This window comes from Lactuca sativa, chromosome 4, assembly GCF_002870075.4.
Source record: "Lactuca sativa cultivar Salinas chromosome 4, Lsat_Salinas_v11, whole genome shotgun sequence".
Classification (NCBI taxonomy): domain Eukaryota; kingdom Viridiplantae; phylum Streptophyta; class Magnoliopsida; order Asterales; family Asteraceae; genus Lactuca; species Lactuca sativa.
The window spans coordinates 175,175,406-175,247,494 of record NC_056626.2 but is presented as its reverse complement, the minus strand read 5'-3'; the positions used below and the strand labels follow the sequence as shown (position 1 = coordinate 175,247,494).

Genomic DNA, 72,089 nt, shown 5'->3' with positions numbered 1-72,089 from the left:
GGACAAGACTCTTCATCTTTTGTAACCATTGCCAACTTTTATGAGTTTTATGAAACTTAAATGTGACTTTTCATATAACTTGAGGACAAGTTACAAAAACACATTTTAGAATCAACTCTTAGATTAATTTGGATTGAAAACACATAATCAATTTACTTTTCTATTAATCTAAGCAACTCATAAGAACAAGATAATTCAAATCAAACTTTTTCATGTAATTAGTCTAAACCTTAAACTAATACAAAACATGAATCTATTGACAATTATCTTTGAAATTGGATTAGCATGAACATTACTACATCAAAAACAAGTTTATAAGTTCAAAAACATCTTAGGGTAATGTTCCTAGTCCAATTCCAGCCAAAAAAGTCGAATTTATGCTGTCTGGGGGTCCAACTCGTCGAGTGCACGAACCAACTCGGCGAGTTGGATGCATTTTGCCTTGGACTCGGCGAGTCCATTCATGGACTCGGCGAGTCTGCTGGGCAGACATCATCAAAACTCGATTTTTCAGCTCCATTTTCAAGTATAACAAGAAAACAAGCCTAGGCTCTGATACCACTGTTGGGTTTTGAGCATTCTAACACTCCTAAGGGTACATGCAACCCTAAATACCTTGGATCTATGTTTTCTCTATTATACATGCAAATAAGAACTTCCAACGTATTATCCTAATCTAGCATACAAAACAATGAATGTAACAAGATAGAATACATACCTCTTTGATGTAGAAAGTCTTCATGAAGCTTGAGTGCCTAGTGCCCCAAGTGTGACACCTCAAATGGTTCACACAACACCAAATACACTTGGAATAACTTGAGAGAATTCTACACTTCATGAAATCGGCTAGCCCTTTCTTACTCACTTTCTAGTGGCCGATTTTGTCAAGAATAAGATCTTTATATAGTGTTACAATTAGGGTAAACCCTAATTGTCATGACTTTCCATTTCCTTGGATCCATGGGTTCAAATACACCATGGAGCATCCATGGACCATCCTATGGGTTTTAGCCCAACTTGATTATCCATGGAGCATTAGCCCACTATACAAGTATGGATGATTTACACAATCAACACATATATTTAATTAGTCTTCTTTTGATCACTTAATTAATCCTAGATTAATTCTTGATCAATACTAATTAAATAATCTTATTATTCTTATTATTAATATACTATAACTTATAATATATTAATAACCATAAGTGTCTTATTTCTCTCATTATAGTCTATCCAAGTGCATGATGTCATGCAACCCAAATGGACCATGCCGGGTCGGGTCAAGTCTTACCAATTATAGTTATGGACTTAGACATTAATCCAAATATATATATATATATATATATATATATATATATATATATATGTGTGTGTGTGTGTGTGTGTGTGTGTAAGAACAAGTCGTTTTACCGTTAGTAGGCCTCATTCATGAAGTCGGTCTATAAGGGGGGTATAAGGTTGTTTCCTATAAAATGGCAGCTTAATGGGTGTCCACTCTCACCCACCGCTTCCTTGACTGGTGGAGGGTCGTTAGTCAAACGAGTAGGACAATGACTTTAATCCTCATTAAAAGTATGATGGTCATAAAGTAACTAAATGTTTTTAAAAATTCACAATCTTAGTTACTGTAGGAAAATGTGAATATGGTGCTAACCCATGAAATTACACTTTGCACTTTGCTTAAGTCGTTAGTGGAGTGTGTGTGGTTAACCGGCACACTAACTTGGACTTAACAAGGTAGGAAAATGGTGGCTTAAGGTTTATCATAGATCGATGGAGCGTGTGTGGTTAATTGGCACATCGGTTAGGTGATAAACATTAAGAGTACCAAGTAATTTGCATGGTTAATTCACACCTTGTTCTGTGATCCTCGGCATCCCAGTCACAAAACTTGAAGGGCACTTTCGAGATTGAAACATGTCATTGAAAAATTCAATGAATCTCAAAATAATCTAGGAGTTTCAAAACCAATTAAAACCTAATAATTTATTTCGTTTTTCATGGTGGAAATTGGTGAATCGTCATTCACCTACCTTCAAATATTTTATAGCTTGGATTACGACATCCCTCTTTTATGTTATAAAATATTATGTTGGGTCCTAGCCTTAATATTACATTTTGGTGTTTTATTAAGGACTATCTTTATATTTAATCTAAACTTGTCGTTCTTTTTTTCAGATGTCTTCCAACAATGTTGCTTCTGGCTCAAACCCTATCGGCTCCTTCTCTCTAATGAACCTCTGTGGCAGAGTCATCTTTGATGGATCCAACTTTATGGATTGGATCAGGAACATCAGGATAGTCACTCGGTATAAGGACAAGGAATATGTCCTTGACAAGGAGTTTAAGGAACTTGATGAGTCGTCTGCTACTCCTGAGGACATTGTTGAATTCCAGGCACATGAGAGAGATGCCACTAAGATGGCATGTATCATGTTGGCCACAATGACAGCCGAGCTCCAAAAGTCCTATGAGGACTTCTATCCTTTTGAGATGCACTAGGATTTGATGGATTGATGCCATCAGAGCGCTCATCAAGAGCGATATGAAATAATCTCCTCCATGATAACCCGAATGTAGGATGGTGAACCCATCACGGGCCACATGCAAAAAATGCAAAGATTCATGGACAGTTTGCTGAAATTGAATGTGAACTTTCCCGATGAGTTGGCAATTGACATCATTTTGCACTCCATACCTTCTTGTTATGATCAATTCCGAATGACATATCACATGAACAAGGAGGAAGTTACACTCAGCAAACTTCAAGGACTTTTGAAGACCACCGAAAGTGGTCTTAAAGGTAAATCAGTTGCTACCACTCCTACTCCTACCGCGGCCCCTGTCTTGGCAATCGGGCAAGGTAAAGGGAAGAAGAGGAAGAGCCCTTCGAAGGGTACCAAGGGAAATTCCCTTGATGGCTCCTCTTCAATTAGAACCAAAAGAGGTTATGTCACTCCTTCTGCCAACCTTAAAGAGGCTGAATGCTTTTACTGCCATGAAAAGTCGCACTGGAAGTGAAACTGCCCAAAGTACCTGCAAGATGTTAAGGATGGGAAAGTAAAACCCAACCATGCAGGTATTTACACTATATTGTCTAATAACTCACCCCATTCTAATTCTTGGGTCCTTGATACAGGTTGTGGTATTCACATATGTTCTGGCTTGCAGGGACTAAGAAGAAGTGAGAATGTGGAGCATGGGAAAATAAACTTGATCATGGGGAATAGGAAAGCTTCACCTGTCACCAAGATTGGAGTTTATTCTTTGTTGCTAAGTAGTGTGTTAGTGTTAGATTTGAATAAGTGTTGTTACTTGTCTGAAATAGCGAGAAATATTATTTCCTTTCATGGTTTGTACAAACAAGGGTTTACCTTTTCGCTTGATAATGAATGTGGTGGTATTAATGCTTTCGTTAATAATATTCTTTTTTTAAAGCATTACCTTGTGATGGTGTGTATGAAACTGTTTCGGATGTTGATAACCTAAGCAATAATGTGTTGTGTATTGATTCTTCCACTAACTTGGATAAAGAATCATCATGGAGTCTTGGAGTCATTTGACCTAAAGTCGGATGATTATAATAGATATGGATATGTCTACTTAATAGATATGGATATGTCTACTTAATCAAGCACAAGTCAGAAACCTTTGAAAAGTTCAAGGAGCTTAAACAGGAAGTGGAGAATCAGTTGGGCAGGAACATTAAGATGCTTCGATCCGATCGAGGTGGTGAGTATCTTAGTACAGAGTTCCTTGACTATATTAAGGAATGTGGGATTGTCTCACAATTGACACCTCCAAGGACACCACAGCTTAATGGTGTGGCTGAGAGGCGTAATCGAACCTTGTTGGATATGGTTCATTCCATAATGAGTCGAGCTTTGCTACCAATCTCATTTTTGGGGTATGCCTTAGAGACTGTCGCCCATATTCTTAATCTAGTCCCTACCAAAAAGGTTGCCAAAACACCTCACGAGATGTGGACTGGATAAGTTCCCAATCTGGACCACATCAAGATTTGGGGTTGTGAGGCTTTCGTGAGGCGTAAGACTCACGATAAGCTTTAACCTCAAAGTGAGAGGTGTATTTTCATCGGATACCACAGAAATCCTTTGGTTACCTCTTCTACATACCCACTGATAATGTGGTATTTGTAGCAAGGAGAGGAGTCTTTCGCGAGAGAGAGTTCATAAGCCAAGGAAACAGTGGGAGGTAAATTGACCTTGAAGAAATTCAAGAGTCAAGTGGTGAAGGAACCTCAAACCTTAGCAATCAACCTAAGGAGGAAACTCTTGTTGATCCGACAGACAAGTTTGTACCTCTGAGGCGTTCCACGAGAGTTAAGAATGCACCTGAGCATTACTATGGTTTCCATATTACTGCAGAAGGTGATACACTTATCAGTGATAGCACACTGGTAAGTTTGGATGAACCTAACAGCTACTCAGAAGCCATGGCAGGCCCTGAGGCTGCTAAATGGAAAGAGGCTATAGACAGCAAGATACAGTCCAAGTATGACAATCAAGTTTGGAACTTGGTTGACAATGTACCAAGTCGTAAGATAGTCGGGTGCAAAGGAATTTTCAAGAAGAAGACCGACATGGATGGTAATGTGCACACTTATAACGCGCGACTGGTTGCAAAGGGATTTTCTCAAACTCCAGGAGTTGATTGCAATGAGACCTTTTCACCAGTAGCAAAGATTAAGTTTATTAGGGTTATGTTAGCCATTGCTGCATTTCATGACTATGAAATATGGCAAATGGATGTCAAAACCGTTTTCCTTAATGGAAAGTTGGCTGAGGATGTTTACATGAGTCAGCCATAGGCTTTTGTCAGTACAAAGTACCCTAATAGAGTGTGTAATCTTGAGAAATCCATCTATAGATTGAAACAAGCACCTCGCAGATGGAATCTTTGTTTTGATGAGAAAGTCAAAGAGTTTGGCTTTTCGAGGAGCGAAGATGAATCTTGTGTATATGTCAAGGCTAGTGGGAGTATAGTTAGCTTTTTGGTATTGTATGTGGATGACATACTACTCATAGGAAATGACATCCCAACTCTGCAGGAAGTGAAGTCCTAGCTTGGGAAGTGTTTCGCTATGAAGGACATTGGTGAAGCTGCCTATATCCTAGGGATAAGGATTTTGAGAGACATGAGTAAAAGACTAATTGGACTTAGCCAGAGTACTTACTTGGATAAGGTGCTGAATAGGTTCAGCATGCAGAATTCCAAGAAAGGAGGATTACCGATCCTGAGTAACGCTAGATTGAGTAAGACTCAGAGCCCGAGTATAGAGGCTAAGATAGCAGAGATAAGTCAAGTACTATATGCTTCCATTGTAGGCTCGAGCATGTATACTATGACTTGTACTCGTCTTGATGTGGCCTTTGTGTTGAGCATGGTTAGCAGATATTAGGGGAATCCTGGCAAGGCTCACTGGACTGCAGTAAAGAACATTCTCAAGTACCTGCGGAGGACTAAGGATTGGGTCCTTACCCTCGGTGGGAGTGATGACTTGAGAGTAGTAGGATATAGTGATGCTAGCTTCCAGAATGATAGGGATAATTTCCGCTCTCATTCAGGCTGGGTCTTTACTTTAGACGGAGGAGCAATTACTCAGAAAAGTTCCAAGCAGGAGACAGTGGCTAATTCAACTTGCGAATCATTGTATATAGCAGCAAGCGAGGCATAAAAGGAGGATATATGGCTAAAGAACTTCATTGGAGACCTTGGAGTTGTACCAGCTATAAAGGAGCCTATGGAGATTTTATGTGATAGTGAAAGTGCAGTTGCCTTAGCCAAGGAACCAAGGGATCACGGAAGATCCAAACACATCGACAAAAAATACCATTTCATCAGACCTCGAATAGAAGAATGACTCCTCGTAGCAAAGAGGGTATCATCGGATGAGAACCCAGCAGATCCCCACACGAAGGGACTGGGTAGGGTTAAGCATCTTCAACATGCGAGGCGCATAGGGCTAAAGGATGATATTAGTTTTAGAAATTAGATAGCTTTGAAATTTGTAAAGTGTAATTGACATTTGATGATAAATAAAAGTTGTTGTTTATTTATAAGTAAAGTGTTGCTATCTTCTACCAATCGTTTACTATCATTTCATTTTGCATGTTTTGACTTCCATAATAATTATGTTCTGGTATATCATATTATTCAAATTCTCCACAGTCGGTCATATGTTGGAAGTAGATATGAATCAAGAATGTCATGAACTCGGCTTGTAGATGTCTAAGGTGTTGGACATAACAAGAGTTGCTACAACACTCATGAGTGCTCATAAGTTCTGAATATTGGATTCAACCCAGGCTCACTTGTATCACTTCATGGAATTTATCTCGATTGATCATGAGACGGTAATATCATATAAGTCTTCAAACCTAGAGATATGAGTTGTTGACTATGATTTGGTTATACATTGATTGTACAAAAACGCATTGGTAACTCGATGTTATAAAACGTGCCTTTGTGTATGACTCAACAATTAGTAGAACAAGCTTTGTGTATGATTTTGTGTTGACCTATGTACCGGGCCCGGTCAGAACTAAATTGATGTGTTCGATTAATTTCTATGTCAAACAAAACGGAAATCGAGAAACAAAATGTTAGACAATAAGTAAGACATTGTTCCATGTATTTTTCCAGCTGATATCTAGAACAAAGGATTATATCATCACTTATCTTAAATGGCATATCATCATCATCTCAGTTCTGTGAGACTTTGAAAGAGCTACGATTGTTGATCGGTTTCGGAAGTCATTCTTGAAGTTATAGTTATTAGACTTATCTAAGTGGGAGACTGTTGGATTAGGTGTCTAAGTTCATAACTATTTCTGGAATTTATTTGCCCCAGTTAGCATGGTCCATTTTGGGTTGCATGGCATTGCAACACTTGGATAGACTAAATGAGATAAAGGACACTTATGGTTTATTAATATATTATAAGCTCTAATATATTAATAATATTATTTAATTAGTTTTGACCAATAATTAATTTAGAATTAATTTGGTTATCAAAAGGAGACTAATTAAATATATGGGATTGATTGTGCAAAACATCCATTCTTTTATAGTAGGCTAATGATCCACGGTTTATTGAATTGAGCTAAAACCCATAAGGTGCTCCATGGATAGTCCATGGAGGTTATAAACCTATGGATCATGGAATATGAAAAGCCATGTAAATTAGGGTTTACATGTTGTAACCCTACTTGTGAACAACTATAAAAGGACCCCATGACTAGCAAAATCGGACTACTATGTGTAGATTGTAGAACAAGAGAGCTAGCCAATTTTGAGTGATATTGTACTTCTCTCAAAGTTATTACAAGAGTTGTGGTGTTGTGTGAAACATTTGAGGCATCACATTTAAGGTGCTGGGCTCATAAGGTTCTCAAGGAATCCAAGCAAGAAGAAATGTATGTTCTTCTACTAGCTTTTATGTTTCAAAGCTCCCTATGTCATGCTAGTTAGGTTAAGAACCTTGGAAAATCAAATTTTCATGTATCTTAGTAAAACATAAATCCAAGGTTTCTAGGGTTGCATGTACACCTTAGGAGTGTTAGAATGCTCAAAACCCTTCATATGGTTCTATAGTATCATAAAATAATCCTATAGTCTTTTTAAACTTTATGTTTGGTTCTAGAGTTCTTTTGTATGGGGTGTTGGTAAGTTTTAGACTTGTTGTTAACCAGGCTATATTTATCCAAGATCTAATCACATACCACCTACGCCTACTCGTGGTGTTCAACTTATCATTTTACTTTTGTATTGTTCTTGTTATGACACTGTTCTAGCATGTAGGTATGTACTTATACTTTATTGAAAATATCGTTATATTTTTAAAAGTATACTTATACAAAATGTTTTAGTCAGAGTGTTTTAGTCTCATTGTATTTATAGTTGTATATCTTACATGGTTTGATATACTTAGTTCATTATAAACATTACTCTTATACCAATCTGTCACACCCCCAAACCAGGATGGTGGAAACGTTTAGGGGTAGATGACTTCATGTACCATATCACAGCATATTGAATAATAGTGATCAGAGCAAACACAACCATCATAAATATAATAGGGAATATTACATTGTATCCAAGTATTGTATGTTTCAAAACAATTACATTATGATGACAAAAATAAATAGAGCAACGACGTAACATCCCATCCTCAAAAGTCTTGTGATTACATGTTTAACGATTTCTTGAGAATACAAGTAGTTCTGAAAAGTGTCAACAATTAAGTTGGTGAGTTCATAAGAGTTTTGTACGTGAAAAATTTGTAACTTTTCCTATGTTTCCAGAAAATCCAATATTTTCTTAAAAGTGAGTTGTAGTCTTAAAAACCCTAAGACCATGCATAAGTATTGTTGTACTTGTACTTAAAAATAGTATTATGTAGTTTTATTCTTATATAAAACCATTTGAACGTATGTTACCCCGTAAACCAAATGTATTGTTGATTCCCCATGTGTGTTATTACAACCATGCTAAAACCATAGTGGCATGCTATGGCGTTCTTCAGGTGTCGGAATGTTAGATAATTGTCACCCCAGACCTGTCGGTTTAGCTATAGCTAACAATTTAGGTGCGGGATTGTCAATCCCATATAGATCTATACACAAGTGTCACTCTCTCTTACTGAGATTCTGGTCATAATTCAGGACTTTGTTGGGTACTCTGGTGGGTACGGTGAAGGCTATGTCTCACATAATTGTATCAACAAGTTTACGTATAGTGTAATGAAAACTCTTTTGTAAATGAAAATATCACCTTTCCATACTATTTACATAGTGTAAAATAATTATACATTTATATAATTATTTGTTTTGTCTCAAAACATTAAAATAGTGTTAATGACCCATAAACTATATCCATTATAGTTTATCTTAAATGTTTTGTTATGTCTATACACACACACACACACACACACACATATATATATATATATATATATATATATATATATATAAGATAACATGTTTAGATGTTCATAAAAACATATATTATACATCTAGCACAAGTATACGAACTATTTGTACGATAAAACCAGTTTTCCGGTTTTTGGCCGTTTTACGTCACTAAACGGTAAATATTAAATTATAAACTTTGTGTAGTTTATTTTTACCCTTTCTATGGAGGTTAAGCCAAGCTATCCTTATATGTTTAAAATCATATTCTAGGTCAAATCTCACAAAAATGGTGTCATAATCTAGTCATGATCATTTTTGCTAGAAAACCTAGATAGTGTTCATAAAAACATAGTTTTTATAGTTTTGTTCTTATGAACCTTTTTATATGGTATATTTATATCCATGTTTCATTGTTTTGCATTTCAAACAAACATACCATACATAAATGCTCATAAAACTAGGTAATAACATTATTTCATGCAAATAATACTTTTTACGCAACATAAAGAAGAAGCATGCATAACAGCTTATGTTATTATACAAGTTTACTTATATCCCCCCCCCCCCCCTCTAAAAACTTGGATAAAACAAAAATGAAGGGGTATGAACTCAACTTGAGTGTGTTTCTTGGTGGATAAATGTTGGATTAGTGTCTAAGTCCATAACTATTTTGGTATGTACTTGACCCGATGGTGCATGGTCCTTTTGGGTTGCCTTCACCTAAGCAACTTGATAGGATGAATTATGGAGAGAGAGGATTAATTAAGATTTATTAATATATTATGAGAATAATATATTAAAGGAGAAATCGTATTGTTCAATTAATATTAGTCAATAATTAATTAAGAATTAATTTTGTGGCTAAAAGAGATTAATTAAACTTAGAGGGCTGAAATTGTAATTATAAGATAATTGTAATTGGGCTATAGATCATCTTGGAATATAGTTTGGACGAAATATATGGGAAGCCCATATGATTTCCATCCAAGGCATGTTCAGAAGGGGTCCATGGGTTGCTTAGGGCTTAAGCAGTCAAATTAGGGTTTCCTTGTTAGATAACCCTAATTGTCTACCTATTTAAAGAACCCTTGAGACCCAAAAACGTGGCCAACAAATTCCTTAGGGTTTCCATCCGTTTTTGGGTGTCTCTCCTCTTCTCCTTCTTCATCCTCTTGCTCTTGGTGTTTGTGAGACATTAGAGGAGTGACACTTGTGACTCTAAGCTTTCTGAAGCCATTACAAGGAGGATTTGAGATTGTTATTGCTACATAACAATCAAGGTAAGATCTAAACCCTATTCTTATGTTAATAATGATTATCACATGCTAGATCTAGGGTTTAAAGTCTTGGATGAATGCATGTACAATAGAGAAACCTAGATCCAAGCATTAGGGTTTGCATGAGCACATAGAATGTTCTTATGGTCAAAACCCATCAGTGGTATCAGAGCCTTGATTGGTTTCTGTTGTATGTGATGCAATGCTTGTTTATCTGCTGAAAATCGAGTTTCTGGCCTCTGCCCCACCCGACTCGACGAGTCAGTATCTGGACTCAGCGAGTCCAGGTAGTGACTCGGTGAGTCCGGGAGTCAGGCAGAGGACAATTTCAGATTTTTTTTGCCTATTTTGACTTCGGATAATTGTCATAATTGTTTCAAATTAATAAAATACAAATTTTATTGATTCCTTATGATTATCTTTGTCAAAATAAAATATTTTTGTAATCTAATTAGATAATAATTTCCTTATATGATAAATGCTAAATTATTTGAATTATTTGGTCAATTATCTTGCAAATAAAATTGATTAGGTCAAATATAGATAATCATAAAATTAATTGTTTAATTTTAAATTATTTGCCATTTGATCCTTTATGTCTTGAAAAGTTCAAAACTTGCCCTCAAGTTTTGGAATTTAAATTTTTTATTAAAAAGTTTAATTTTGAAATATATAAATTCTAAACCCTAGTGATTTGAAATGTTTCAAAAACTTGTCCTCAAGCTTTGGAATTTAAATTTTAATTAAAAGTTTAATTTTAAAATGTTAAATTCTAAAACCCTAATTTTTGAAAAAGTTCAAATTGCACCCTTATGTTTTTATTAAATTAATTAAGTGTATAATTAAAAGAAAGTTAATAAATCCATAGTGATATGGTTTATATTTAATTAAATTAAAAGTGTAATTTATTAAATTAGACCACCTAGTATTTTAAAAGTGTAAAATACACCCTTATACTATATATAACATTAAAAGTCTAATATTATATATGTATAACTTAAACTGCTAGTCTTACCGTTAGTAGGCCTCATTCACGATGCCGATCTATAAGGGGGGGGGGGGTATAAGGTTATGGCCTATAAAATGGTCGTTTAATGGGTGTTAGCCGAACGGGTAGGATAAGGTAAACCCTTTCCATTAAAAGTATAATGAAGTATAAAGTAACTGAATGTTTTTACAAAATTCCCAATCTTAGTTACTTTAGGCATAAGTGAATTTGGTGCAAACCTATGAAATTACACTTTGTACCCTTGCGAAGACGTTAGTGGAGAGTGTGTGGTTAACCGGCACACTAAATGGTTCTAAGCAAAGGTAGCAAAGGGTGACTCAATGTTTGTTATAGTTTGGTGGAGCGTGTGTGGTTAACCGGCACATTGAATAGGCAACTATAACATTGGGGGCACCATGTAAGTTTGCATCGTTATTCACACCCTGTTTTGTGATCCTCGGCATCCCAGTCACAAATCGAGGGGCATATCGAGATTTAAACATGCCATTGAAAATTTCAATGAATCTCAAAGGATCTAAGAGTTTTTAAATACATTTAAAACCTAATATCTTTTTCGTTTTTTATGGTGAAAAATTATTGAATCGTCATTCACTTACCTTCAAATGTTCTGCAATTTGGGTTACGGCATCCCTTTCCCATGTTGTGGAATATTGTGCTGGGTCCTAGCCTTAATATCTCATTTGGGTGACATATTATAGACTAAATCAATCAACTAACTTGAATTGTTCTCCCGTTTTGCAGATGTCAAAGTATGACAACTATGGTCTTCCCAAATCCCGTGGGACAAGCTTTCCACATGAAGATGATATTCCACGATTCGATTGAGGAACAAGAGATCATGCTTCACTTCCCCCACCTCCTCCTATTGGTCTCCCTAACCCACAAGTTCAAAGACTTGAAAAGTTCAAGCTCACTCAAGCCCTTTTGGCAAGTAAACATAAAGAAGGAAAGTCAGTGTGTGCACACGTCTTAGAGATGAAGTCACACATTGATAGGTTAAGAATGTTGGGAGTCGTTTTATGTAAGGAGTTGGCTGTTGACAGGGTTCTTCAGTCGCTTCCTGACTCATATAGTGAGTTCGTAAGAGAGTACTATATGATAGACCATGACGTGACCCTCATCGATCTCACCTATTTGCTTATTGTTGTTGAATCAACGATGATTTGGCGCACTGGAAAAGCAAAGTTGATTGGTGAATCTTCCTTCTAGACCTCTATGGACATAGGCGATGGTAACGAAAGGCATGCCATGGTCGAAAAGTTTGATCATAAAAGAAAGGCAAAGTCTGAAGTAGTTCCGTGTGCTAATTCCAAAAGAGTCAATTTGCTTTTATTGCTAAGAGAAAGGGCATTGGAGACGAAGCTGCCCAGTCTACCTGAGAGATCTAAGAGATGGGAGAGTCAAGATGTTTGGCTCTACTTCAGGTAAAATCCACTATCTAACTCCATTAAGTTCCTATTCATTGATTCTTAATACATAATGTGATAAGATTGCATTTGAATATTTTGCAGGATCAGAGAAAAGAGAGGAAGCTTGATGGAAGAGCAAGATGAGTCTGATCACGAAGAAATAGATCATGATTGCATGGATTCGAAGATCAGATTTTGAGCTTAGAAAGTTATGATAGAGTTGTTAGGAATATTTGATTACATAGTTTTTTCAGTTGAGTTTGCATTGTAAGGACATGTTTTCCGTTGCTTTTATGAATAAAATAAATTGTTTGATTTGTCTTATTTATATATATACTTGCAATGAAATTGTTGTGAAAAATTGATGTTTGTGTATTTCTATAAATGGATGTGACTCTTAGTTATGTTATTTATGATAGTGTCAAAATTTTCTAAGTAAGGAAAGATTCCCATTACCCAAGTTTCAGTTGGACAGAAACTTGGAATCATACAACTTTTATTGTGTGATGTATGGAAATCTTGGTACTTAGGAAATTAAGACTAATTCCTTGATCACACAAGTTTGTGAATCAAGTAAAGGACTAAAGGAATAGAACACAATGTTGTGCACTAGTCAAGTCCACCACAAATAACAATAAGACTATTCATCATAATTTACTAAAAGTCTAGTAAATGTGGTTATGCTTACAAGATTAAGTGGAATTCTGAATCATTGAAAAGTTTCAATGAATGGCTGAACGAATAAGAAGAATCAATTAGGCAGAAATATAAAAGTTTCTCCAATCTAAGAAGAAGGGAGAGTACTTTTGTATTGGATTTTATGATCGTCTTAATGATTAAGAACCATGTCATAATTGATCTTCTAAGTACATCTTAGTGCACTAGTATGGCTAAGAAGAGGAATCGTAAATTGTTGAAATGGTTAAATCAAAAGGATAAGTCATACTTCGTTCCAAAATCAAGTCTTAGAATCGTACTCCAAGATTGTGAATTGAGTGACACACACTCATCAAATGTGAAGTAGAAAAATTGTTTTTCTTACTCTTGCACGTTTGAAATTGGTGTGTAGTGCTTGTCTTGAATATAATCCACACTAACTCTTGAATATTTGTTTATCAAGAAATGTTTCTTGATAAGAGAATCTTAAATGTCAAGAGGTCAGTGGGAGTCTAAATGATCTTGAAAAGTTTCGAGAACTAATCAAGAGTAAACCTATTATTAAACACTAGCATACGACTTGAGGATTGTAACCTATCATGTTAACAAAGTTTTATTTCTATGCCAATCCAGTTGAGTGATTATTCATATAAGTTCTACGAGTTCTCAATAGAATGCATAAGGCAAGCACCTTATTCAATGAAAGTACATTGACTGGAATAGGTGAGCTGCTAGATAACTTGGAAGCAATGGTGGGACCCTTGATGGCAAGAAATTAAGAATGAACAAGTTCTATCCATAAGAGTTTGAATTTATCACAAACATTTTCCTTCGATTATGGTTATGGCAAATTCACATGGATAGGAACACATACACCATAAAATCCAAGTGTCATAAGGTTTCTCTCCTTAATGAAAATGATTGTGAGGAAACGCTTTCACTAAGAGAGATTTTAAAGAGATAGCGATTATGTAAATTGCATTATCAAATTCGATTATGATTACGGCATCCCTTTTCATAGTTCGAATTGTGAGATTTGGAAATTAGTCTGAACATTTGGGACTTAGTAAAATAAGTTCTGAATTGGTTTAGACACACATGTGAGCTGTCTAAGGAAATGTGTGTGAGTTTGAGAAGCTTAGATAAAGGCTTATCGAAGCACATCGTATTGGAAATATGAACTTTGGAAGTCAATAAGTATTGTCTTTTAGAAGTCCAACTGTTTTCTGAATACGTTTCAAAGCTAGCGGGAGTGTAAATGTTATACTGGAATGGATATAATCATCATGTTAGTAGGAGCATGATTATTATCTAAGTATTGCAAGTTGGCAATATTAATTATAGAAAAACAAAAGTTTCACTTTGCAAAATTGCAGGGGATGAAAAGTTGTTTTTGCTATAATTAAGGGAGAGAATGTTATACTTCGTTTCCAATCTAATAGCTTAGATCGAGAAATTTTAATTGAATTCAGTCAAGTATATATTTATTAATTGCATTCTCAAAGTTTGATTATGATTACGGCATCCCTCTTCATAGTTCGAATTTTGAGAACACAACAAATAGAAACATTATGGCAATATTATAGCAAGAAACTGGTAAAGTATCATGTTTTTCATTATGAATCGTATCCCATACGCTTCAGGTATAGGATCGATTGCATATGTTGTAATATTCGACCGTTCTAAAATTTTCCAAATGCATAGGGCATTTAGAGGGAAAAAGGGAATAGAACCGGATTTGACTAAAATAATTAAACAACTGTTAAGGACAATCTAAGGTTCGCCAAGGATTGGTCGCTTGTGGACAGTTGGAAGTATAGTCATGAATGGAACATATTGACATTATTATGAATAGATAAGATTCTATTTAGAATGAGTTGTCATATGGAAAATATGGAGATATTTCCTTATTTGGGAGTTGGATGTTGAGAATCCATGTCTAGATTAGAAACTTCTATGCAAGAATGATGTTCAAAGGAATGTACTTTGAATGTGAGACTTCATGACTATGGAATTGTCTTGTAACAATCTCCAATAGAGCACTTTGTAATTTCATTGGCAAAGTCTTGGTGACTTTGACGTTGTGATATTACGAAAGGACCGTTGCATAAAATGTTAGAATCTAACATATTCTAGTAGTGGCGAGAATTTTATATTCTTACACTAATGGATTTGGAATTGTGAAATGAGTGTGATTGAAAATGTTATTCAAATTATACTATCTCACAAAGTAAGGACCATAGGTAAACATAGTGTGCATGCTGAGAGCATGGGACAATTGTTGTTATAATTCAAGTAAGAAGTTGATTACCCGAAAAAACAAATAATGAGTAATCAATATGGTGATTAAATACAACGAGTTTTATTTATACTCAAAAGTTTGGGGCCATATAGGATTAGTATTATTCTTGTGTTTCACTTTGCATATTTTGACTTCCTGAATAATAAGATTATTCGAACGTTCCACAGTTACTCATACTTTGGGAGAAGGTATAAAAGAAGATTGTCATGAATTGGTTTGTAGATTGCCTAAAGTGTATTAGACATAGTAAATGTTTGCTGGAACGTTCATGAGTGCTTATAAATATGATTTGAGCATTGGATTAAACCCACGCTCACTTGGATCGCTTCATGGATTTTATCACGAGTGATTGGTGAGACGATAATATCTTATATTCTTGAAACCGAGATGTGTGAGTTGTATCTTGCGAGTCGGTTACACATTGATAATATGTAAACGCACCAGTAACTTGGTATTATAAAACGTATTGTTGTGTGTGATTCGGTGAGTGAGTACAAGCGAGCATTGAGTCGATGTTTATTCGTTCCTTTTACCCAAAGTAGGATAAAAGTGATATATGTTGGCCCCTCGATGATTTAGTGATGACACTTAAGCGCTTGGCCAAGCCGGGACTAAGTTGATGTGTTCAAATGTAGTCTGTTGTCAGTCGTCATAAATCAAAAATCGGGAAACAACACATAGACCGAGAGAATGATTTCAATCCATATTTCACGTCTATACGATATCTATAATGGAGGAATATATGATCCCTTATCTAAAGGACACGCTTCTGATAAGATTAGAGTTGACAACGGCATTTGAAAGCTACAATTACGGATCGGGATCCGAAGTCATACGCAAAATAGTTATTAGACTTATCCAAGTGGGACATTGTTGGATTAGTGTCTAAGTCCATAACTATTTTGGTATGTACTTGACCCGATGGTGCATGGTCCTTTTGGGTTGCCTTCACCTAAGCAACTTGATAGGATGAATTATGGAGAGAGAGGATTAATTAAGATTTATTAATATATTATGAGAATAATATATTAAAGGAGAAATCGTAATGTTCAATTAATATTAGTCAATAATTAATTAAGAATTAATTTTGTGGCTAAAAGAGATTAATTAAACTTAGAGGGATGGAATTGTAATTATAAGATAATTGTAATTGGGCTATGGATCATCTTGGAATATAGGTTGGACGAAATCTATGGGAAGCCCATATGATTTCCATCCAAGGCATGTTCAGATGGGGTCCATGGGTTGCTTAGGGCTTAAGCAGTCAAATTAGGGTTTCCTTGTTAGATAACCCTAATTGTCTACCTATTTAAAGAACCCTTGAGACCCAAAAACGTGGCTAACAAATTCCTTAGGGTTTCCATCCGTTTTTGGGTGTCTCTCCTTTTCTCCTTCTTCATCCTCTTGCTCTTGGTGTTTGTGAGCCATTAGAGGAGTGACACTTGTGACTCTAAGCTTTCTGAAGCCATTACAAGGAGGATTTGAGATTGTTATTGCTACATAACAATCAAGGTAAGATCTAAACCTTATTCTTATGTTAATAATGATTATCACATGCTAGATCTAGGGTTTAAAGTCTTGGATGAATGCATGTACAATAGAGAAACCTAGATCCAAGCATTAGGGTTTGCATGAGCACATAGAATGTTCTTATGGTCAAAACCCATCAGTGGTATCAGAGCCTTGATTGGTTTCTGTTGTATGTGATGCAATGCTTGTTTATCTGCTGAAAATCGAGTTTCTGGCCTCTACCCCACCCAACTCGACGAGTCAGTATCTGGACTCAGCGAGTCAGCCCGACTCGGCGAGTCCAGGTAGTGACTCGGTGAGTCCGGGAGTCAGGCAGAGGACAATTTCAGATTTTTTTTGCCTATTTTGACTTCGGATAATTGTCATAATTGTTTCAAATTAATAAAATACAAATTTTATTGATTCCTTATGATTATCTTTGTCAAAATAAAATATTTTTGTAATCTAATTAGATAATAATTTCCTTATATGATAAATGCTAAATTATTTGAATTATTTGGTCAATTATCTTGCAAATAAAATTGATTAGGTCAAATATAGATAATCATAAAATTAATTGTTTAATTTTAAATTATTTGCCATTTGATCCTTTATGTCTTGAAAAGTTCAAAACTTGCCCTCAAGTTTTGGAATTTAAATTTTTTATTAAAAAGTTTAATTTTGAAATATATAAATTCTAAACCCTAGTGATTTGAAATGTTTCAAAAACTTGTCCTCAAGCTTTGGAATTTAAATTTTAATTAAAAGTTTAATTTTAAAATGTTAAATTCTAAAACCCTAATTTTTGAAAAAGTTCAAATTGCACCCTTATGTTTTTATTAAATTAATTAAGTGTATAATTAAAAGAAAGTTAATAAATCCATAGTGATATGGTTTACATTTAATTAAATTAAAAGTGTAATTTATTAAATTAGACCACCTAGTATTTTAAAAGTGTAAAATACACCCTTATACTATATATAACATTAAAAGTCTAATATTATATATGTATAACTTAAACTGCTAGTCTTACCGTTAGTAGGCCTCATTCACGAAGCCGATCTATAAGAGGGGGGGGGGGTATAAGGTTATGGCCTATAAAATGGTCGTTTAATGGGTGTTAGCTGAATGGGTAGGATAGGGTAAACCCTTTCCATTAAAAGTATAATGAAGTATAAAGTAACTGAATGTTTTTACAAAATTCTCAATCTTAGTTACTTTAGGCAAAAGTGAATTTGGTGCAATCCTATGAAATTACACTTTGTATCCTTGCGAAGATGTTAGTGGAGCCTGTGTAGGTAACCGACACACTAAATGGGTGATTTATCACTCTTTTTATGAGGAATTCTATTAAGTATTGAATTTGCTTCAAGACATGCTTCTCCCCACAGATTATGTGGTGCTCCAGAGGTAATTAACATTGAATCAATCATATTTTTCAATGTTCTATTCTTTCTTTCTGCCACTTCATTTTGTTGAGTAGTATATGGAGCAGTTGTTTGATGTATAATATCATTTAAAGAACAAAATTCAGCAAAGTCTTTGGACTCATATTCTCCTCCTCGATCAGACCTTAGAATTTTGATCTTTTTGTCAAGTTGATTTTCAACTTCAGCCTTGTAATTCTTAAAAGAATTCAAGGCTTCACCTTGGTATTTAACAAATAAATATAACAATACTTGTTGCAATCATCAATAGAGGAAGTATAATAATTCTTTCATCCCCTTAGGTGTTGTTCAAAAATCACATAAATCATAGTGGATTAAGCTAAGTATTTCATTAGATTTTTCAACTGATTTATGAGGATGTTGTGAAAATTTTGACTCTATACAAACCTCACAATTTCTGTTTTTATCTAATGAACATTTTGGTAACATGCCAAGTTTTTACATTCTTTGAATAGTACGAAAATTAACATGTCCTAATCGAGAATGCCACAAAAATAAAGGATCATGCATATACATAGAAGATGGGCTAGTAGTGCCCATTATTGCATTAGCATTAACATCAGTTACATCATTGTTTGGTGTTCATTAACATTGGTTACATCATTGTTTAGTATTTCAACACCATAGAACAAAGGTAAGACACTGACTTTGAAGAGAACCTCACTAAGGTATCCCTTTTCCAACATACATCCCACATTTCCCACCCTTGGTGAGAACAAACTTAGCAGACTCAAATACATGTTTGAATCCCTTGTTACTAAGAATAGGACCATAAACCATATTCTTAGTAATTTCAGGAACATGCAAGACATTACTTAAAACAAGTTATTTTTCAGAAGTTAGTTGTAGCTTCACTTTTCCATTTCCTTCAATTTTTTCCGTATAGCCATTCCCTATAAACATTGGTTCAAAATCTGAGACTTTCTGGTATGTAGAGAACATGGTTCGAGAGTTACAAATGTGCCTTGTGGCTCCAATATCAATCCACCAATCCACATAATTGCTAACCATGTTGGTTTGAATCACAACAACAAACTGATTTGGTGATTCAACCATGTTGGTTTGACCAGAAGTTCCTCCACCATAATTATGACCATTGTTTACATTGTTCCCTCCATTGTTTCCTCCTTGACCCTACTGAATCTGTAATCTTTGGCGTTCTGTCTATTTTTTCCACAAACATAGCATGGAACATAATTCTTCTTGTTTGGACCATGATTTTTGCCATCTTTGGAAGAGTTTTTGGAGTCTTGCTTCCCTTTCTTGTTGTTGTGCTTTACCCTTGAAGTACTTGCTTCTCTAACAAAGTTTGCACTTGGTTTCAAGGAATTTGCATCTGCCTTTTCATTCAATATGTTATGTAACGTCCCAAAATTTAAGACTAAAAATTTATTTTTAATAAAATATTACTTTAAGCAAATTCATCATTTCAAGACAATATCAGAGTATTAGTTTCCAAAATACATGTTCGTTATCAGAGTAAACATTCCCAGGCTGACTAATCTATGGTGTGTGTCATGTGATCACCCCGAGCTCTTCCCTCCGCTACCGGAAGTACCTGAAACCAAAAATGAAAACCATAAGCACAAAGCTTAGTGAGTTCCCCACCCTACCACATACCATGCATAACGACATACTGCACATACTGCACATACTGGGCCACGCCCGCTATCCTCGGCCTCGCCCGCTACAACGGCCCCGCCGCTTCAGGCCCCGCCTGGCTTCGAGCCCCGCTCGGTTACAGATCTGTTTCAGTTAGGCCTCGCCTGTCATAGGGCCTCGCCCACTAACACATAATAGCACATAAACATATCACATCACATCACATAAGCTAAACACATACTAACAGATCTTGTCCTAAGGCCTCGCCTATCTCTGGGCCCCGACCTTGTCCTGCTACTGATGAGTCATGGAACCCCATCCATACTCCTGCTGATGGTGAGGTACGGGCCCAGCCCACCCTCACTCCTTCCCTAACTTGGGCCTCGCCCCTGATCTGCTGCTACTGAGATGTGGAACACCATCCACACTCTGTTATTGGGGAGATACGGGACCTCGCCCACACTCACCTCCCTACCAGGCACATACAAGTATCACACAGACAACAAGTATAAACTATCACATAAACCATTCCTTGGGCACCCGCCCTCTATCCTTGGACCTCGTCCCGAATATCATACTAGCATACTGTGCCTAGGGCTAACCCCCGGGGCTTCTACTCATAACTACATGGGTCGGCATTGTGGCCGTAGACCCATTCACACAAAGGGAAACTCACCTGCACTGGATGAACTTGTTGATGATCCCACTGGCTGCTGACCGGCAACTCTCTGAACTCCTGCTCCACTAGTTCCCCGAGCTACCAAAATCAATGCAACACTTAGTCTAACTGACCCCCCGACAGTCAACCAAGTCAACTCTGGTCAAAGTCAAAGTCCTGGTCAAAGTCGACCTTCCAGGTCAACCCTACTCGCCGAGTCCCCCCACTGACTCGTCGAGTTCATATGATCAGAGTCCTTCCATTTGCGACTCGAACCGCCGACTCAGTCCATGACTCGCCGAGTCTACCGATTTCCGAGTCCTGACCAGTCCAACTCACCGAGTCTCCACTCGACTCACTGATTCGAGTCTCAACTCGAAGGGTTTGGGGTTTCGCGACCTGACTCGCCGAGTCCAAGAACAGACTCGCCGAGTCTAAGGCAACCTTCAACTGACTCGCCGAGTTGTTCTTCCAACTCGCCGAGTTCCTGCCCATCTTCATCTGACTCGACGAGCTGTTCATCCCACTCGTCGAGTTCCTCCAAATCTTCATACTACTCGCCGAGTCCACTCAAAGGACTCGCCGAGTCCATTCAGATCTCCATACATGCAGAGGACTTTTGAGTCATGCATGGACTCCAAACTGTAGATCTACCCTTCCCAAGCCTATTCCTCACGTAAAGTTGCAAACTTTACGTGTAGAGAAGGAGATCTAGGCAAAATACACCATAAACTAGGGTTTATGACAACCATGCTTCACCAACATACCAAGAGCTGATACTTTACGGGATTCTAGACCAGAACAAGCATGGATCTGAGTTAGCAACCTCAGATCTGATCCCCTAGCTCGAAATGGTTACTATCATGCCAAGAATGCCCAAAACACACACATAGATCTAGGTGCAAAGGAGTCCAAGAACTAGTTTATTACCTCAAAATGCTTAGAAATGTCTCCCCAATCCCGGATCTATAGCCCCCTTCTTGCACCTCCAAGATTCTTCTTCCTTCTCCAAGCTTTAATGCACTCTTCAAGGCAATAATTAGCTCAAAAATGTATATGGCGGCTAGGGTTTGGTGTTCTGGGTTAGAGGGGCTGTAAGGAGCCCTAGGGGAGAGAATGAGGCGCTTAAATAGGCCCAAAGTCCCGAATTTAGGGTTTTCCTCGAACAGACCTGACTCGCCGAGTCTCCTTGGCCGACTCGTCGAGTTGGTCACTTACTCCTCGACTCGGATCCCGCTTGGACTCGTCGAGTCCCCCCTTAAAGTTAGGGTTTTCTTTCCTTTCTTGGCCTTCAAAAATTTGGGTGTTACATGTTATCTTCTTCCACACGAATTCTCAACACAAGTTGCTCAAAACTCATGTCATCAGTTAAGTGCTTAAGATATAGTTTGAAATTCTTCCAAGAAGGAGGAAGTTTTTCAATGATTGAACCAACAAGAAAGTTAGAGTTTATACCTATACCTTCAACTTCAAGATCATGTGCAATGACTTGAATTTCCTCTACTTGTTTGAGGACAAATTTGGTATCCACCATCTTGAATTTAATGAACTTTCCAATCGCGAATTTCTTGGAACATGCCAGTTCTATTTTGTATTTCTTTTTCAATGATTTTCATATCTCTCTTGTAGTAGTCATGGTAGAGTATATATCATAGAGGGAATCATCCAAGGTATTCAAAATATAATTTCTGCAATTATATTCATTTGTGTTTTAATTTTTCACAGCCCTTTGATGTTTTGCCAATTGGGTTGCAGTGGGTGGTGTTGTTCCTTCTGCAGTGGTTACACCAGTAGGAGGAGAGGAAGAATCATTAGTGAGAACATTGGAAACTTGAAAAGTTGTTAGATAAAACAACATCTTTTGTTGCTATCTCCAAAAATCTGATCCTTTGAATTTCTCAGGCTTTTCCACATGTGTTTTGATGATGGAATTTTGATCCATTCTTCACTTTTTGATTTTTGTCTTAGATTTTTATGACAAAAGTAATTAAATATTAAATTGGAGAAACAAAAACATAATTAAATCAAATTAATATACAAAGACTCTCAGATCAGAAGAACATACTTGTATTTGGATGTTTACAACAATTTCACTGATCACGAAAATAAATATAGATTGAGGCTTTCTTTACAGTGTCCTAAGACAGAAATTTTCCTGATAATAATTTGTCAAGAGGATACAACAATCTGATCAAGATTGAATCTTGATCATGACGAAATTCTTCATGCTTCCTTGATTTCCCAGAAAAATAAGAGTAAAAGAAGTGGTGTTATTGTGTATGTGATCAACCCTTTAATATGTCAATTGATCATCTATTTATAGCCTATCAAATAGCAGTTAAAAACTGCCTACCATCATGCCTATTCCAAAACCAAAATTAACTGCCTAATTAACTTTCAATCAATTAATTAACAATTAACAGATTTTGTAATTAAAAAATCAATGTCATAATTTGTGTATATAAAAATTAATTAATTAGTTAAGAAGAACCCCAAGGCCTAAGGCCATCTTTTGACTATTAATTATATTTAATGATATGCTTAGTCCAAGACTAATTTGATAGCCCAATACCACAATTCTAGCCCAAATGCCCTTTTGTCTTGCTTTATCCATTTAAGAATATGTGGAGACAAAGGCTTATAAAGCTAGTCAAGGTTCTTTCTTTCTATAATGTGGGATACTACTTTTATGCAATAAGCAAAGTGGAAACACACGGTAGGTTAATTCTTGCTCCCGCTCCCTTCTTTGGACTCAGTGCCTCAACTGATTCAGATTCAAATACTTAGCCTTTGAAAAATTAGTTTGTTAGGCTTAAAATTAATGGGAAGTCATTATATAACCATATAAAATGGGGGACTTTTGGTATTTGGGTGCCAGAGACGGTCACCCAACTTACCTGGCCCATGGGTCGGCCCTCAAACCACTATTTCTAAACTATGTGCTACATTGATGTACTCTGAGAAATGACCACATACGTTTATTTTATATACTAATTGAGGGAATATGTTTTCCATATTAGAGAATATTCTAACCTAACAATCATTCACCATTGTAGAACATTTTATGCTCCAACAGCTACATATTAAACCAATAAGGAAGCATCTTAACAATCCACATGGTTACAATGCAGCTTGGAGGCATAAGAATTGCACAATAGGTGAGCAACCACAAACGCCTAAGGGAAGATCAAAAATTGTCATTAAACCGCCAAACATAACTCGTAACAACAACCAATCGAATGGTCACTCCTAAACAAACGCCACGTAAGAAAAGAAGGTTATCCTAGAGATTGTTATTACGAAAGCAGCCCGATTAGGGGTGCCACATGGCCTAAAAAAACATTCTTTGCAACGAATCATGAAAAGTCATCTTAAGTTATATATAATAGAGATTAATAAAAATATATATTCTAATAAATAAAGATCTTTTTGTCACATGTCATATTCTTATTTATTTTGTCACATGTAATTTTATGGTTATTTTAAATTAATTTTTATTCCACATGTCATTTAATGTTTTTCCTATTTTATTAAATCTAATATATTTTTTTTAATTTAAATATAATAATAAATGCATATAAATTTCATTAATATACTTTCCTTCTAATTTCAAAATTACTAAATTAATGTTCTATTAATTTTTTTTATTTATTTATCTAACTTATTTATTTACATTTAAAAGAGAAAAAAAAAACACATTAATTTTTACAATTCAATATTTTTCTTATAAATTCGAACTTCTTAAATATTTTAAATTTTATATATATTTTTTAAATAAACTCATGTAATTACATTAATAAAATAATATATTTTAAAATTTTTAATTAAAAATAAATTTGAATATAAATGTAAGGAATGTGGGCAATATCCGGAACTAATGATACGCGAAAATCCAAAGATTTGAAAACTCGAAAATAACAGAGAAGAGGGAGTCGCTCGCTCAGGTTACCGTTAGGACCAGAAGAGAAGAATGCCAAAGATCGCCGACGTCAAATTCAAAGCCAGATCGACGAGGAAGCCTCTCAGAGACGTCTCAAATGGCGGTTTCAAATCTTCCATTCGTAATCCGGTAATTCAGAAACCGAATCCCGATACCCAACAGCAAGATCCGGTTACGATTTGCGGCGACGGCGCAAGCCGAGACCCACTCGATCGACTTCTCCTTGTTCACTCCGATCTCTCCGTCCTCATTCACCAGGTAGCTTTCAACTTTTGAGAACAATGTTTATACTATTATACTCGCAACAACTTCCGAGACGATTAAATCAAGGGTTTTGACCAAAATTTTAAGCTCTCTGAATGTTACTTTTTGAAAATTGGGCGTTTCTTGTCGCTCGATGTAGGTTTTACATTTCAAAGAGAGGTTTTATCGTGTTCTAGTTCTATATGCCTTCATTTCGTCTCAACTAACAGTAGACTTATTATTTCATGAAGCTGGACTAATTTTGTGAGTGATAAACACCAGGGGTGAACTTTGATGGCATAAAGTTAGGCTAATTAACCATGTCATATGACTGATAAAAACTTATAGAGACATGGTCATTCTGCACCTGTATTGAACTGTGAGATAGAGTAGACGCTTCTTTGCTTGAAAAGTAAATTTTCTAGATAAAGGGTTACAATTTTCCATTCACAACTACAAAATGATATGAAACATTCAGAAACAATGCATTATTTATCGTTTATGACAATTGACACCTTCTGTTTCATTTATGAACTTCTGAATGACTCAAACCCTCATGTGCAGATCGATGAACTTGTAGTACAAGCATTGGAACAAAAAGTGAGGAACAAGAAAGAAATTGAATCTTTTGCTCACCTATTGAACAATATGCAAACATCACTAAAGGTACCCACACCCAATATTTTCAGTACCCTTTACATGTCACATTCTCATTATGTATCACTCTAACATTCTCCATTGATTTCCCAAACACAGCCATGGATTCCAAGATTCCAGAAACTTCTTTCAACCAATGATACCACAGCCTCCAAGAATCAATTAGAAACAATTCTAGCAACAAGTAAGAAGATAACACCTCCATCTCCTTCTATAAACAAACCTCTTGAAAACCAAGAATCATACAAACTCGATTTCATGGTATCTCCTTCACCATTAGTATCATGGCATGCTGAGTGTACTCAAGAAGGTGGTAGAAGCCTTTTCATGCTTACCCCTTTGCCTAAACCTTCAGCATTCACATCCAAACTAAAGAAATCATCCAAATCAGTATTCAAGAACATAACCAATGATCTTCCTGTTGCCACCAGTGAATTTTCTTCACCTGAAAAGTTGTTGAGGAAGAATGATAATAATAATAATAATAATAATAATTGTGTTATTGTTTCTACTCCATACTTAAAGATGTCACCACCGAAGTCTTGTATATTACTAGAACCTGCTTCTGAACACTGCAACAAGAAGACTAATGGGGGTGTTAAGAATGCAATCATTGGTGGTGGAGATTCTGAACCTTCTTCTTCTTCTAGTATTAGTCAAGGTTATGGACATTTAGGTTTGAAATATCCAGAGCTTTTTGGAATTAAACATGGGGATAAAATGGGAAATTCAAGAAAAGCGGTTGAAGCATCACCAAATTGGTGTATTTCACCACCCAAGACTTGTGTTTTGTTGGAGCCTAGTGATGATGATAAAGTTGTTGTGATTAAAGATGTTGAAATAAACTTGCACAAGCCTCGCGATAAAGGTACATATGTTTTTTTTTGTAATTACGTTTTGATTTTGATTTTATTCTCTCTCCTCCACGTGTAAACAACCATTTAAATTTTGTTAGTTTATTTGTGGATTTGTTTGACTTTTTTGATTTGTGGATTTATTTTTAATTAGGAGTTATTGATAGTACGCCGATGTGTAAGGATCTTGACACAACGGTTTTAAGAGGGAAGCGTGTTGGGGAGAATACTTTAAAGAAAGAATTGTGGATGAGATTTGAAGCAGCAACTGGTGATGAGCTTCGGTTCAAAGCATCTGTTAGTGGACAGACGACTACTACTACTACTACTAGTAATGAGTGTAGTAATAATGGTAAGGGGTTTATGGAGTTGTTGGAAGAGGTCTGTAGTGATGACTGAATATGTATTCTTTATAAACTTGCAAAATTTTTGACCATGAAGGTTTCTAAGTTGAGTCTCTTCTCATTATAAGTTGTTATGTGTTCATTTTCGTGTTTTATGTTCCTTTTAAGCTATAAAAAAAATTAAGGAGATATATAAGATGTGGAGAAACAGGGAGTTATTTATCCACAAAAATGTCAACTTTAATTAATTTCCGGTAGCAAATTAATCCATAATTGATAAATAGTTTAATACCATTTAATCTATTGGGTGAAAAACAAGACTCCTTTTGTATTTGTAAAATAGATGGGAACAAAATAGAATTCAAGCAATCAAGTTATTTTTTGGACTTACGGTCTTTTTTTTATTCGGTTTTGGTCTTAGACCGTTTTTTAGTGGTCTAGCGGTCATCAGACTGTCCAAGAATATTAAACTTTAATATTATAATACAAATATCCTATTAAGGTGAATACCAAAAAAAAACGTAAACTTGAATCAGATGGCTAATATCTTAGAATGAGAAAATACAAGAAAGATAAAATGCTTGGTTATTACTATGACGATTTATTAGGAAAAAAATGATTGGTGATATCGTTCCTAGTGGTCCAAGACTAGTTTTTTCAAATACAAATCATAAGACCTATCTGAAGTTAAAACTGACTCAAGACCGTTGGAAGTCTGAAATCACAAACCGATATAAGACCGGTCTAAGGACTTAGACCGGTCGTGGTCTATGGTTTATGCAATTGTTCTAAAGAATTGTGTGGGTAGATCGGCTTAAGGAGCCTTATATGATATATTATAATTTTCTAGCATATTGCTAGTTTTGACTACAATCTTGTTGTTGTTCGTATACTTGAAATCCAATTAAAAAAATAAAACAAGTGTATCAAAAATAATTTACTTCCTCGGCTTCGTGGTTTAAAAAATGCAAGCATTGTAAAAATCCCTATTATAATAAAAGAATAGTTTTATTCTCCTTTTGACATGTGTCATCCTATTAGGCCTTCTGATTAAGGCATATTTTATTTTCCTTTTGCCATGTGTCATCTTATTATGTCTCCTAATTAATGTATGCCATTTGTCAACTCCATTTCAAATTTTAAAATTTCCACTTTAATTACATTAAATTAATAACATTAGAATAAAAATAAAAATAAAAATAATACAAATGATATAATTTCACATATTTATTTAAATCAATGATTAAAATTTATATAACTAAAAAAACTCTTAATTAATAATTTATTTAAAATAATTAATTAATAATTTTGAGTTTTTACTATAAAAATTTAATTAATTTTGTAACTGTGGTTCCCACGGGTTATAAACTACTAAATAAAATAAAATAAATTCTTTGTAAGAACAACCGTATCAAACATTTTTTTTATGTAACACAAAACAAACAATGAAAGATGATCCACCCAACAAATCCAATCGTTTGCCAAAACAAAAGGATTGGGATATCTCACCACAAAGACATTGTCACTTTACAACTCATAAAGAGATGGTTGGTGGTATTCAGTGTTTTTGTGCAAATAAAATTAAGTTTGAAACTGTTTCACAAACTAAGCCAAAATATTGAGATTTTACTGGATGTTTCTCTATTTTGATAACACAAAAGTATTGCATTTTTGTATTTTCGTTTCCATTTGGAAGGAAGTAAGTTTGTAAATTTTAATTGGTGTAAAATATAGTTTTGCTTCCTATAGTTTTCCAAAAGAATCACTTTTGGTTCTAGTATTATGATTTGATCCTAGAAGGTCTCTAATGCAATGTTTGGTAACAACCTTGGTTGGTCCCTAGCTCTGATACCCTCCATTGAACACAATTAGTAGCAACGTAAAATGACTAAAATTTCCTTAAGGCATATTTGGTAAGATACTAGTTGGTCGTTTCTTCTTCCTTACTATCTCATTCTCGCCTTACGACAACCACCCCAACCCCCAACCGATGTCTACATCATCGGAACCAGCATCGCCGACCCATCTATCGCACACTTCCTTCTTCAGTACTCCTCAAGGATATCCCAAATTTGCATGTTCGAGCGTCATCCCATCGTATTTTGTTACGCCTCAACAACCGATCAATAGATGCGACACCCTCCAAGCATCTTCACATCCGACCTCTAGTGGTCGGGAAAGTATTGCTAGTTGGATTAGCGCTAGGCTGACCTACTAGGTGTGGGAGGTGGCGGAAGCGACATATTATACTCCTCTTATATAATGATTGGATACTGTTTTATGGGGGCACTTTGTAATGTCCCAAAAGTTAAGACCAAAAATTTCGATTTTTATATTAATAAAACCATTATCCGAAACAATAACATAAAACCATAGTGAAATCAAAGTATGTCAATAAACATCCAGATACATTAGAGTCATGTAAAATGCGGCACAACGTGGTGTGTGCAATGCAGTCATCCTGAGCTCTTCCCATTCGAACCAGAAGTACCTGAAACATAAAATGAAAACCGTAAGCACATAGCTTAGTGAGTTCCCCAAAATACCACATATCAAACATATAATGGGCCCCGTCCGGAATAAATCTGTCAGTAAATAACGGACCCCGCCCGATATACATACAAACACATAAACACATGCAAGAATCACAAAGATAAATAACATACAAGATAGTCATCATGCCTCGCCCGGTATATATAATAGATATCATACATGTAGAGTCACGCGAACAACTAGCATCCTAAACATAATAAACCATAGGTCGACATTGGTGCCTTCAACCTGCCAAACACAGTGAGGAAACTCACCTCACACTACTAAATCTCTTATATAAATTCTCAGACTGTTGATCAGGAAAAATCCATGCACTAACACCTCCAAATAATATCCAATCAATAATTGGGTTACAACCCAAAACTGGAATCTTAGTCCAATTGTCCAATATTCAGGGTAAAAGACCATTTTACCCCCTCCTAACTTGGCACAAAATTCGAGGCCCAATATAATAGCACTGAAAAAGCCCACTAAGACCCAACTTCCTAATTGGGCCCAAAACCCATAAGGGGCCTAATTTCAATAAGGCCCAAGGCCTATCCATGGCCCAAAATTAGAAGATTGACGCCCAAAAGGGCCCAAAACTCTTCTAGCCCAAAAACAGCCCAACCCGAGAAAGTCAACCGAAGTTAACGGCGGTTGAGTATGCCCGACGTACTCAGGTTTATGCCCATGTTCTACAAGGACTCCTAGTACATGTTGCGTATGAGTTGGGTACGCCTAACGTACTACCAAGCGAGCAATGATTGGGGACCGGGCAGTGTACATGCATCGTACACATACGTACACCCAACGTACGTGCCCATTAAGCACTTTTCTACTAAGTGATTAATACTTGCAACCGAAAGCCCAAACTTTAGATCCAAGTCTTAACATCTTAAGTCATAAAGTCATGAACTTGGAGCCTTTGCATGGCTCAAAAGGACCCAAACCTCACTTTTAGCATTCTACTTTCACATAATGCCCTAAACGCATGCATGGTTGATACACAACCATCAAGATGCTAACTTTATGGACTTAGGACCTCAGAAATATCAAAAGAAGTAAGTCCTAACTTCTGGAGTGGAAGAAATCCACTAGATCACATCATATGACCAAAATGGGACCAAAACTTCATAAAGACTAGATCTAAGCAAACAACGAGCAAGTTCCAAGATTTATACCTCGATGAAGCTGGAAATGATGTGAGAAATTTGGATCTACAAGCTCTCATTTGATAAAGGCTCCCTCTTCTAAGTTCTTCTTTTTCAAGTCTCACCAACACACGCTAAAACACACACAAGAGAGGTCAAATCTCTTCAAAAGGGGCTAGGGTTTCGAAATATGACTCAAAGGGATTTAGAGGCTGAGAAATGAGAGATCCAAGGTTCACAATGTTGTTTAAATATGGTCCAAACCCTAAATTTTAGAGTTTGTCCCCTGCATGCGTATACCTCGCGTACTACAAGTTTTTCAGAAATGGCAAAACTGCCCCCTAGGGACCAAATTTTCAAAGTACTAACATACTAAGGGTCAAAAATGAAAATACCTTGAATCGGGTGTTACAACACTTCCCCACTTGAAACAGACTTCGTCCTCGAAGTCCATTACCGCAAATAACTCTGGCTAGTGCTCCCTCATCTCATCCTCAGGCTACCACGTCTACTTAGACCCCTTTCGGTGCTGCCACTGATTCTTCACCAACTCGACAACCTTGTTTCTCAAGGCTTTCGTCTTCTGATCAAAAGTCGTCACCTGTCTCTCGATATAGTTAAGACGATCATCCACCTGAATATCCTCCGATGGAACCCCTGGGAATCATCAACCAAACATTTCCACAGCTGAGAGACGTGAACGTGCTTTGGATCTGACTAAGCTCCTCAGGAAGATCCAAGTCATAATCGACCGATCTAAAATTTGATTTTTGAGTTATATACTGCTACGCTGAATCTTAGAAAAATCATAACTTCCTCAAATGAAGTCAGATGTGGACGTTCTCTATATGCACGCTCTCGGTTTAATGTATACTACGGCTTTTGTTTAGATTGCTAAGGCTAAAAATTATTTTGTCAAAAATTTACTTTTTACGATACGCGGAGCCGTGCCAGTTTAATCGCAAAACTTCGACGGGTTATAACTTATTCGTTATAAGTCGGATTTCAGCGTTCTTTATATGTATGGAATCCTTATGACATATATTATAACTTTGGTTCATATGATTTATCCTAAATAATCTCCTATCAAAAAGTAATTTTTAACGTCTATTATCTATAAATTGACTAGCCCGAATCTACAGGCATTACAGTGTCTTACCATTGCTTGGTGGATACTAGTAGAGGAACTCTCCTTTGTGTTCTTGCCATCTTCATCAACTTCCAACCTCCCGAGATGAATCAAAGTCTTCAAAGGCTGTAGTTTTTTTTTTTTTTTTTTTTTTTTTTTTTTTTTTTTTTTTTTTTAATCTTTCCTTGATTGCAAAATGATCATTAGTGGATATAGAATGATTTTATTATTGTTCAAATTTTAATGTTTTCGTTGATAAACTCATAGTTTTTATAGACTATTTTTGAATAAAACCCAACAAAGATGACATACACTAAGATAAGTGAGCTTAATCCATAAAAAAAGATTGGATTATCCGGGTACGATTGTGTATGATGTGGAATGAAAACGATATAACAAGGTTGGGGATGATATTTATCGATAATAAGGTATATTTTTTTTTGTATATGTTTGCTTTTAAGCTATTGAGAATAGATGCATAATTATGATGTCAAATACATTGATCTTTGAATTGTTTGTCTACATATCGTTACGGTGAATCAGTTCATGTTTTCATCGAGAGGAACTATATCAACAAGTACGATGCTATTTTGGAAGAAAAAAGTGGTCTATGCTATTAGGGTTTTCAAAGTCACCAAATAAAGTGCTCAATATAAGGTTGTGTGAAACGAAAACCATATCTATTTTAATATGATGACTTTGGTTCACTGCTCGCAACTGTATCTCACGAAATCCATCCACATGTGTTCTTCTTCACACCATGATAAAAAACAATTCACTTCTCACATGTAACTTTCATATTATTTTTTCTTTTATTTAACAAATAAAGATTTTTATGCAATTCCTCTAATGACTTGTTGATGTGGTTTTTGTTAATATATTTCACCGTTCCTAAAAATTTTTTTTAGAGGTAATTAAACTCGAAACGAAGGGGCATGGTCAACGCGACAAAGTTGTAAAATAGACTGCTCAATTTTTTTCGCGGTTTATGTGTCAAAATCCCCCCAACAACAACAAGGTGTTCTTGAAAAAGCAAAACCCTTAAAACCCTTGAACAATAGCCGTTGCAGTCTGCTACAACCCAATACGCCAATGGGGGACTCAACTACGATTAACTGCGTTAAGCACATCGAAACGTATGTCGATTCGTCGTCGTCTAAATCTCCGGCTGAACAGGTTAACTTTTACATTCATTTGTTTTTTGGCTCGTCGCTAGTTTCCGTGCTAATTGTCGCTAGTTTCCGTGTTAATTGATTGATTGACTTGTTCGAAGAGTTCTCACTGAAGCTAATTATTGATTTCAGGATGCAAGTTTAGATGCAATTGCGAAGCTCGTGATGAATGATATGATAACTCTGGAATCACTGGTTCGTTTCTTGTAATCAATTTTGTCTGTTTGTTCTTTTTTTGGTGCTGTTTTTTCTATTGATATTATTAAAGTACATTCCTTTTCAATGTGTAGGTAAGAGAAATGGGGATGTATTTAACTACTACAGACAACATCATTCGTGCCAGAGGTGATTACTCTTTTATCTCTTATTGAATCCAATTCAAGATGGTTCAGTTGTGTATTCACAAAGGCTAGTATATTACTGAGTCCAATTAATTAGTTATTTTTACCAATTGTTTATGTGTTCATAACTTCATGTCTTCATATATATGATATCTAATTGGCATAATCAAGGTGTTCTCGTCTTGGCTCTCTCCCTTTGTACCTAGGCCCATTGTCAGTGGATTATGGATTCAGTGTGCTTAATTCCTAGAGACTAAAGAAGTTGTCTTATGATTATGTCATAAGACAACTAAGTGTGATTGTGAACTTTTAATTCGGCTTATAATGTTCTGATACAAGTTTGCTAGTGAATTTGTCTTACCTTTTCTTTCTTCCTGGAAATTTAAATTTGTTAAACTGCAACATCATCCCGTTTTTGCTTCACTAATCTCATGATTAATCATTAATGTTACCTTGTCATTCAGGCATCCTCCTTCTTGCAGAGTTGTTGACACGCATATCATCAAAGCCTTTAGAAAATGCAACAATACATAGTTTGATTGGGTTTTTTGCAGAAAGACTGGTGAGTTTAGTCAACTATCTATTAAATGGAAAAAACTCCCTACTTTAGATGTATTATAATGTGTATATACACACCTACAAGTTTAAACACAAATAAATATTAAATTTGATGTAAATTTCCAATATCAGTCAGATTGGAGAGCACTACGTGGTGCACTTGTTGGTTGTTTGGCTCTAATGAGAAGGAAAGGTGACATCAGCAGCAGTGATGCAACTGCAGTTGCTCAATCATTCATGCAAAATCTACAAGTTCAATCTTTAGGTCAACATGACAGAAAGGTGACATTGATGAACATTAAAGCATCTTTTTGATTTTTCATTATCATTTTTCCATATCTTTATATTCTGCTATGATTTTTCTTGCAGCTTTGCTTTGAGCTTCTAGAATGCCTTATAGATTGTTATCCCAACACTGTGATGACAATGGTAACCTTTTTTTCTTTTTTAATCTATTCATGCATACATATTTATTTTGTGTTTTAACTTTTTTCTTTTTTTAATTGTGTAGGAGGATGACTTTGTTTATGTAATCTGTGAAGCTATAGATGGTGAAAAAGATCCACAATGTTTATTGCTTACTTTTCATCTAGTGGAAATGCTATCACATTTGTATCCAGATTCATCTAATTCACTAACAAGCTATGCTGAGGATCTTTTTAACATTTTGGGATCTTATTTCCCAATTCACTTTACACACGTAAGTCTACTTATTAAAATCTTGTAAAATCATATATACTTATTGTCTAATAATCCTTTTTCAGCCAAAAGGAGAAGATGATGTGAAAAGGGAAGAGCTCTCAAGGGCACTAATGGTATTTACCATTTATTTTGCTTATACTTCTTAACTCTTTCTTTATTTTTCCTTTTTAACTTATTTCATTAACAGCTGGCGTTTGCATCTACTCCCCTTTTTGAGCCGTTTTCCATTCCATTACTTCTTGAGAAACTTTCTTCATCTCTTCCATCATCAAAGGTTAGTGAAAACTTAAAACTGAATTTTTTTAAAGAAAAATCGGTTCTTTTTTTATAATCTTTGAACAACTTTTGTACTCACAGGTTGAATCATTGAAGTATCTTAGCTACTGCACACTTAAATATGGACCCCACAGAATGCTACAACATCTTGAATCTCTTTGGTCATCATTAAAAGAGGCAATATTCACATCAGATCAATCTAATTCCAACAAAATAGCATCTGAAGCTCTTGTTCTTCTACAAAATCTCATTCAACAAGATAATGGCGTATTTGTAAATTTAATCCTAAAGGATGCAGACATCAACTTGACCTTGAACTCCCTCTCAAATTATAACAATCATGATGATTCTCCAATGCCAGATCAGCAAAGATTAAACTCAATTGGTCAGATTTTACATGTTTCATCTGCAGCTTCCATGGCTTCTTGTAATGCAATCTTTCAGAGTTTTTTCTCTGGTTTAGTAAATGGTTTGGAGAAAGATTATGCTTCTGAAAAACCTAAATTCGGGTGCCTTTATATCTGTGTTGAATTATTAGCTGCTTGCAGAATTTTGGTTATGAAAAATGATGAAGTGAGTTATAATGAGAATGAGACATGGTGTATCATGCTTCATAGCTTCTGTGATTCATTGATTTCTTCTTTTGTAAAAAGTATTAAAGAAAGCAATGAGGATTCCTACACTCAATCTGGAGGTAACTTTTTTTTTAAATCTGATTATTTCCATTACTTTGCTGTTCTTTCCATTCTCCTTTGTTGTGGTGTGATATTCCTAAAATGCCCTTTAAAACTTTTTTTGCAGTTAGGGGTTTGAAGATTTTAGCTTCATTTCCCGGAAGTTTCTCGCCTGTATCAAAATCCACATTTGAGAATATTTTGAGAGAATTTATTTCAATTATTATCCTCAAGTTCAACAATACATCTCTATGGAGCTCCATATTAGACTCGTTAACTGAAATCGGCTCATTTATTGAAAAATCTCAAGATTCTGAGAAAATGCCAAGCTTTGATGCTATTATTGTTGACAAAATGGTGGATTTGTTGTCTTCTGATGATTCAACAATGCCCTTTTCACTTAAAGTGAAATCAGTATCTGAAATTGGCTTGATTAATCTTAAGTATATGATGAAGATTGTTCAAGAACTGAACAAAACTATCATTACAAGTTTACACAAATCTTGGGTATATTTCAATATTTCATGGATTAAGTAGTATTCTACTTTATGGATATTGGAATTACTTGTTCTATTTTATTAATGGATTTTTTTTTTTTTTTTTTTTAATTATAGATTGATGGAGACTCAAAGTCAGTTGAACATGCAATGATTCTTTTGGAATGCTATGATGACAAGATACTTCCATGGTTTCAGAATATCAAAGATTCTGATGATGTGGCAACAAATTTTGCATTAAAGATTTGGGATGAAATTGAAGATAACACACTTTTCTATGACACCCTTGTGGAAAAAGTGAGTCTTTTTTTATTCAAATTGCAGGAACTTCTTCATACAATCAAATTTTTTATGATAATGTTGGATAATTTAAAGGGCAAATCACAAAAAAAAAAATACATAATCATTTGTATATTTTGTGCAGTTTTATATTTTAATTTAACCACTGTTACTTTATTTATCCAATCAAACCATTAAGATTTCAGGCATTTTCTAAAGAGTTAATCTAAAAAAAGACTTTGTATTTTTTCATTTTTTCGGAAACAGCCCTCAACTTTGTATTTTTTTTTTTCCGAAAAAATCCTCAACCTTCTTAATGTTTCCAAATAAACCCTCAACTTTTTAGTTTTTCTTGAAAAAACCCTCACATTTTACAATTTTGTTGGAGAAAAATGACTAAAAGGGCCAAATTGGAAAAATGAAAAAATACAAGGTCTTTTTCAGGCAAATAAAAAAGTTCGATGTTTAATCCGGAAAAAACACAAAATGTAAGGTCTTTTTTGAGATTAACCTTTTTCTAAATTAACCATTCATTAGGTCAAAATAGTTAATTTGGAAAAATGTCAAAGAAAGAAGTATCAGTGGTTATATTATAAATTTATGTCATTTGCTTATAAATTTATATAAATATGTAATCTTTTTTGCATCAGAAGCTTCTAGAAACAACAATGAACACAATGAAGCATGCAGTAGCAACATGTTCAGAGGAGAATCAAACCAAAATTCTTGAAAAATCCTTCAAAGTCAACGAATCCAATCTGGTCAACAAAGTCTCCCAACCAAGAAACAAGTGGATTATCTCATTATTTAATTCAGTCATAATCGCCCTTCACCCAAAAACAAACATAAAAAACCCCAAAAAAACCCTTGAAACACTCATTGAATCTCTCACAAATGGCCACACCTCATCAGCTCATGCTTTAGGATCCTTTTTCAACAAGATTCCTTCAAATGAAGCAATAATAGATAATACATTTAGCCACTTAATAAAATTCTCTAATGTTAATGCGATTATTGGATTATCATGGATGGGAAAAGGGTTGCTTATGAGGGGACATGAAAAGGTAAAAGATTTGATCAAGTTTTTCCTTGATTTCTTGATTTTAAATTCACCTCAAGATCAAGAAATGGTGGATTTGATGAGAAGTGTTGCAGATTCTTTTGGTATTATGATGAGTGATTCTGAGTTTTGTTTGAATAAAAGATTAAATTCGGTTATAAAACCGTTGTATAAGCAACGATTATTCAGTATAGTGATGCCAATTTTATCATCATCAATTGTGAAGTTAGATTCACCAGTTACAAGGTATGTTATTATATATATATAAATATTTTTTTTGATGTTATTTAACTTTTTTTTTTAATAATTTGAACTTTTGATAAATTACAGATCCATGCAGCATCGAGCACTTGCACATGTCATATCTAATGCTCCATTGAGTGCTGTTTTGGGTGAAGCCAAGAAGGTTAGTATTTTTTTTTTTTTAAACTTCTCATATTTAAAAAAAATAAATTTAGATTCTTCTTGTTTGTTTGTTTGTTTTTTTTTTTTTTTTTTTTTTTTTTTTTTTTTTTTTTGATACAATGATGCAAATTTTTTATATTTTACAGCTTATTCCATTGATGCTAGATGGTTTAACAATCCTTAGTGAAGATGTTGAAAATCGAGACATTTTATATAACCTCCTCCTTGTTTTATCAGGAATATTGACTAATAAAAATGGTGAGATTTTAGCTTTTTCCAATTTCCCTAAATGTTTATATTTTTTTGAAAGAATTAAACGTTTACTTGTTACTTGTGTTTAGGTGAAGAAGTGATTGTGGAAAATGCATACATCATCATCAGGTGTATCAACAAGCTTGTAGCCTACCCACATATGATGGTGAGTTATTTTTATAAACTTTCAACTCATATTATATATAATTAATTTAGTTTATGAAAATTAGTATTATCTTAAATTATTTGTTTATGAAATATGCAGTTGGTACGTGAGACAGCTGTTCAGTGTCTGACTGCCATGTCAGAGGTGTCTTACGCTAGGGTTTATCCATTCAGACCAGAGGTTAGATCTTTTTACTACTAATCAATCACTTAATTCAATTGTAATTTGTAGTTTTTCCAATTTTACCCCTTGAAATTTTGTATTAATTTCAGGTGTTACAAGCGTTATCAAGAGCACTTGATGATCCTAAGAGAAGTGTTCGTCAAGAAGCTGTCAGATGTCGCCAAGCATGGTTCGATTTACATCATTTTATTCATTTATTTTATATTATTATATATTTTTTAAAGATTGTCTTACATTAATTTGTTATCCGACAAACAGGGCCTCAGTTTCATCCAGAAGTCTTCATATTTGAAAGTTTTTCAATATTTAAAAGACGCCAAAGGGAAAAAAAAATTGGGATTCTAATGTATGTACATAACTTCGTGCATCTCATATTTCTATACATTTCTGATTTTCCACATTTATGATTATTGTTGAGATACACTGAATATGATGATTTATGATGTTGGTCATGTTTGTTGTACAAGTGTTAAACAGAAAAGAAAAAGAAAAAAAAAAAAACTGAAATCTTATTTTACAAATGTCCTAAAAACTACATCTTAATGTACACCTTTTTTAACATTACTAAATGTTTGCAACTTTCAACACAAAATGGGCAAACAACTAGGTATATATAATATATATGTTATGCTACAAAAATATTCCTTAATCCATTCTAAACAACTCTAGCTTGTTTGTGTAAGTACTTTGATTTGAGAAAGGGTGAATTATTTCATCTTGAATAATGAATATCATCATTATCAATCAGACATATTATCATATTCAGCCCCACTAGATTGGTCCATGTCACCATTATCATCATCATCATCTTCCATCTCCATTCTTCTTTCATGCCTCGAAGAGCTCAAACTCCTCCCCTTTGAACCAACATAACTCTATACATACCATATAAAAAAATTCCCATTTACAAAAAATAAATCGATAATAATAATAATAATAATAATAAATGAATAAATAAATACCTCAGATTCTTTCATGTCTATTGAAACAGTTGATCTTTGCCTTATAGTCACAGTTGATGGCACAGGAAAATGTTCAACCTCATCACTCGTTTTTCCTTCCTTAGCTCTCTTTTTCCTTAGCATCAGTTTTGTAGGCAAAGGCTGAAAAAATAAACATATAATAATAATAATAAATTAGCACACAACTAATATTAATAAATACAAAAATATATAAATAAAAATATCTGTGTGCATTACCATGTAACGAGCCTCAGATTCATCAAATGCCACGAGATAATTTGTGGGATCATCTGCATCTTCACCTCGAACCTTTTACACAATATTTAAAAAAAATGCCACATCAGATTATTATGTTACTCAAAATTTCAAGGGTAGAGTTGTAATTTTTCACATACATCCCAGTGATATTCGCGAACCCATGTGTAAGAAATATCTTCGTTTTCGTCATATATATCCTTCGATAGCTGCAATAAATTTATTTTTATAGGGCTAAATATAAAAAAATACAGAAACATTTAATAAATGAATTAAGGGTAACTTTTTTTTTACCTCACCAACTGAAGGAACCATATAAGCCAAAAATTTATCAGGTTTGGCTGAACCCGAGGTGTTTGCCACAAAACTTTTCATAATAGCCTTCAATCGAGAAAAAAAAAAAGTCAAAAAACATTGGTGTTGAAATGACATTATTACCCCTCCACCTTAACAATATCCTACCTGAGATTCATAAGCATCTCGTACAGATTTGTCCATTTTGTTATAGCTTTCTGAATCCGCAGTAGGAGCACCATCAAAAGTTGCAACAACAAATTTATCATCCCACCTGTTGATTCAAAAACAATTAGCAAAATCAATATCTTAATAATTTATTATAGAACTGAAAAAAAAAAAAAAAAAACGTTACCTTTCAAAATCAGGAAATAATGGTAAAATCTCAACAGGCTGCAGCTTTTTATTAGTAGCATGAACAGGATGTGATTTGCATGCCTCAAAAGAAGATAAAATATCTTGAATTTTCCTTTCCCTGATACACGTTTTAAAAATACAACTAATTAATCATCATCATATCCATGCTTCAATTTGTTCATATACACAAGGATTAAATTGCTATAAGTTTTATTTTTTATAAAATACCTGCTATTCAGGCTATCTAGCATGTTACGTCCACGTGTTTCACGTTCTTTTGCTTGTTTTTCTGTCAAAGACTGTAAATTTCAAGAAAAAAAATGTTACATTTTAACCAAACAAATCACTTATTTATAAATATTTTTTTTTTATACAAACCTGTCTAGTTGCGTCTGTGGTAAGTGGGGATATGTATTGTGTCTTAACCAACCAAGACATTCCTTTATCTGTAGGGCGATCCTTTCTTTTTAATCCATCTTTCTTGATAGGAGTTACAGAAACATCTTCCTGCAACAGTTTTTCATCCTCAGGAGCAACATGTAGGATTTCATTCTTTGGAGCACTAATCCAGGGAGAAAATGGAGATTTGTGAGAGTTAATGGATTGGAAAAAGAATAAAGAAAGAGAGTAGAATGAGGTATAGAGTATAGTACTTGTATACACTGAGATCAAGTAAGTCTAGAGGTATCCCAAGATCTGGCTCAACGTATAATTGAGGTTTGTGCATCTTTTCCAATGAAGTGATGCCATATTTTGAAGCTCTGAAGATATAAATTGGTGAGATATGATATAAATTAAATAAAAAAAAAGGTTGGGATTGTGAATGTGTACCGATCTTTGTCTCTTCTTAAAGACAGAAGCTTTGGTTGAGCTGTTGAATCTGGTAACTCATCTCGGAACCTTTAAAGAGCAAAGAAATGGAAGAGTATATTCAGCATTGTATCTATAGAAGAAAAGAAATGGGATACAATTGAACATGTTGTCATATAACTCATAACATACGCACTTCAATTTGCAGAGAAATGTTGTTGGCTTCTTTAATCGGTTTTCAGCTCTTTCACCACTCAAAAAAGGTGTAGCTTTCCTTTCACCTATGTGTGAACCACTGATTGAACCATGTGGTTTGATTGAAGATGATGATAAGATTCGAGTTTTTTGAAGGACTTTATCTTGAGATTCCTTCAGTTGTTGCTTATGTTTTTCCTCTTGCCTTTGCTTCTCCATTTCTCTTTTCTTGCGTATCCTCCTCTCTTCTTCTGTCTCGGCCTTTGATGTTCTTGCTGGCATTGGAGGAAGAGCAGAAGGCTTGGCATGTTCTCTAGAAGGAAGCTTGTGGTGTGAATCACGCTTGGAAGAACCTTTATGGTCACCTTGTCTATGTTCCTTGGTTTGATTGGTTGAGGGGATTGATGAAGGAGGTGGTGGAGGGGATGGCGGTTGTGATGGGGGCGGTGGTGGTGGTGGAGGGATTGAAGAAGTGGGTGGAGAAGAAGGTGGAGGTGGCGGTGGCTGGTTATTAAGCAGGGGGTTTTGAGAAGATGGAAAGTACATTTGTCCTGGTCGTGCAGGCTGAGAAAGAGGAGGTAGTGGTGGTGGGTAAGCGGACTCCAGTGGCGGTGGTGGTGGATACGATGAATACTGTTGTTGCTGATTTGGAACAGGGGGTCTAGGAAGGGCGGCATAAACACCCGGTTGAAAACTCGAAGCAGGGTAGCTCCAATTCTGCGAAAACATATTTCCTCTCGGTTGGGGCACAGGGGCAAGTTGGGGAGGTGGGAGGGAAGTCTGATTGGGTGGCGGAGGTATTGGCGGACCAAATTTTGATTGAGGTGGCGGTGGAGGGAATGGTCTGTACGACGCCATGCCCTTCAGATTACGACTCTTTCAAACCAGAATTCACAGTTTCAAAAAAACCCTAGAAGAAAGAGAATATATATCACACAAGAACAACTCAACTTTATCGCCGGAAGCAGCTGACGATGTATGAAAACGAAATCAAACTCTCAAATTCCACTACGAAAAGGAATCCACCACCTGATTTTTGAATTTAGTCCTGTAGCTTTCCACGAAGAACCAAGTAGTTCGAATCTAAAACCCTAGAATCGAAACCAAGCTCTCACAATTTTCGCTGTTTATGTTGCAAAAGAGCTAGATCAAAACCTTATGAATTCTGAATGGAGAAAATTTAAGGAACAAAAGCACAGATATAACACCGGCAATGCAGGAATCAATCGCTGTAGGCAGAATTTGTCGGAGGAAGATTTGACTGTTTGATGTCTAGAAGAAAAGGACGAACAGTTTTATTAGTATCATTAAGCAAGTGCACCTATATCTATATATAAAACAAGGTGATGGAGATATTGAAGGGTTTTAGGTTCAGAAAGCGGCCGGAAAAGTGACCGGAGGGGCAAAACCTGCGGCGGCTTGACTTCACACTCCAGTGTTCTTAATCGGCTTAAAATTTCATAGCTCTTTTTTGGTACGGACCACCGGTTAATCTCTGCGGGTTGACCCTAGTGGTCGATATCTTGGCTCATGAACATCATGTTTTTGGTGTAAATTCATTTAAATGTTATTAATTTTTTAAAGACCATGTTTATTTATCCATATTTAAAAAGTTTGACATGAATGGATTGCATCGAATTGAACGATTGTAATTTAAGATGGATATTCATTTTGATATATAATAAGGTTATATTTTACACGATCGACTCTACGTAGTTCGATTTATATGTCATGTTTGATATCGTTTTTATAAAAAATGTCTATTTTGTAATTTGCATTTGCTATGAGATGTACATTGTTATCTTTAATTAACATTTATTTTGTTTGTTATATACGCATGTGCTAAAGCACTTAGAATAGAATAAAATAACATCGTATGTGTTGCGTATTTATATATATAAAATTAATGAATACATTATGTTTTCATAAATAAACCAGAGAAATTCTAAACTACTTCTAACAAGACTTCTTGAAGGAGTGCTTAACTACTCTTTAACCAACTTAATGACTAGAGATGGCAAAAAAATCTGGACCTGATCGGTACTCGAAACCCTAACCCAAGTTAACCGAGTAAATCCTCAAGTTGATCGGGGTCGGGGACAGGGATGGGTATTATCCGCATGCAAAAAGCAGGGATGAGGATGAGGATGGTTCTACTTGTCGAGTACCCACACCCGTACCTAAAATCGGCCTCGATGGATACCCGATATATATATATATATATATATATATATATATATATATATATATATATATATATATATATATATATATATATATATATATATATATATATATATATATATATATATATATATATATATATATATATATATGGTGGAATGCTCTCGAAACCAATTCATTTAAGTGAGACAGAGGAGAGTGGAATTTCGTGTGTAGGGGTGAAATCCGTAAATATACGAAGGAACGCCAAAAGCGAAGGCAGCTCTCTGGGTCCCTACCGACGCTGGGGTGTGAAAGCATGAGGAGCGAACAAGATTAGATACCCTGGTAGTCCATGCCGTAAACGATGAGTGTTCGCCCTTGGTCTACGCGGATCAGGGGCCCAACTAATGCGTGAAACACTCTACCTGGGGAGTACGGTCGCAAGACCGAAACTCAAAGGAATTGACGGGGGCTTGCATATATATATATATATATATATATATATATATATATATATATATATATATATATATATATATATATATATATATATATATATATATATATATATATATAACGACCGAAAAATTCCAACCAATTTAAACTTTTCAAAAACAACCCGATTTCATTAAATTATTACAAAAAGGTTTTCAATACAATTAAATTAAAGTATTCCCAGAATCACATCACATCGTAAACATGAGGAGCGGTACGATCACGCCTTCGCCTTGCCACGGTCTCCTGAAGAACCTGAAAAACATAAAATCACAATTGTAAGCCCGAAAGCTTAGTGAGATATCCCCAAAATACCAACCACATATACCATACACGCATAACATGCCATATCATATCCGATCACAGAACATCCATGCACTTCAGGTCTACTGTGTGACTAGTCCGCCGCACCGGCCAACAATCCACCTGGTCCACCCTCCGAGTCTAGCCATATACATCGAGTCTGCAGTGTGATTGGTCCGCCCGCACCGGGCCTTCAATCCACCTGGTCCACTCTCTGACTCTACAGTATGACTGGTCCGCCCGCACCGGGCCTTCAGTCGGCCTGGTCCACTCTCCGAGCCTTGGCACGTCTGGTCCGCCCTCTTGGGGCCTACAGCCTATCCGGACCGCCCGCTGGGCCTTTGGGACAACCGGTCCGCCCTGGGTATCTTGGCCTACAGCACAAAGCAGGATCCGCCTCAACCCAACTCCAGTCCAAACAACCATGTGCACATAAACATACAATCATATAACAATTCACAGTCAACAAACCGATCAAACAGATCACATAACATATCATCATCCTAACCAGGATACCAACCTAACCGGTCACTAGCATAGCATCACCCTACATCTCAGGATACCAACCTCAACCAGTTCTCTAACATATACCATCCTAGCTACCAGGATGCAACATATCAAAGCAATATCATAACAACAAATACCCGGATCTCAATCCGATAAAGGGCCGGCCTTGGTGCCTTAAACCCTGTTGATATAGTGAGGATAACTCACCTCGAAATTGCCGACTGAACAGATAAACCCAAGCTACTCCAACCACTGATACGATCTCCAACACTGACCAACACCAAGACACTGAACTCAAAACAATATTCAATAATTACCAAAATGCACCTAGAAAATAACTGGTCAACCCTTGGCCAAAGCCAACCCCTGACTGACTCTACTCGCCGAGTCATCCCAATGACTCGCCGAGTCCACATACACATAATCTCCCCCCTCTGCGACTTAACTCGCCGAGTCACCCCAAGACTCGCCGAGTTCAGCAACTCTGAGTCCTTCCTCACTTGACTCGCCGAGTCACAGCTCAACCAGAAGAAACTTGGACCTCACGACCAGACTCGCCGAGTCCAAGAACAAACTCGCTGAGTCTAAGGCTATCTTCAACCTACTCGCCGAGTTGTTCTTCCAACTCGCCGAGTTCCAGACCATCTTCAAGCAACTCGCCGAGTACACCTTTGTGACTCGCCGAGTGCCTCTAGATCTCATTCCAAACAGAACCTTCCAGGCCATGCAATTGATCCAAAACATAGATCTAGCCTCCTACAACCCATCCATCACGTAAAGTGGCAAACTTTACGTGAATCCAAAGAGATTTAGGCATTTTACACTTTAAGGCTAGGGTTTGGGACATGATGGCTTCACTAACCACTCAAGAACAGGGACTTTAATGCACTTTAGACCTCCTCCACTCCAGATCTGAGGTAGCAACCTCAGATATACTTTTCAAACTCAAGATACCACAAGCTAAACCTCCCATACATTCCAAGAATAATGGATCTAGAAGAGTAACAGCCCAAGAAAGAGATTATACCTCAAAAGGAAGCCCCAACAACAAATAAATCCGAATCTAAGCAAATCCCCTTGCTCCAAGCCTCCTAACTCTCCAAGATCTTCCTCCAAATCTCTTTTCCAAGGTTCAAATGCACTCCAATCCTTCACAATCGCATTTCTAGGGTTTTCTGGACTTAAGGGAAGGTAAGGAGGCTGGGGAGAGGGTATAATGTCCTTTATATAGGGCTCATCCTCCGAAATTAGGGTTTTCTCCACTCAGCGCCTACTCGCCGAGTCCAGCCGCCGACTTGCCGAGTCAGCCACTTAACACGCGATCAAAATCGCGACCCTACTCGCCGAGTCCACTCGTGGACTCGTTGAGTTGCCCTTTCCAATTTACTCTTTTAACCCTTCAACTTTACTCTTGATAATTCGGGATGTTACAATTCTCCGCCACTTAAATTAGGCTTCGTCCTCGAAGCCTGCGACAACTCAACTCCAGAAATACTCCCGCAACGCACCACCTGGCGTTAACCAAACCAGGTTCCTCAAAGCACAACCATAGAAACCCGAAACTCACTTTCTCCTTTCTTGCGGTGTCCTGACTACCGTCTCAAGGCGGCCACCAACTTTACCCTCTGATAACCACACCCACCAGGCTCCACACTTATCAACCGAGTACCACTCCATGGTACTTTTCTCGATCCTGATCACCACAATCACTTGACTCTTACGAGCTAGATATAACCCTGAATCACCGGGTTCCTTATCCGAGTCCAACTTTATCCACACCCTGCTGACAGAATGACACATTCTTCAGCCTCAGAGCAACTCCCATGAGTTATCCTCTTGCAATGGCATGCACATGCTGAACTAGCCCTAGCACTCTCGGGTTGGGAAAACCCGTCACACTGACGACATCTCCAAACATCCCCCAGGATGAACCACCACTACATACACAATTCCCTGACCAGAATCACACTGGGAGCCCAAGACTCCCTCCCTGCATCCCTTCCAAGCCTCTTGTTGGATTAATGTCTAAGTCCATAACTATATTTGGTATGTACTTGACCCGACCCGGCATGGTCCATTTGGGTTGCACTTCACCGACACAATTTATATGGATAGTCTTTTGAGAATAGTATATTTATGATTAATATTAATATATTATAAGTTCTAATATATTAATATGGAATCATATTATTTAATTAGTATTGATCAAGACTTAATTTAGGATTAATTAAGTGATCAAAATGAACTAATTAAATATGGACTCTTATATATATGGAATGGGCCAAGTTCATTTAGGTTGGGCTAAGCTTTCATGGATAGTCCATGGAGTGTTTAACCCATGGATCATATGAAATGAAAGGTCATGAGTTTAACCCTAGTATCCATACTATATAAAGATGTCCTTGGTGAAATTGGCACTAGTGTGGTTACACTAAGAGGGCTAGCCGATTTCACTAGAGAGAACCAAGTATCCATATTCTCTAAAGTCTTCCAAGGTGTTTTGGTGATTTGTGATTCCACTTGAGGCTTCCACATTATTGGGGCTAAGCTCTTAAAGCTTGAAGACATCAAGCTACATCAAAAGGTATGTCATCTAACTAGTACTTTGTAGTATAGGAACTTCAGAATATGCTAGTTAGGATTTAAGCCTTGAAAAGTTCTTATTTGCATGTATAATAGAGAAAACATAGATCCAAGGTTTATAGGGTTGCATGTACACCATAGGAGTGTTAGAATGCTCAAAACCCAACAGTGGTATCAGAGCCTAGGCATGCTTTCTCTTATACTTGATGCAAATAGATTTTTCGAAGCCAAGAAACTGTCAGAGCCTAAAACTCGACGAGTTCTGGTAGAAAACTCGACGAGTTCATGTATTGGAGCATGAACTCGACGAGTTCCATGAAGAACTCGAGAAGTTTGGCCTCCAGACAGCATATCTTCGTGGTTTTTGGCTGGAATTGGACTAGGAACATTACCATAAGCTGTTTTTGAACTTATAAACTTGTTTTTGATGTGGTAATGTTCATGCTAATCCAATTTCAAAGATAATTGTCAATAGATTCATATTTTGTATTACTTTAAAAGTTATGCTAATTACATGGAAAAGTTTGATGTGAATTATCTTTGTTCTAATGAGTTGCTTAGATTAATAGATAAGTTAATTGATTATGTGTTTTCAATCCATTTTAATCTAAGAGTTGGTTCTAAAATGTGTTTGTGTAACTTGTCCTCAAGTTACATGAAATGTCACATTTAAGTTTCATAAAACTCATAAAAGGATGGCAAAGGTTACAAAAATGAAGAGTCTTGTCTCATTGAATGGTTTTATGACTCCATAACTTGTCCTCAAATTATGGAAGTTCAAGAGTCACTTCATTAAGTAATAAAAGATGTAACCTTAATTAATTCCATAAGTTATAAAAATAAAGAAAAGATAATTCTTTTATTAGTTTAAAGTCTTCCATAACTTGTCCTCAAGTTACGGAACTTGAAGAGTTTTTGGATTAAAACTACTTTAAACACATAAGTTATGGAATTAATTAGTTTTGAATAGTTTCAAAACTTTCCCTCAAGTTTTGGAATTTGAAAAGTTTTCTCTTATGAATACTTTAATTCCAAGTTAGCCCTTAGAATTTTAAAAGTTAAAATTCAACCCTTATACTTTATAATATTATAAATTAATAATATATATATATATATATATATATATATATATATGTATGTATGTATGTATAAGAGCAAGTCAGTCTTACCGTTAGTAGGCCTCATTCACGAAGCCGGTCTATAAGGGGGGTATAAGGTTACTACCTATAAAATGGAAGTTTAATGGGTGTCCACTCTCACCCACCGCTTCCTTGACCGGTGGAGGGTCGTTAGCCGAACGGGTAGGACAAGGACTATAATTCTCCCTTCATTAAAAGTATTAATGATAAATACCAAGTAACTAAACCACTTAGAAATACCCAGTCTTAGTTACTTAGGAAAATGTGAATAAGATGCTAATCCATGAAATTACACTTTGCACTTTGTTTAAGTCGGTTAGTGGAGCGTGTGTGGTTAACCGACACACTAAATCGTATTTAACAAGGTAGGCAAAGGGTAACTTAATGTTTATCATAGTATCGATGGAGCGTGTGTGGTTAACCGACACACTAACTCGTATTTAACAAGGTAGGCAAAGGGTAACTTAATGTTTATCATAGTATCGATGGAGCGTGTGTGGTTAACCGGCACATCGATTGAGGGGTAAACATTTAAGGGTACCAAGTAATTTGCATGGTTACTTCACACCTTGTTTTGTGATCCTCGACATCCCAGTCACAAAACCTGAAGGGCACACTCGAGATTGAAACATGCCATTGAACAGTTCAATGAATCTCAAAGATCTAGGAGTTTCAAATCCAATTAAAACCTAATATTTAATATTTCGTTTTTCATGGTGGAAATTGGTGAATCGTCATTCACCTACCTTCAAATATTTTATAGCTTGGATTACGGCATCCCTCTTCTAAGTTATAAAATAGTTTGTTGGGTCCTAGCCTTAATATTTCATATTGGGGGTTATATTAAGGACTTTAGATCAACTATCTTGAATATCTCCTAAAAGATGTCTGGTTTAGACATTTATGATCTTCCCAAATCTCTTGAAACAAGCTTTCCTAAATGAAGATGATGTCCCATGGAAATCATACTTCTTTCACCTCCTCCAATTATTCTCCCTAACCACAAGTTCTTGAAAAGTTTAAGGTCAGTCAAGCCCTATTGGCAAGACAAGGTCTAGGTGTGATCACATCTTGGAGATGAAGTCACATGCTGACAAGCCGGGAGAGTTGGGTGTCAAAGTCTTGTGAAAGTTAGTGGTTCAATCACTTTCTAAGTCACATAGTAAGTTCCTTTGGGACTCCTATGAAATAGACTATGACAATACCCTTAATGATCTTATCTATTTGCTTGGTGCTGCTAAATCAGAAATGATTTAGTGTACTGGCAAAGCAAATTTGATTAGGAGATCAACTTCCCAAAACTTTATGGACAGGGACAATAGTGACACAAGAAATCCAGAAATGCATTCTCTTCCCAATGGAAAGGGATTGGCCATAGTCAACTTTGTTGACCAAATGGTAAAGAGAAAGGCTAAGTCCGAGATAGTCCCATGTACTATTACCTAAGGGTCCATAAGTTTCTATTGCCAAAGGAAGGGGCTTTGGTTATGAAGCTGCCAAACTTACCTAAGGATGATAAAGTCAATAAGGTTGACTTTATTTCAGGTAAAGTCCACTATCTAACTCTGCTAAGTTTCTATTTTGAGATTCTTGATACATGATGTGACTGGGTCACATGTTGATGTTTTAAGAATCAAAGAAAAGTGAAGAAACTTAAAGAAAGAATATGTTGAATCTGGTCGCATAGATGGATTTCTATCGCATAGTTTGAAGATCGGATTCTTGAGCTACTTCTTAGGAGTTATGAGATATTGCTTAGGAATAGATAACAACAAGTTTTCATATGGATTGTAAGGATAGTTTTTCCGCAAAGTTTTAAAAAAAAAAGGAAATTTTTGATTTTATTTATTTTAAAATATCCTTACAATGGCATTTGTGAAAAACTGTGTTGCTTATAAGATTCCATTAAGAGCAAGAGTGGAAATATGAATTGATTCTTTCATTTGTGGTAATGTCTAAATTTACCAAATAAGGAAAGATTCTCATCACCCAAGTTTCAATTGGACCGGAACTTGGAATCATGCAAGTTGTATAACATGATGAATGAGAACTTTCAAGTATCTGAAAATTAAGACTAACTACTTGTTCACATGGATGAGTGACACAAGTAATGGACTAAGGGATCGAGTACCCATTCTTGTGCATTGATTAAGTCCACCACAAAAGATCGATAAGATCATTCGTCATAATTTACTAAAGCTCAGTAAATATGGTTATACTTACAAACTTAAGTGTAATTCTGAGACATTGGAAAAGGTTCCAATGTAAGGCAGAGCGAATAAGAAGAATCAAATTAGGCAAGAAGGATAAAAGTTTCTCAAATCTGAAAAGATGGGAGAGTACTTTAGTATCAGTTTTGTGATCATCTTAATGATTAAGAAACCATAGCACAATTAATTCTCTAAGGGATCTTAGTGCATTCTTATGACTAAGAAGAGGAATCTTGAATTTTTGAAATGGTTAAATCAAGAAGATGAGTCATACTTCGTTCCAATACAAGTCTTAGAGTCATACTCCAAGATTGTAATTTCAGTGACATGTCTTAAAGAAGGTTTAAAACACTTGTCAAATGTAAGAGTAAAAGTTTTCTACTCATGTACATTTGAAATTGGTAAGTTGTGATGTTTTGGATAAAACAAAGACCAACTAAGGCCAATTGTGTGAAGAGTTTGTCTTGATTAGAATCCACACTATCTCTTGGATGTTTGACAAGGGAGTCTTATAGGTCAAGAGGACAGTGGGAGTCTTAAAGGTCTTGAAAGTCTCAAGAACTAATCAAGAATAAAACCTGAAGTTCTTCACTCGCACACGACTTGAGGTTTATAACCTATCGTGTTGACATATTCTGTGCCCATTCCAGTTAAAATTGACTTTGCATATGAGTTCTTAGAATTCTCAATTGGTTGCATAACAAATTGGTAGCAATGGCAGGCCCTTGAGATGCCAGATGGCAAGAAATTAAGATTGAGTTCAATCCATATGAGTTTGGATTTGTCATTATCGTTGTCTTGTGATTATGGTTTTGACAGATTCATATGGGTAGGAACTCATACACCATAAAAATCTAAGTGTCATAAGGTTTCTCTCCGATTCATGAAAATGATGGTGAGGAAACAGTTTCACTAAGTAGATTTTGTCTAGATAGCAATTGTGATATTTGCATTCTCAAAGTCATTAGTGGAGCGTGTGTGGCTAACCGGCACACTAACATGGACTTGTGAGAAGTGGCAAAAAGGTCTAACCATTATGATTACGGCATCCCTCTTCATAACTGTTTAGACACACAAGTGTGATATCTAAGGGAAGGTGTATGATTTTGATAAAGTTTTATCAAAACAATCTAGTATCAGAAATCTGAACTTTGGTAAGAAAGTCAGCTGATTTCTGAGTACATGTCAAAGCTAGTGGGAGCATAAGTGTTATGCTAATAATCATCATGTTAGTGGGAGCATGATAATTATGATAAAGGTTGCAAGTTAGCAATGTTAATTATAGAAAAACAAAAGGTCTCAATTGGGAAAAAGTTGTTTTGCTATAATTAAGGGAGAGGAAATTATACTTCATCTCAAACCTAAAAAGCTTAGATTGAGGTTTTAATCGTATTTAGTCAAGGATATATATATGAATTTCATGTTGGAATGGCTCAACATAAGGAAATTTTGTATATGGGTCCATTATTTGCGTTCTAAAATTCGATTATGATTACGGCATCCCTTTTCATAATCTGAATTATGAGAACTTGGCAAATAGAAATGGAAATATTATAGCAAAAGACTGGTTTAGTCTTTATGTGAGACATCATGAATTGTGTCCCATATGCTTTGGATATAGGATTGATTAGATGTGCTATATTCATCCTTTCTAAAATTTTCCAAATGCCTGGGGCATTAAGAAAGGAAAAAGTCTAGAATTGGATATGACTAAAAGGATTAAACAATTGTCGAGGACAATCTAAGGTTTACCAAAGATTGGTTGCTCAAGGACAGTTGGAAGTATAGTGTTCATTGTTGGAAGGACCATATTGACATATTTTGGAAAGACGCAACTCCTGTTCAGAAGTGACAGTCAAAATGGAATATGAAAATGCTTCAAAGTTAGAAAGTATTCAATCTGTATGATTAGGAAAATTAATGCAAGAAGGATGTTTCCAAGGATTTGATCTCCTTTGGAATACTATGTAATGATTGTTGCCAAGTCTTTGTGCATTTGTGCATAATCGTTACATGAGAATCAATGCATATAAGTTTAGAATCTATCAGATTTTAGTAAATGGCATGAATTTGGTATTCTTGCATTTGCAGTAAGGAATTAGGAGTGTGAAAAGAGAATCATTGAAGATATGTTCAATTGATCTAGTTCACAAAGTAAAGATCATAGACAAACACAGTATGCATACTTGGTGTGTGGCATGACTATTGTTTAGAAAACATAGTGTACATGCTTGGAGCATGGGACAACTGTTGTTTTAAATTCAGGAATAAAGTTGATAGCTGAAACAGTATACAATGAATAATGTGTAATCATATGGTGATAAATAAAAGGTGTTTTATTTATATTCATAAGTTCAGAGACCATATTAGATTCTATTATTATTGTGTTTCATTTTGCATGTTTTGACTTCCAGAATTAGGGATGTTCACTATTCGGATAAAACCGAATTGTCCAATTGGACAATTTGGATTGGACTATTTGGTTCTGATTTTTGGATTTTTGGATGGGTTTCTAGTAAAACCGAATTATTATTTTGGATTTCGGATTGGTTACGGTTTATAAAATTAAAACCGAATAGTCCAAAAAAACCGAATAAGAGTTTACTATTTGTCTATTTATATATATTTGTTTCAAATATACATCTTTTAGTTATTTATTAATCTGCTAAATTGTATTTTTAAACAGATTAGAAAGTATTATCCAATAAAATACTTTAATGTATACTTTTCAATAGCTTTTTATCTGTAAAATACTGAATTATAATAAAATTTTTAATAGTTGTTCATAATTTTAATTCTCACCAGACAATTATTTTAAAGTTGATTAGTATTATGTTATATATATTTTTAAATATCATGCTTCTTGAAAACCGAATTGTAAAAACCGATCCAACCGAATTGTAATTTGATTGGTTCGGATCGGATTTGAATTTTGTATGGACTATTCGGATTCACGCTCTGAAAACCGAAATTAATTTGGATTCACGTGATTGGATCGGATCAAACCGATCCATCCAAACGAACACCCCTATCCAGAATAAATTAGGTTATTCTTCCGAAATGACTAAGTTATTCAAACCATCCACAGTCGGTCATATGTTGGAAGTAGATATGAATTAAGACTGTCATGGGTTGGCTTGTAAAGGTCTAAGATGTTGGACAAAGGGCTACAACACTCATGAGTGCTCATAAGTTCTGAGTATTGGATTCAACCCGCGCTCATTGGAATCACTTCATGGATTTTATCACGAGTGATCATGAGACGATAATATATTATATTCTTCAAACCTGGAGATATGAGTTGTTACTATGAGTTGATTGTACATTGATTGCACGAAAACGCATTCGGTAACTCGGTGTTATAAAACGTGCCTTTGTGTATGATTCAACAAGTAGCAGAACAAGCCATATGAGTCGAAGTTTATCCATTCCTTTTACCTTCGGGATAAAAGCGATATCTGTGAGCCCCTCGATGATTTAATGATGACACATGTGAGTGCTTGGCCAAGACAGGACTGATTTGATTTGTTCAATCAGTCAGTCGTCATGAATCGGAAATCGGGAAACAACAAATGGACAGAGAGAATGATTATAATCCATGTCTCAGTCCATATAATATCTAGAATGGAGGAATATATGATCCCTTATCTAATGGACAAGTTCGTTGACAAGATCAGAGTTCGACAGCGGCTTTAAGAGCTACGATTTCCAGTTAGGTTTTGAAGTCATACGCAATAATAGTTTTAGACTTATCCAAGTGGGAGACTGTTGGATTAATGTCTAAGTCTATAACTATATTTGGTATGTACTTGACCCGACTCGGCATGGTCCATTTGGGTTGCACTTCACCGATACAATTTATATGGATAGTCTTTTGAGAATAGTATATTTATGATTAATATTAATATATTATAAGTTCTAATATATTAATATGGAATCATATTATTTAATTAGTATTGATCAAGACTTAATTTAGGATTAATTAAGTGATCAAAATGAACTAATTAAATATGGACTCTTATATATATGGAATGGGCCAAGTTCATTTAGGTTGGGCTAAGCTTTCATGGATAGTCCATGGAGTGTTTAACCCATGGATCATATGAAATGAAAGGTCATGGGTTTAACCCTAGTATCCATACTATATAAAGATGTCCTTGGTGAAATTGGCACTAGTGTGGTTACACTAAGAGGGCTAGCCGATTTCACTAGAGAGAACCGAGTATCCATATTCTCTAAAGTCTTCCAAGGTGTTTTGGTGATTTGTGATTCCACTTGAGGCTTCCACACTATTGGGGCTAAACTCTTAAAGCTTGAAGACATCAAGCTACATCAAAAGGTATGTCATCTAACTAGTACTTTGTAGTATAGGAACTTCAGAATATGCTAGTTAGGATTTAAGCCTTGAAAAGTTCTTATTTGCATGTATAATAGAGAAAACATAGATGCAAGGTTTATAGGGTTGCATGTACACCATAAGAGTGTTAGAATGCTCAAAACCCAATACCTCTTGGCTCTACACCCGGGGAATTCCTTCCGCGACCTCAGCAGACATCCCAAACCGGATGTGATCCCATACCACTGCCGCAATCCCGCTGCTCAATGACCACAATTGGGCCACTCCAACCATAACTCTGCGCTGCTGCTTTCACTTCCGTGAATTTACACTCCCTCTCGGAGTTACATTCCTCTCTCTTTCCCTTACCAAGGAAATCCACTTGGCCGCCTTGTCACTACGACAAGTGCCACGGTGTTCGCCCAACGCTACACCATTCCTTTATAGCATAACTGCTATCCATGCAACAAACATGCTCTGAATCTGCTCGCAAGGACCCTTGAGTCCATGCACTATCTCCACTAATCAAGATCAATACCCGGGGCCAGACCTTCTAATGCTAACACATCGCAATATACTCAATCCATTTCCTCGAAACGGTCTAACAATACCTGCAGAGTCTTCAGCATGACTGGACCGCCTTACCAGGCCTTCAGTCAATCTGGACCACTCTCAGAACCTTTAGCCAATCTGGACCGCCCTCCAGTGCCTTCAGTTTGGTTGGACTGTTCTTCGAGCCTTCGGCCTGACTGGTACGCCTACCTGCCTTCAGTCTATCCGGACCGCTCAACTAACATTCATCATTCCGAGTTATCTCTCCGGGAAATCCTCCCATGCATACTGTTCTAGCCCTCTAGGGGTTCCGAACTCTACCTCCATCATACATACTCAATCCCGGCCTGATCCCAGGCCCTCCACCATCAAATGCCTAGGTCTGTATCTCGCCCCGCATGCCTGCCACTTACTTATACCGTCCTACGCTCTTGGTTGACAGAATATTGCTGAATCCCAGACAGCTAAACAATCTCACATACTCATCGATCTTCCGGAGAATTTTCCAATTCTCCCCCACTTAGGGTACTGACTATCAACCACCGGTCGCTATCCCGACCTCCCAAAACAACCCTGCATAGAACCAACACTTACACGTGGATTGATTCCCACCCGCACTAGCAATCTTCACAAAATCACATTTCCACACTGATCATTCCGCTCGAAAGAAACTCAACCTGCAGCTAACCACTCCTCAGAACGCAGATGCTACCCAACATTCAGACCAACGCCACATTTCCACTAATAACCCTCATGAATGATAACCAACGAAATTCCCATCACTAACCCATAACCATACCATAACTCTCAAAGAACAACAAATACCACACCGAAACCACACAAAGAGACTAGCAGATAAACAATACTCCACAATAATCACAAGATAATCAAGACATCAAGAAAGAAACATACCCACGGCTGCATCCGACACTGCTCTGACCTCCTCTGCTGCAAGCTAAAAAGCACGACCCTGAGCCCTTGGGGGCTCCGCTCCACCCTGACCTCCACCCGTGATCCTCAAAGTGGCCGGTGTTGGAGCCTGCACCGGTCCTGCAGCAAGCTGTGGACAGTTGACCCTCAAGTTCCCAACCTGATGACAATGATAACAATTCCTCAAATCCCGAACCAGCGCTGACTCCCGACAATCCATCGCATAGTGCCCCTCCTTTCCGCACTTGAGGCATGCACCACCGGACCTACAAACTCCGGTGTGACCCCTCCCACACTTCCCACAAGTGTGGCTGCTCAGATATCCCACCCTAGAATCAACGGTCTTGGACCGTTTCAGCACCGGCTGCGACTGCACCGGAGCCTGCCTCAGCTCACGCAACTGCAACTCAATCTCTAACTCACGCCGCCTGGCGGCCTCCTGCAACTCCAACAAAGTCTCGCACCTCTGCGTAGACACAGACTGTCTGATATCCCTCTTGAGCATGCTCAGATATCGAGACATCTGAGCCTGCTCCGAAGCGAACTCAGGGCAGAACATCACCCTCTCAGTGAACATCCTGGTGATCTCAGTCACCGACTCCGAACCCTGCTTCAACTCAAGGAACTCCTGAGCCAATCTCTCTCTCTTCCAACCCGCGGAACATAACGAGTGCTGAACATCTCTCTGAACTGATCCTATGAAACCGCAACCCTATGCGCATCCGAATATGACCTCGTGGTCAATCTCCACCAATCCTTCGCCCCGAGCCTTAACAGGTTCAGAGCACACCTCACCCTCTGATCAGCAGGGCATGAACACGTGAAGAAACACCCCTCCACGTCCGATAACCATCTCATAGCAACAATCAGGTCCTGAACTCCATCAAAGGTGGGAGGCTTCGTATTATCGAAGTCCCGATACTGAAAACCCCGACCAGCTCCTCCCCCTGCCGCTGCTACAGCCGCTGTAGCCGCTGCGGCAGCCGTCTCTGTGAGAGCTGCATAGCGCTCATCAAAATACTCAGCCATGGCGGTCTTGATCGACCCAAACAGTTCCGGCAACTTGGCCCGGAACAACGCAACAACCTCATCATGCAGGATCTCACGAATCCTCGCATCCAACTCGCACGTGCTCATCAGACCAATAACCTCGGGCGGTACTGACCCGCCCGAAACTCCCTCTCCTGCTCCCAATCCTGACCCGGATCCACTCCCAGCATGTCTCGGAATCTCCATACTGAAAAACACCACAAAATCTCAGACACTTCCCACTAACCCGGGAACCAAATCTCAACCCAACCCTAGAGGTCATGGTATCCCTGATACGCGTATGGGTCCTGTGCTTTCAGTAGTACGGGCCCATACTACCTTCCACACCTACCCATATTTGTATGAAGTACTACCACATCACCCTAGTGAAAACATACAAAACAAGCGCTCAACCCTCACTACTAGAGGAACACCGGAAATCTCCCACAAGGAAACCCTAGGCTAACAGACATCATAAATCAGGCAACATTATCATGAAATCCTGAATATCCCTAGCCTAGCACTAGCATGCTGTTCTAACAATGCTCAAAAACAAATATCGTGTATGGTATTTTGGGGTTACTTACTGGCTCTGGCTGATCGTACCTCCGCATCCTCCTTTTACTCATTTTGAAAACCGTTTTAAATTCTCTTTTGAAAACCCTCCTCGATTTGAGACTGGAGTCACACAAGTGTTCCTCCAATTCACTCAAACCAAGGCTCTGATACCAACTTGTAACGACCAAAAAATTCCAACCAATTTAAACTTTTCAAAAACAACCCGATTTCATTAAATTATTACAAAAAGGTTGTCAATACAATTAAATTAAAGTATTCCCAGAATCACATCACATCGTAAACATGAGGAGCGGTACGATCACGCCGTCGCCTTGCCACGGTCTCCTGAAGAACCTGAAAAACATAAAACCACAACTGTAAGCCCGAAAGCTTAGTGAGATATCCCCAAAATACCAACCACATATACCATACACGCATAACATGACATATCATATCCGATCACAAAACATCCATGCACTTTGGGTCTATTGTGTGATTGGTCCGCCGCACCGACCAACAGTCTACCTGGTCCACCCTCCGAGTCTATCCATATACATCGAGTCTGCAGTGTGATTGGTCCGCCCGCACCGGGCCTTCAATCCACCTGGTCCACTCTCTGACTCTACAGTATGACTGGTCCACCCGCACTGGGCCTTCAGTCGGCCTGGTCCACTCTCCGAGCCTCGACAGGTCTGGTCTGCCCTCTTGGGGCCTACAGCCTATCCGGACCGCCTGCTGGGCCTTCGGGACAACCAGTCCGCCCTGGGTATCTTGGCCTACAGCACAAAGCAGGACCCGCCTCAACCCAACTCCAGTCCAAACAACCATGTGCACATAAACATACAATCATATAACAATTCACAGTCAACAAACCGATCAAACAGATCACATAACATATCATCATCCTAACCAGGATACCGACCTAACCGGTCACTAGCATAGCATCACCCTACATCTCAGGATACCGACCTCAACCAGTTCTCTAACATATACCATCCTAGCTACCAGGATGCAACATATCAAAGCAATATCATAACAACAAATACCCGGATCTCAATCCGATAAAGGGCCGGCCTTGGTGCCTTAGACCCTGTTGATATAGTGAGGATAACTCACCTTGAAATTGCCGACTGAACAGATAAACCCAAGCTACTCCAACCACTGATACGATCTCCAACAATGGCCAACACCAAGACACTGAACTCAAAACAATATTCAATAATTACCAAAATGCTCGTGGAAAATAACTGGTCAACCCTTGGCCAAAGCCAACCCCTGACTGACTCTACTCGCCGAGTCATCCCAATGACTCGCCGAGTCCACATACACATAATCTCCCCCATCTGCGACTTAACTCGCCGAGTCACCCCAAGACTCGCCGAGTTCAGCAACTCTGAGTCCTTCCTCACTCGACTCACCGAGTCATCCCTTGACTCGCCGAGTCACAGCTCAACCAGAAGAAACTTGGACCTCACAACCAGACTCGCCGAGTCCAAGAACAGACTCGCCGAGTCTAAGGCTATCTTCAACCTACTCGCCGAGTTGTTCTTCTAACTCGCCGAGTTCCAGACCATCTTCAAGCAACTCGCCGAGTACACCTTTGTGACTCGCCGAGTGACTCTAGATCTCATTCCAAACAGAACCTTCCAGGCCATGCAATTGATCCAAAACATAGATCTAGCCTCCTACAACCCATCCATCATGTAAAGTGGCAAACTTTACGTGAATCCAAAGAGATCTAGGCATTTTACACTTTAAGGATAGGGTTTGGGACATGATGGCTTCACTAACCACTCAGGAACAGAGACTTTAATGCACTTTAGACCTCCTCCACTCTAGATCTGAGGTAGCAACCTCAGATATACTCTTCAAACTCAAGATACCACAAGCTAAACCTCCCATACATTCCAAGAATAATGGATCTAGAAGAGTAACAGCCCAAGAAAGAGATTATACCTCAAAAGGAAGCCCCAACAGCAGATAAATCCGAATCTAAGCAAATCTCCTTGCTCCAAGCCTCCTAACTCTTCAAGATCTTCCTCCAAATCTCTTTTCCAAGGTTCAAATGCACTCCAATCCTTCACAATCGCATTTCTAGGGTTTTCTGGACTTAAGGGAAGGTAAGGAGGCTGGGGAGAGGGTATAATGTCCTTTATATAGGGCTCATCCTCCGAAATTAGGATTTTCTCCACTCAGCGCCTACTCGTCGAGTCCAGCCGCCGACTTGCCGAGTCGGCCACTTAACACGCGACTAAAATCGCGACCCTACTCGCCGAGTCCACTCGTGGACTCGCCGAGTTGCCCTTTCCAATTTACTCTTTTAACCCTTCAACTTTACTCTTGATAATCTGGGATGTTACAATATATATATATATATATATATATATATATATATATATATATATATATATATATATATATATTATGTTTTTATTTTTAATCAATTCATACCAGATACCCACATGTTGTGCAATAGCAACCTACTTCCAACTTCTACGAAGCTTCTCTTAAGAGGCTCTAATTCCTTCCTTGCCACAACCTATAACATTCATAGACATTAAGACCCTTAATACATGTCAATCCATTAATTACTAGAGATTTTAACCCAAAACTATATTTTGGGTAAAACACCAACTTGACTATCTTTTGTCCGAAGACTTGTCAAGCTACTAAACACTTAATCTAACTAGATTATACTATATAAACATATCTTCATCATTTTCCAATTTGAAGGTTTCAATCCCTAGAATCAAAACATGGAATTTAACCGTTAGAACTTCATAATAATCATGGATAAAGCTTCCAAATACTTAATCATACATTAACAACAAGTTAATCAAGAAAAATCTCACATATCAAGCTCAAACCCAAAAAAAACCATTAAAGCTCCACAAACTAGAGAAATGGAGAAAACAACTACCTTTAGAGTTTAAGGTGCTTACACCTTGCCACAATTAAGTTAAATCGCCTTTCGAACTTCCTTCTTACTCAAGATCATCGTACCTGTGCTCTCAAGGGTTTGGTGTGCTTTTTTTAAGCAAATGAACCCTAAGCCAATATTAAATTCTACTTGAAACCACATCGTGGTGGCTTAAATGAACTCTCGGTCTTCCTTTGCCATGTTGTGGTGGCCATTCTTCATAGCAACCTACTTTGCCTATCGTATCATGGTGCCCATACACCGCACTACAAAGCAAAGTACACTGCCCATGACTTATGATGGAGAAACACCCAAATCACCGCCTTGGCCACTGCATCACGTTGAGGCTGGAAACAACCTTTCCATTCTATTTCCTAATCCTAGATTAAATCATGCTTGAAATCGAGTTGTGGTGGCTTAAATGTGCTAGAAGTCTTCTATTTGCCATGCCGTGGTGACCATTCTTCATCGCGACTTACTTTGTGCACCGTGTCATACCACTCTATGAAGCAAAGTATGTTGCCCAAGACTTACGACAAAGAAACAGCCAAATCACTGCCTTGCCTACCGAATCGTGGCGAGGCTGGAAACAACATTTCCATTCCATTCCTTAAGTATTTCAATCCCAATCTTATTTCTATTAATTCCATTCCTTTCTTAAATCAGCATAACACATTACATAACTTCTAAACATAACATAAACATATATAATACATATAATATCATCCAACAAATTCAAAATATCATCAAAAGGACCAAAATTCCCTTGACATAAAAAATGAAATTCTACATCATTAATATCCCAAAAGTCTTGGTTCTTACAATCACAATGATGCTTCCACCAGGTTTCACGTTCAGGGCTTCAGCTCAAAGCATGTTGTTTTGGAATAGGATTATAGGACCTTTAAGTATGTAGAATGTATGAATCTCTCTTGATATTGAATCTTAATACATGAACCCATTCAATGAAATTGTATCCATCAAATTTTATATACTTTTGTAGATCGGCAAGAGAAAGATGATGCATGGTTATGAGATTAGATTTTTTCTTCGTCTACAAAATTTTAACAAAATTCATTTAGTATTTTGAATATTTAAATCTTCAATAATTAATCACCTTAAGTTTCCAAAAACATTAGTTATCAAAGTCTAGGATCTGAGTTACAAAACAACAAAATGGTTATGTGACATTTATCTCATTCATTGAATTCAACTAGGTAGATATTAAGTATCAGTTATATTATAATATATTAATTCCTAGAGTTATAGGATCGCTAATAACAAAGTTTAATAGACATGTTAGATCTCATCTATGCCTCGAATATCTATTGCTTAGGTGACCTTTATCACAACAGATTTCTAATCAAATTATCCGGTTTGTAGAACTTGTGTAATCGGCCTATAACTATGTAACACTCGTTGTCCAGGTAATTTCATTTTTGGCCTAAAAGTTTAAATATTAGCAAGTTGGTCCTTACGTTGGGTGTAAGTTAGAGCTACACTTGGCGTAACTCATTTAATCGGGTCACGAAGATTCGTGGTGGTACACCGGCGTACCTTTTGTACGCTTGGCGTACTGCCGCTGTGCTTAACCCTAAATTTTTAGGTTTTGAGCCCTATATAATGTCCTTAACTCCTTGAGACCTTTTCCTCCACTAGCCTCCAACTCCAAAAAACGTCCCTTGCAAACCGTACTCCCTTGGTGTGTGTTTTTGAGCTTGAAAGTGTGTGTTCTTGTGCTTGTGAAGGAGGAAGAAGGTGGTAGACAAGCTTGGAAGTTCAAGTCAGCATAGATCCAAAGTATCTCACCGTCAAGCATCCCCAAAAGGTATAAAGCGTGGAACTTGATGAGTTATTTGCTAAGATCATGATAGTTCTAAAGTTTGTGTACATTTTTGGTCCCGTAGTTTTGGTCTAATGGAGTATGAGTTATCTGGATCCTTGAGGTATAGTCTTATGTAGTTTTGAGCTCATAGATTCATAAAAATGAGATTTTGGTCACACTCATTAAGCCATGCATGAGTCTTGGAGCCTTGGATGACTTTTGGACCTAGGGTTTGAATTTATACCCTTTTGTATGCATGAAAATGGTTAAAGTCAGAGACTTTATCTACCAAGACGTCCCATTTTACCTAGATTTGAAGTTTGATGCATTGGCTTTTGCATTAAGGACTTAACAAAAAATCTTGGACTCAACGCTAGTACGTCAAGAGTACTTATGGGTACGCTAAGTGTACTGATGAAGAGCCCCATATCCAGGGAAAGGTCTCACTATGTTAAGCATAGTGACTAAGTATGTTGGGCATACTCAGCCTGTATGAACCCTTTGACTTTTTGACCTTGACCTTTGACGAGGAAGTTGACCAAATTTGACTTAGGGGCATTTTGGGTAGTTTCACCAGTAGTTTGAGATTAGGTCCATGTTTGTTGTATAGATGACATGTAGAGTCAGTATTTGGAGCATCATTCATTTCAACTATCTTCCAAACTGTTAGGTGAGTTTACCTCAATGTACTTGTGGGTCGAAGGCACCAATGTGGTACCACTGGGTTATGTATCCCAGTATATAGGATGTTGTTATGATGTAGTGATTTGTAGATCTATATGATTAACAATACTTCTATATGATTTATCTGTTGCATATGTCGACATAGTGCGGTATGGGTTAAGGCTTTACTGCTATTTGCGTGAGGCAACAGACCGGGCCATTCCAGTCTGATCACTGATTAGGCCGAGGAAATCCAGTCCGATGACTATGGGCCAGGGGTAATCCAGCCCGATGGTTGTGGACCCGAGGGTAATCCAGTCCGATGACTATGGATCCAACATGCATGTTTGTATATGTTCTGTTGTGTGGGGTGTTTTGGGGGAGACTCACTAAGCTTTGGCTTATAGTTTAAGTGTTATGTTTCTGGTACTTCAGATGATCGGGGCAAGGCGAAGGTGTGATCGTACACATCATTTAGTGATATGCTTTGGAGATTTTATGATACTCTGGTTTTGGGATATTTGTATTTGATCCTTGGTTTTATGACCTGAGTTTTTATTGAAACAATGATTTTACTTAAATTGAAAAATTAAAATTTTATCGTGATTTTTAGGATGTTACAAACTAGGTTATAGAAATAGCAAATACACCTCATCCATCAATAGATAACACTAGCGGTTAGGTGACCTTTATCCCACTATCTTGTACAAATGATGTGCGAGTGCAATTAAAATAGGTTTGCATATATGTGAGTTTAACAAGGGGTCTTTGATGTTTTTATAATTCTAGTTTAAAAAGCATATTATATCATGGTTAGGGGTGTTCAAAAACGAGGTAAAGTGATTGTGTATGCTTCCAAGTAGTTGAAGCCTCACGATGCTAATTAGCATACTCATGATCTGGAGTTGGGGGCGGTGGTATTTGCCCTCAAGATTTGGAGACACTATCTATATGGGTTCCGTTTTAACATCTACACGGATCACAAGAGCTTGATATACATTATAAAATATCTGAATCTGAATATTAGACAACATAGATGGATTGAAATGGTGAAGGATTATGACTGTGAGATCTTGTATCACACAACGAAGGTTAACATGGTGGTTGATGCCTTGAGTTGTAAGATGAATAGTGCTCCTATCAAATACCTATGTTTGAGGACGACCATCACTTCGCCATTATTGGATTTGATTAGAGAGGCATATACCGAGGGGATCAAGGAAGAAAACCGAAAGGACGAGAATATTAGTGGTCTGAATGCTACCTTTGTCACCGATAGGCATGGGTTGCTGACTCATTGTGGCAGGCTTTCAGTTCCAATTTCCGGTGGGGTTCAATAGGCATTTCTAGAGGAAACTTAGAGGTCTAGGTTATGGATTGATCTAGGCGCAACGAAAATGTGTCGAGACTTGAGACTTAGTTGTTGGTGGCCAAATATGAAGAGGGAGATAACTTAGTATGTATAGAGGTTCTTGACTTGTCGTAAGGTCAAGACCGAAGATCTGAGGCCTCTCGAAAAGTTACAGCCTTTAGAGATCCCCGTATGGAAATGGGAGCAAATCACCATGGATTTTATCATCAAGTTACCAATGATGACTAAAGAGTTTGATGCTATTTGGGTGGCCGCTGAACTTTTGACCAAGAGTGCCTACTAGCTTGCTATTCGGGAGAGTTCCTCGTCTGACATCTACATCTGAGAGATTGTTGCTCGTCACGTTGTGCCTATTTCTATAGTTTTAGATCAAGACGTCCGATTTACTTCCAATTTTGGAAGAGGTTACATGAGGAGTTGGGTGCTCAACTACATTTTAGCGGGACATATCATCTGTAGACATATGGGAAGATTCAGCAGACCATTCAGACAATTGATGACATGTTGGGAGCCTGTATCATTTATTTTGGTGGGAGATGGGATTCCTATCTTCCTCTGGTAGAATTTTTGTATAACAACAACTATCATCCCAGCATTGGCGCACCACCCTTCGAGCTTTTGTATGGAAGGAAGTGTCAGGCCCTATTTTGTTCGAGAGAGGTCAGTCAGAGGGTCATAAAAAGAACTTAGTTGGTGCTCAAGATGACAGAGCTCATTCAATAAGTCAGATAGAGGCTGCAAACAACATAGAGTCGACATAAGAGTTATGTAGACAAGCGTCGATTAGAGTTAGAGTTTCAGGTTGTGGATATAGTGTTACTGAAAGTATCGCCTTGGATGGGTGTTATTCATTTTAGGAAGTGGGACAAGCTAGGTTACAGATTTATCGGTCCTTTCTTAGTGATTATCAGGGTGGGGTAAGGTGGCCAACCAGTTGGATTTACCAAAGGAGCTCAACTAAATTCATAGCACTTTCCATGTCTCTCAGATTCCAAAGTGCTTAGTGGAGAATTCGAAGGTGGTACCTTTAGACGATATCCATGTTGATGAGCACCTGGATTATGTGGAGCGACAAATAACCATTTTGGATAGGAGGACTAATGTTTTGGGAACCAAGAAGGTGTACTTAGTGAAGGTGTAGTGGTAGCACTGGAAGGGCTATGAGTGGCTTGTGAATTAATGTGTGTTCTTGGTTTTTCATGGCTTAAAGTGTTAGATAAGGTGTCTAAGTCCATAACTATTTCTGGTATGTACTTGACCTGACCCGGCATGGTCCATTTGGGTTGCATGGCACCATGCAATTGGATAGACTAAATGAGAGAAATAACACTTGTGGATTATTAATATATTATAAGTTCTAATATATTAATAATATTATTTAATTAGTTTGATCAAGAATTAATTGAGAATTAATTAAGTGATCAAAAGATAACTAATTAAATATATGGGTTGATTATGTAAATCATCTATAACTTGTATAGTGGGCTAAGAGGCTCCATGGATTATCAAGTTGGGTTCCACCCATAGGATGCTCCATGGGAGTTACAAACCCATGGGTCATGGAAATGAATAGTCATGACACATTAGGGTTTACATGGTGTAACTCTAGATGTGTCAACACTATATAAGAAAACCATTCTCCACAAAAATTGGCTACACATAAGAAACAAGAGGGCTAGGCCGATTTTAGAAGTGTGTATTCTCTCTAAAGTCATTCCAAAAGCATTTGGTGTTGTGTGAATCATTTGAGGCATCGCATTTGGGGTGCTAGGCTCACAAGGTTTCAAGGATCATAAGCAACAACAAGGTAAGTTATTCTATCTTTCATTCAAGTTAAAAATTGTTCCCCTTGTATGCTAGATAGGAATATAACCTTGGAATTCAACTTTGCATGATTATTAGACAAACATAGATCCAAGGTTATTAGGGTTGCATGTACATTTAGGAAGTGTTATAATGCTCAAAACCCATCAGTGGTATCAGATCAAAGTTTTGTTTGTTGATTTTTTGTGCAAACTGTTGAAAAAAATCGTTTTTCTGTTTTCTGCTCATATGAACTCGCTGAGTCCATGGGGGGACTCGACGAGTCCATGAACAAATGCAAGCTAATCGTCGAGTATGTTCTTGCACTCGACGAGTAGAGGCTGCAGTTTTCAGAAATTCGACTTTTGTTGCTGGAAATGGACTAGAAACATTACCCTAAACTGTTTTGGTACTTGAAAACTTGTTTTAGATGGTGTAATGTTTATGCTAATCCATTTTCAATGGAAATTATCAAAATTACAAAGTTTTAAGTGTAATTTTTGATTCTTGAAAGTGTTCATATTCATGTTCTTGAACTTATGAAGATTAGATGATCATAGGAATTGCTTGTAACCTTCATGGTAGTTTAATTCATGATCATAAAGTGTTTTAATGGAGTCCATAACTTGTCCTCAAGTTATGGAAAAACCAAAAGTCACACTTTTATTAAAGCCATTAAAAGAACACTAGAGTTATAAAAATGAAGATTCTTCATTTTTATTACTCAATTAAATTCATAAGTTATAAGAAATGAAAAGTTTTGAAAGTTTACAAAACTTGCCCTCAAGTTTTGGAACAAGTAAAGTCTTGATTAAAACTTTAGTTCCAACCCTTAGAATTTTTAAAGTTAACCCTTATACTTTATAATATTATAAGTTATATATATATATATATATATATATATATATATATATATATATATATATATATATATATGTATATATACACACACACACACATATATATATATATATATATATATATATATATATATATATACATATATGTATAAGAGCAAGTCGTCTTACCGCTAGTACACCTCATTCATGAAGCCGGTCTATAAGGGGGGTATAAGGTTGTTGCCTATAAAATGGCAACTTAATGGGTGTCCACTCTCACCCACCGCTTCCTTGATCGGTGGAGGGTCTTTAGCCGAACGAGTAAGACAAGGACTTATAAATTCTCATTAAAAGTATGATGAATATTATAAAGTAACTACATGCTTTTATTAAATTCCCAATCTTAATTACTTTAGGAAAAATGTGAATAAGGTGCTAATCCATGAAATTACACTTTACACTTTGTTTAAGTCGTTGGTGGAGCGTGTGTGGTTAACCGGCACACTAACTTGGACTTAACAAGGTAGGTAAAGGGTGACTTAAGGTTTATCATAGTATCGGTGGAGCGTGTGTGGTTTACCGGCACATCAATTGAGTGATAAACTTTAAGGGTACCAAGTGATTTGCATGGTATCTTCACACCTCGTTTTGTGATCCTCGGTATCCCAGTCACAAGACTTGGAGGGCACACTCGAGATTGAAACATGCCTTTGAAAATTTCATTGAATCTCAAAAGAATATAGGAATTTCTAAGAACCAATCAAAAACCTAATATTTAGTATTTCGTTTTTCATGGTGGAAATTGGTGAATCGTCATTCACCTACCTTTCAAATATGTTATAGCTTGGATTACGGCATACCTCTTCTAAGTTATAATATATTTTGATTGGATCCTAGCCTTAATATTACATTTGGGTGTTTTATTAAGGACTCTCTTAATATCTAAACTAATCTTGTTCTCTTCATTAAGATGTCTTCAAACAATGTTGCTTCTGGCTCTAATCCTAATGGCTCCTTTACCCTTATGAACTTGTGTGGGAAAGTCACTTTTTATCGATCCAACTTCAATGAATGGATCAGAAACATCAGGATGATTACCCGCTACGAGGACAAAGAATATGTCCTTGACAAGGAGCTTAAGGAGATTGATAAGACCACTGCAACTCCCCAGGAGATCGCTGACTTCCAGGCACATGAAAGGGATGCTACCAAAATGGCATGCATCATGTTGGCCACGATGACAACAGAACTCCAAAAGTCCTATGAGGACTTCTACCCTTTTGAAATGCACCAAGATTTGTTGGAAAGATATCATCAAAGTGAAAGACAAGAGAGGTATGAAATCATCTGCTCCATCATAACAACCATGATGAAGGACGGGGAATCCGTCACGAACCACATGCAGAAAATGCAAAGGTATGTGGATCGGTTGCTGAAGCTTAATGTGAACTTCCCTGAGGAGCTTGCAATAGATATCATTTTGCACTCCTTACCATCGTGCTATGATCAATTCCGCATGACATATCACATGAATAAGGAAGAGGTCACACTCAGAAAACTTCAGGGACTTCTCAAGACCGCGGAAACAGGTCTTAAGGGGAAGTCGGTTGTTAACACTCCTACTCCAAACTCCTCCTCGGTTTTGGCAATCGGGAAAAGTCGAGGGAAGAAGAGGAAGAGTTCTTCGAAGGGTACCAAGGCTAGGACCCTTGATGGCTCTTCTTCAAGTATAACCAAGAAAGGTTTCGTCACTCCTTCTTCTGAATCAAAAGAGGTTGAATGCTTCTATTGCCATGAAAAATCACATTGGAAGTGGAACTGCCCAAAATACCAGCAAGATGTGAAGGATGGGAAAGTTAAACCCAACCATGCAGGTATTTACACTATCTTATCTAATAACTCACCCCATTCTAATTCTTGGGTCCTTGATACCGGTTGTGGTATTCATATTTGTTTTGATTTTGCAGGGACTAAGAAGAAGTGAGAATGTGGCGCATGGAAGAATAAACTTAATCATGGGGAATAAGAAAGCTTTACCTGTCACCAAGATTGGAGTTTATACTTTATCGCTAAGTAGTGGGTTTAGTTTAGATTTGAATAAGTGTTGTTATTCGCCAGAAATGGCAAGAAACATTATTTCCTTTCATGCATTGTATAAACAAGGTTTCATCTTTTCATTTGATAATGAAGTTGGTTCGATTAATGCTTTATTTAATAATGTTCTTTATTTTAAAGCATTACCTTGTGATGGGGTGTATGAAACAGTATCTGTGGTTGATAACTTAGGAAATAATGTATTGTGTATTGATTCTGTTAATAATAATAACTTGGATAAAACATCATTATGGCATTTTCGTCTTGGACATATAAGCAAGAAATGCATAGGCCAACTCCAAAAGGATGGAGTCTTGGAGTCATTTGACCTAAATTTAGATGATAGTTGCGAATCATGCTTACTTGGAAAAATGACAAAGTCACCCTTCACAGGTTCTTGTGAGAGGGGTGAAGGTTTGTTGGATCTTGTACACACGGATGTGTGTGGGTCCTTCAAACATGCCACAAGGGATGCTAATCGTTATTATTTGACTTTTACTGATGATTACAGTAGATATGGATATGTCTACTTAATCAAGCATAAGTTAGAGACTTTCGAAAGGGTTAAAGAATTTAAACAGGAATTCGAGAATCAATTGGGCAAGAACATTAAGATGCTTCGATCCGATCGAGGTGGTGAGTATCTTAGTTCAGAGTTCCTCGACTATCTTAGGGAATGTGGGATTGTCTCACAATTGACACCTCCCAGGACACCGCAGTTGAATGGTGTGGCTGAGAGGCGTAATCGAACCTTGTTGGATATGGTTCATTCCATGATGAGTCAAGCTTCGCTACCAATCTCATTTTGAGGGTATTCCTTAGAGACTGTTGCCCATATCCTTAATCTAGTCCCTATAAAGATAGTTGCCAAAACTCCTCATGAGATGTGGACTGGTAAAGTACCCAAACAAGACCACATTAATATTTGGGGTTGCGAGGCTTTTGTGAGACGCGGGACTCATGATAAGCTTGAACCTCGAAGCGAAAGGTGTATTTTCATCGGCTACCCACAACAATCCTTTGGTTACCTTTTCTACAGACCTAGTGAAAATGTGGTCTTTGTAGAAAGGAGGGCTGTCTTTCGAGAGAGAGAGAGTTCATAAGCCAAGGAAACAGTAGGAGGCAAGTTGACCTTGTAGAAATTCAAGAGTCAAGCGGTGAAGGAACTTCAAACCCTAGCACTCAAATTGAGGAGGAAACTCATGTTGAGCCAATTGACAAGTCTGTACCTCTGAGGCGTTCCACAAGGGTTAGGAATGCACCTGAGCATTACTATGGATTCCATATTACTGCGGAAGGTGATACACTTATTAGTGATGAGACACTGATCTGGATGAACCTAACAGTTACGCGGAAGCTATGGCAGACCCTGAGTCAGCTAAATGGAAAGAGGCAATGGACAGCGAGATACAGTCCATGTATGACAATCAAGTTTGGAACTTGGTTGAGAATGTACCAGGTCGTAAGAATGTAGGGTGCAAATGGATCTTCAAGAAGAAGACCGACATGGATGGTAAGGTACACACTTATAAGGCACGACTGGTTGCAAAGGGTTTCTCACAAACTCTGGGAGTTGATTATGATGAGACCTTTTCTCCAGTGGCCAAGATTAAGTCTATTAGGGTTCTGTTAGCCATAGCCGCATTTCATGACTATGAAATATGGAAAATGGATGTCAAAACCGCTTTCCTTAATGGAAAGTTGGCTAAGGATGTTTACATGAGTCAGCCAGAGGGTTTTGTCAATACATAGTACCCTAATAGAGTGTGTAAGCTTGAGCAATCCATTTATGGGTTAAAGCAAGCACCTCGCAGATAGAATCTTTGCTTTGATGAGAAAGTCAAGGAATTTGGCTTTTCTAGGAGTGAAGATGAATCTTGTGTGTATGTCAAGGCTAGTGGGAGTATAGTTAGCTTTCTGGTATTGTATGTGGATGACATACTACTCATAGGAAAAGACATCCCAACTCTGCAGGAAGTTAATTCCTGGCTTGGGAAGTGCTTCTCTATGAAGGACCTAGGAGAAGCTGCCTATATTCTAGGGATAAGGATCTTGAGAGACCGGAGTAAAAGACTAATTGGACTTAGTCAAAGTACCTACTTGGATAAAGTGCTGAAAAGATTCAGCATGCAGGACTCCAAGAAAGGAGAGTTACCCATCCAGAGTAACGCCAGATTGAGTAAAACACAAAGCCCTAGTTCTAAGGCTGAGATAGCAGAAATGAGTCGAATACCTTATGCTTTGGCTGTAGGATCGATCATGTATGCTATGACGTGTACTCGACCTGATGTAGCCTTTGCCTTGCGCATGGTTAGCAGGTATCAGGGTAACCCTGGCAAGGCACACTGGACTGCGGTAAAGAATATCCTCAAGTACCTACGGAGGACTAAGGACTGGGTCCTTACCCTCGGTGGGAGTGATGACTTGAGAGTTGTATGGTATAGTGATGCTAGCTTTCAGACTGATAGGGATAATTTCCGCTCTCAGTCATGCTGGGTCTTTACCCTAAACGGATGAGCAATTTCTTGGAAGAGTTCCAAGCAAGAGACAGTGGCTGATTCAACTTGCGAATCAGAGTATATTGCAGCTAGCAAGGCAGCAAAGGAGGCGATATGGTTGAAGAACTTCATTGGAGAGCTTGGAGTTGTACCAGCTATTAAAGAGCCA

The 72,089-nt window shown here is 37.0% G+C and overlaps 3 protein-coding genes across 4 annotated transcripts; 2 read left to right on the top strand and 1 right to left on the bottom strand.

Annotated features, from left to right (window-relative positions):
- Nucleotides 1-24,691: 24,691 nt before the first annotated feature.
- On the top strand, nucleotides 24,692-26,987 carry LOC111877075 (uncharacterized). The gene is made up of 4 exons (XM_023873613.3): nucleotides 24,692-25,005; nucleotides 25,555-25,656; nucleotides 25,747-26,515; nucleotides 26,656-26,987. The coding sequence occupies exons 1-4, from the start codon at nucleotides 24,778-24,780 to the stop codon at nucleotides 26,898-26,900; spliced, it is 1,344 nt and encodes a 447-aa protein (XP_023729381.1). The 5' UTR covers nucleotides 24,692-24,777; the 3' UTR covers nucleotides 26,901-26,987.
- Nucleotides 26,988-32,568: 5,581 nt separating this feature from the next.
- On the top strand, nucleotides 32,569-38,677 carry LOC111877073 (MMS19 nucleotide excision repair protein homolog). Of its 2 annotated transcripts, none has more exons than XM_023873611.3 (19): nucleotides 32,569-32,836; nucleotides 32,965-33,027; nucleotides 33,123-33,177; nucleotides 33,638-33,735; nucleotides 33,864-34,013; nucleotides 34,101-34,160; nucleotides 34,243-34,431; nucleotides 34,496-34,546; nucleotides 34,621-34,707; nucleotides 34,791-35,403; nucleotides 35,511-35,890; nucleotides 35,998-36,177; nucleotides 36,813-37,465; nucleotides 37,550-37,625; nucleotides 37,771-37,882; nucleotides 37,966-38,042; nucleotides 38,142-38,222; nucleotides 38,315-38,394; nucleotides 38,484-38,677. In XM_023873611.3, the coding sequence occupies exons 1-19, from the start codon at nucleotides 32,753-32,755 to the stop codon at nucleotides 38,515-38,517; spliced, it is 3,123 nt and encodes a 1,040-aa protein (XP_023729379.1). In that variant the 5' UTR covers nucleotides 32,569-32,752; the 3' UTR covers nucleotides 38,518-38,677. The 2 variants fall into 2 exon arrangements, with proteins under 2 accessions (XP_023729379.1, XP_023729378.1); XM_023873610.3 differs by having other exon boundaries at nucleotides 32,571-32,836; nucleotides 36,810-37,465.
- A 140-nt stretch (nucleotides 38,678-38,817) lies between these two features.
- On the bottom strand, nucleotides 38,818-42,727 carry LOC111877074 (protein PAF1 homolog). Its single transcript, XM_023873612.3, has 12 exons — nucleotides 41,100-42,727; nucleotides 40,925-40,993; nucleotides 40,747-40,854; nucleotides 40,472-40,655; nucleotides 40,322-40,392; nucleotides 40,092-40,211; nucleotides 39,905-40,010; nucleotides 39,737-39,823; nucleotides 39,583-39,651; nucleotides 39,425-39,496; nucleotides 39,188-39,328; nucleotides 38,818-39,100 (listed from the first exon to the last, which is right to left on the bottom strand). The coding sequence occupies exons 1-12, from the start codon at nucleotides 41,954-41,956 to the stop codon at nucleotides 38,966-38,968; spliced, it is 2,019 nt and encodes a 672-aa protein (XP_023729380.1). The 5' UTR covers nucleotides 41,957-42,727; the 3' UTR covers nucleotides 38,818-38,965.
- Nucleotides 42,728-72,089: the final 29,362 nt, after the last annotated feature.

What these genes read in the sequence shown, in the direction of transcription:
- LOC111877075 (XM_023873613.3), top strand. Translation starts at nt 24,778, where the DNA reads ATGCCAAAGATCGCCGACGTCAAATTCAAAGCCAGATCGACGAGGAAG. An exon ending in TCTCCGTCCTCATTCACCAG is followed by an intron (nt 25,006 to 25,554) that starts GTAGCTTTCAAC and finishes CCTCATGTGCAG; the next exon opens with ATCGATGAACTTGTAGTACA. An exon ending in GCACAAGCCTCGCGATAAAG is followed by an intron (nt 26,516 to 26,655) that starts GTACATATGTTT and finishes ATTTTTAATTAG; the next exon opens with GAGTTATTGATAGTACGCCG.
- LOC111877073 (XM_023873610.3), top strand. Translation starts at nt 32,753, where the DNA reads ATGGGGGACTCAACTACGATTAACTGCGTTAAGCACATCGAAACGTAT. An exon ending in CAAGTTTACACAAATCTTGG is followed by an intron (nt 35,891 to 35,997) that starts GTATATTTCAAT and finishes TTTTAATTATAG; the next exon opens with ATTGATGGAGACTCAAAGTC. An exon ending in TAGCCTACCCACATATGATG is followed by an intron (nt 38,043 to 38,141) that starts GTGAGTTATTTT and finishes TGAAATATGCAG; the next exon opens with TTGGTACGTGAGACAGCTGT.
- LOC111877074 (XM_023873612.3), bottom strand. Translation starts at nt 41,956, where the DNA reads ATGGCGTCGTACAGACCATTCCCTCCACCGCCACCTCAATCAAAATTT. An exon ending in CTTGATCTCAGTGTATACAA is followed by an intron (nt 40,656 to 40,746) that starts GTACTATACTCT and finishes TCCCTGGATTAG; the next exon opens with TGCTCCAAAGAATGAAATCC. An exon ending in TTATTTCCTGATTTTGAAAG is followed by an intron (nt 40,011 to 40,091) that starts GTAACGTTTTTT and finishes TTGAATCAACAG; the next exon opens with GTGGGATGATAAATTTGTTG.